This window comes from Panthera leo, chromosome B4, assembly GCF_018350215.1.
Source record: "Panthera leo isolate Ple1 chromosome B4, P.leo_Ple1_pat1.1, whole genome shotgun sequence".
Lineage (NCBI taxonomy): Eukaryota > Metazoa > Chordata > Mammalia > Carnivora > Felidae > Panthera > Panthera leo.
Window position 1 is genome coordinate 27000553 of NC_056685.1, and position 60948 is coordinate 27061500.

Below are 60948 nucleotides of genomic sequence, written 5' to 3' on the forward strand. Positions count from 1 at the left end.
TTGACAGCTGTTTGTGGTCATGTAAAATGTTGTCTGAGAATCTTTTATCAAATCATTCAGTAGATCCACATACACAGACATCTGCAGAAAATCTAATATGAGGGACTATTTATAGAAATGATCCTTTCGAAAATGCTTGCTCAGCATTGGGTGGAGGTGGTGGGGAGGCAATAGAGAGAATGCTTGGTTTCCAGCTGGTCTACCTCTAAACCATTATCGGACCCTAGACGAGTAATTTGCTTCATCTGTAATCACTTCTGAAGGTTTCACCAATTTTAGAAAACTCTACTTTTGTAAAATAGGAGATTATTTTTCCCCCTCCTTCTTATGCTTACTATAAGAGAGAAAACACTTCTACAAATGGGGACAGGAAAACTATGCATTTCTGGAGACCCCTGGAAATGTGCACCTGGAATTGGTCTGGAATCAACTGCATCATTTTTTAAAACACATATTGAATTAAGTTTCAGACCATTTGATCAAAAGCCTTTTTTTTTTTTTTTTTTTTTTGCATTTTGTGACATTCCTTAAGAGCAAATTGTCATAGTCGTCCCATAGCAAAATTTTTACAAAAGAATCCGTATCCTAAGGGATTAGAGTAAGTGAGAGCTTTTCTTAGCAGTACCTGAGAACTGACTCTATTTTTCATCCTTCGGGAAGCTGCATTTGACAGCTAATGGATCTGTTTTGTTCTAAAACTACCATCTGCTCATGGAACTTTTAAAGGTTTCTATCATCACCATTATGTGTGAGATGTATAAATATATATATTCAGAATTTTCGTTTCTAAGAAAAAGGCAAAAACACAATTACACTTTGACTTCAAACGTGTAAAATTTAAACAAATGTGGCCAGGTGGAAATTGTAGCAAATAAATTTGATACGTCCGCCAAATCCTCACCATGCACACATATGATATCCCCGAAAACTAAAAGAACATTTTGTTGCAAGAGAATTGCAGGCAATGCTTGAGGTGACATTGCTAGATAGAGCTTGCGAACAAGGGTCTGCTGATTCCAGGAGCTGCTACACAGCGGCTGTGTGCCATCTTTTCAGGGATGTGCTTCTATGATACTGGTCTCTTTTCTAGTTAGAGGAACACTGGTACTACCATGGTACCTGCTGGCATTTGAATCCCAGGTTCTGATTCAACTCCATGCCTTAACCTACCCAACTTGTTTGTCTACCTTTTCTTCAACCCCGTGATCCAACTACCTCCCTGATAATGGCAATGCTAGTTCGAACTGGGTTTTTGTCATCTTAAACCAAAAAAAGATGCCTGACTGATGTATAAAATGTCAAAATAGGGGTGTCTGGTTCAGTCGGTTGAGCATCCGACTTTGGCTCGGGTCATGATCTCGCTGTTGGTGAGTTCGATCCCTGCCTTCACCTGGGGAACTATGGGTGGTCAGCAGTAAGGAGGTTTGGGCCGCAGCGAGGATACATTCTATTGTTCTTCAGGGAAGTTGGATTACGAACAATGCGTGATACAACTTTAAAGCAGGACTGCACCGGTGAAAAGAGAATTTGTTTTCCTCTTTCCATAAGCCTACAGAGTCCTGTCTGGTGGGAGAGGAGCTTAGGGAAACAGCTGGGCAACAGGCGCCACAGACAAGAAGATATGGGCTGAGCCAGAGGAGAGAGTTAAAGGAAAGCCTCAGTGTGTGCAGGCCTGGGCATTGCTGCTGGAATTGGAATCGAAGGGGGCCCGCAGGGCGATGATGATGGGGAGCATTCCAGAAGAAGCCTTGGCCTGTAGAAAGGCAGAGAGGAGAGTGGGCCTAGCACAGTGGACTGAGGGTGGTCAGAGGTGGGGCCGTCCTACCCAGGAGAGAGGGTTGATAAACCAGGAAGCATCGGATTAGGAATTTAATGTAGGAAGCGGTGATGTAGGATTTGAATTCGACAGAGGCTTTACCACAGGTTCACAAACGGGAGTAGGGTGATGATCGGCATTCGATTTATGTCAGATTGTTCTCCAGGCTTTATGTGGGAAATCTGAGGGAGTAGAAGAAGGTCAATGGCAAAGCCCCAGACAGCACATTGTTGACGAAAGGGACAGGTCCAAAGGACACAAAGTGGTGACTGTCTGTTAAGGAAGAAGAGGTGAGGAGGGAGGGGCTGAAGAGGATTCCAAGCTTCCAGCCCCAGGAACTGACTGGAGGGCACCATTTGAAGTGGGTGCCCTTTGAAGATGGGACCAGGGGAGGGGGAGAAGGGGAAACAACACTGGATCTTCAAGAAGACAGAAGTGATGCTTAGAAACTTGGTGGTTCTTCCAAGATGAGAATTCCAAAAAGAAAACAAGATTTTTTTTTTTTTTTTCACTCAGTGACAATTAGATGGAACCACTGGACAGTAAGAGGATCAGTTTGATCTGGACTCATTCCAAAGACATCTCAACTCCTCAACACAGGTAACTCATTAAGGGAACCCTCCTATAGATTTTATTTACTGCCAAGAGATTTGTATGGATATTATTTTTACTCTTGTTCATTCTTCAGGATGGGGATGTTTGAAAAATTAAACAAATGATGAATAATAATTAATGGGAATAATTGTGCAAGTAAGACCTGAGCTAAATTCTTTCTATAATATATTCTCATAATCTCAAGAAACCGTTCTAAGTTTTAGGCAGGGGAGACAAATGTGAAGTCCTAGTGTTTGGTTTTCATAAGTGCAGAGTTAATTATGAGCATAGGTGTGATACTCCAGAAACCCTCCTGCCCACTGCCCTCAAGTATTTGAATGGGAGCAGCCATGTTGTATATCATTTGACCTAGCCCTCCAGCGACCAAAACCCTATCCCCATCACAGCCAACGGGAACCAGGTCAAGGAGCTGACACAAGGTCAGCCAAATCCATGGCCAGAAATCCAGAAGGTTTGGAAAAACAAAACAAAACAAAACAAAACAAACACTCCACCCAGAGATGATGGTGATTAAGTAAACCAATCAGATTGTTTCTCTTGGTAATTTCCCTCTTTAGAAACTCAAAGAGCCCCACCTAGAACAGTAATATCTCCCTCACTCTAAAGTTCACTTGTACCTTTCTGTTTTCTGCTGCCAGTGAGCCAGAAGCTCCTATACTTACTTGACCTACTAACGAAGTCAGATCCCTAGACCAGCATCACCAGCACCTTCACTGGTGTTGAATGGAGGAGCCTCACCAGAGCCTGACGACTAGAGCCCGGAGCCAGATTTGAGGAGCTCTTACCGCCCTCTCCACCACACCCAATACAGTTGCCGGCTTCAGGGGCATGTCAAAGAGATGACCAGGACATCTCACCACCCATTACCAAGGTGTATTTAAGAGCGCTGGCCACACCCTTTCTCTCCTGGGTCTTCTCCCATCGGTCCCCCATCAAGGGTGTGCCATCGTCCTGAGGGTCACCAAGGAGAAAGGCTCTGATATATCTAGCTCAAAAGAGGAATGCACGATTGTCCTGTGGCTTTTTTATGTAGGAGTATAAAGGGGCCTGCTGCCATCGGCCAATCCCCTGAGAAGCAACTTCTCTGACTGATCGGTTCACATACAGCTCTTTCCAATTATCACAGGTATAATTTATGGGTCTTGCTGTCGGGTCAGAGCAATCAGCTTTTCCCTCAAAAAGCAGAAAACCCTGAATGGTCACCATTTGTCTAGCTTTTCAGCCATTAGAGAATCTATTTCAACTATCTTCACAGGCTTGATGGGTGATTTGCCTGGTTTGCACTAAATGGCAGGTCTCTGATGCCGAGGTATTAAAAAAAGAAACCCTTCATCCAGCCCACTGGGATTGCAAAGTGTCTTTCTTGATTCAGATGTTTGCCTTTCTACAATTGCAATCAGTCTCTGTGTGCTATGTGGTTGTGACAGTTACACGATGGAATCCCTGTCGAGCTGCTCCGAGATTTGTCAGGAAACAGGCTTCACACAGACACTATTTGGTTGACCAGGGCGAGCTTCTGAAATTTCAAAGGACAAGCCATACCTGTCTCAGTGACCAAATTATTAAGAGTATGGAATGCAAATCAAAACCCCAATGAGATACTGCTCTGCACCCATTACGGTGGCTATTTTAAAAAAAGAAAATAAAAAATATCACAAGTTTTGGCAATGGTAGCGGGAAATTGGAACCCCCGTGTATTGCCGGTGGGGTTGTGAAATGGTTCAGCCAATGTGGAAAATAGTTTGGGAGTTCCTCAGAAAGTTAAACATAGAGTTACCGTGCAATCTGTAGCTCCGCTCATAGGTACATACTGAAAAAAAAATTGAAAGCAGGGACTCAGACAGCTATTTCTATTTTAAAAAAAAAAAAATTTTTTTTTTAACGTTTTTATTTGTTATTGAGAGACAGAGAGAGACAGAGCGTGAGCAGGGGAGGGGCAGAGAGAGGGAGACACAGAATCCGAGGCAGGCCTCAGGCTCTGAGCTGTTAGCACAGAACCCAACGCGGGGCTCGAACTCACAAACAGTGAGATCATGACCTGAGCCGAAGTCGGTCGCTCAACCGACTGAGCCACTCAGGCACCCCTATTTCTATTTTTTTTTAATGTTTATTTATTTTTGAGAGAGACACAGATCATGAGTGGGGGAGGGGCAGAGAGAGGCGGGAACACAGAATCCAAAGCAGGCTCTAGGCTCTGAGCTGTCAGCACAGAGCGAGACATGGGACTCGAACCCATGAGCTGTAAGATCATGACGAGAGCCGAAGTCCGCCGCTCAACCAACTGAGCCACCCAGACAGCTATTTCTGCACCAGTGTTCCCAGCAGCCTTATTCACAACTGTTAAATGGTGGGACAACCCATGTCCATTGAGAGACGAGTGGTAGTCTCAACACCCAGTGGACTATTATTCAGCCTTAAAAAGGAATGAAATTCTGGCACATGCTCCAACGTGGAATCTTGAAAACTTTATGGGAAGTGACATGAGCCAGTCACAGAATGAGGAGTGTTATAGGAGTCCACTTCTGTGAAGCACCTAGAATAGGTACATTTAAAGACAGAACATAGAATAGAGGGTATCAGACGCTGAATGGAATGAGTGGGGACTTACTGTTTAATAGGTATAGGGTTCGGGATGATGAAGAAGCTTTGGAAATGGACAGCAGTGGTGGCTGTATACCATTGTGAATGTACTTAATGCTGTTGAATTATAACGCTTACCAATGGATAACATGGTGAAAAGAAATGTACATGTCTTCTGTTCAATTCCCTGCTGAGGGCAGCCCGATTCCATATACCGTCTTCTGCTCAGGGTTTGTGAAAGAAGCCACACCCCGGGTGTCACCTTGTCACAGAGAAGACTAGAAGCTCTGACTCTGGGAGGCAGGTTTCACTGGACAATTCCGGCTGGCTTGCAGCTGCCTTATTAATATTCTCCACAATTCCAAATGTCTTCTTAGATTTTTTCAAGTTCAATCAAATACATGTCCGTGTATTTGCCTGCCTTTCTGGGCAAGCAAGTTCTGCTGGGGAATGTGCCTTCCCCTCTCCCTGAGAAACCCTTTTAACATGAATAAAACATGGGCCTGAGCAATTCAGCCTTCCCAGCTGGTTCTCACCAGCTTAGAGTATGTCTTTTGTTCCCTTCTACCCTTGACAAGCATGATGGCTTTGCTCTCATGCTGACTTCTATTACTGTGAAGTTGAGGATAACAGGCCTTCCCTCGGTCCCTTCTAATATAGACTCTGGTCATTCACAATGCCATGCTGCCCAGGACCACACGTGTGTCCTTATATTGTCCTACCTGCACACAGATAGCCCTTCACAATTGCACTGCAAAATTCGAGAAGGGATAGCCAGACAGCCCTGGGATGCATCCCCTCAGGGATGAACGTGAACAGGGAAACGTGAACCCCTGTTTCCACATCTGGCTGCATGAGATCCACAGTCTCGGAGGATGATGCTTTGAAACTCAGCTCAGGCTGTGGTTTCTGCAATCAACAAACACCTGTACAGTGTAGCTCTTTTGACTGAATCAAGGCATTGGCATTCTATCTCTAGAAAGAAGGAACTCTTGTCAGATTTCTGGGTAGGCACCCAGTGCTCCAAAAGTCCCGTTTGAACCATATTTATAAATTGGAAGTGAAACCACGTATGCCCCAGGAAGCATCAGGCTAACTCCATTTGTCATCTCGGTCGAGAAGATTCAGAACAAATGGCAGTGCTTGGGACAAAGTGTTATAATGAGGATACAGTGGTGGCAGCCTGTGGAGAACAGAGCACACACATGGGCATGACAGCTTCGTTGCTTTTTACCCCAGTTCTTCCAAGGGACTTGCTTCCCCCCGAGCACGCGTTAGTAAAGCAAAACACAAACTGCCCCGATTTTTGAGTACCTTCCCCCACCTCCTACCCACTTCCGATTTTTCCACTGGGCTGCTCCATAATCTGATGGCATGATTCTGACAGGCTGGCATCTGTCAGTGCTTGGTGTTTGGCATTTCTGACGTGACACTGGCTTCATTTTATGCGAGGGTTTTCTTCCAATCTAGAATGAATATAAGTTCCTGGAGGGGGTTAGGCGTACCGCTTCGCTTCAAAAATCCAACAAAGTCGTAGCAAGCCTTGGGTACTCTGTCTCCTTGGCTGGCCATCAGCTCAATTATTACATAGAAACTACCCAGTGTCATCGGTACTGACAGGAATGTGAAATCAATTAGGCCATTCCAGGGAGTTGAGACAAAGCTATGTGAAATGACACCGGGCTAACAGGTCTAATGAGAAGAGCATGTTGTTCCTCAAGAATCCTACTAAAAACATATTGAAGGCAACACGTAACAGAGTCTGTCACATGTGGGCTTTTTTTCATAGCATTGCATTAGGTCCTCCATTTCCAAAGCACATTTATTTCCTTCAGAGATTAGGACAACCCTAACCCATTCCATTCTGGATTCCAAGACCTTTCTCCCCAGGGAAGAATATGGTGGTGCCTCGAAGTCTACACAGAGTTCCCGTTTGTGCAGCCAGAATTTGAATAAAGTCATTAGAGCCTTTAAGAGCTAGTTTGAGGGGAGAAATCGAAAGGAGTGGGGCGGGGTGGGGGGGAGGGTGTGTCTTCCAAGCAAGTTTTTGCTTTGCTTCACATATGAGAAGCATCATGTGTTGGGATGTGATGGGTACAGTAAAGGGAATGGTCGGCATGCCGTGGGTAACACATGCTCTATGACCTTCCTCCTCCACAACCCTGCTCAGAGGATTCCAACACCCCTTTTGGATTCCTCATCCACGTGGGGATCGCTGGCAGCTGGAGGTGAGCACGCAGCTGCAGATATTGTCTTTCCCTGGCAACCGTTGCCGTGGGTTGTTTGGGCAGATGCAGAGCCATATACACACCAGAGCTACCCCTGCCATGACCCACTCGTACGTGAAGAGAAAAACTGTCCACCTGGGAATGTAGGAAAAGCCAGGCGCCGATAGCCAGGCTGACTCCTCTGGATATTTAGGCCGGGGAATTTGGCCCCAGATACATCAGAGTATTTCATCTTGAAATCACTGGAAGTTTCAGTGGGCTTATAATATGGTTGTCTTACTTCCACCTTGGCCGGTTGCCTGCTTGGCGCCCTCCCATTCAATTTGGAAGAAAGGGGTGAAAGGCGGTGAAGTAACGTCCCAGCCACAGGTACGACACATGTTAATAGCCAAAGGAAGAGTCATGTAAATGTATCCCGCTCATGTAGGCTTCAGAGGATATACTTGGTTTAGTATCAGATGGCTATTTTGTCCACAGTATTTTTGTCAAGATTTCTAACACATTTATTCATCCTCTCGTCACTGGGCCAAAACTGGTCTTCAAAATCCTAAAAGCTAGTTCTTTTACTGCCCTATACACACTTACACACACACACAGAGCCATATGCTCAGATTAAGCTCAGAGACTTCACATTTTACATTAAGTTAGAGTCCTTTTATTAAAGTGTTCTCTTGCAATCCTGTGATATCTGGGCTCCCTGGAAAAATGAAGGTACTCTAAATATCCTGCTTTACACACTATCTTAACTAAATTCTTTATGATATTTCAATAGCTTTAAGGACTTCTTTTTTTATAGAAGTTTATTTATTTATTTTGAGAGAGAGAGAGAGGGAGCACGCAAGCAGCAGATGGGCAGACAGAGAGGGAGGCAGAGAATGCTAGGAAGGCTCCGTGCTGTCAGCACAGAGCCTAACCTCGGGGTTCAATCTTACGAACTGTGAGATCATGACCCGAGCCAAAATCAAGAGTCAGGTGCTTAACGGGCTGAGCCAGCCAGGCACCCCACTTTGAGGACGTCTAACCTTAAAATACACATGCTCTCTGCAATACCACTTTCTCGTCTGGAGAGAAGGGAGGAAGGAAAGAAACACCAATCTGGCTTTCCATCCAAAAGGCTAAGTGGAACAGTCTTTCTTAAAATTTGTTAATCATCTAGTATCTCTGTAACATTTTTCCTATAAAAAGCAAATGAATTTAGAAATAGTTTCCTCCCTTGGCTCTCAACAAATGAAGGAGCTGTGCTCATAAGTTATATTTAGTGGCCAGAAACTGACGATACTAATAGCTGTCATTTGCAGAGTGCTACGATGTGCCAGGTGCTCTGTGTTTCTCTCATTCATTCTCCTGTGAACCCGATGAAGAGGGCAGCATGAGACCAGCTAACATTTATGGAATGTTGACTCTGTACTGAGGACGCTCACTAAATACCTCATTTAATCCTCATAGCAAGACCGTGCTCTGATATCGCATAAAGAAACTGAGGCTCAGAGAACTGATTTCCCTAAAGGTGCACAATTCATAAACAGCAACATGTGCATCCAACCCAAGTCTGTCTGACTCTGGAGCCCAAGTATTTCCTCCTTCAGGTTTTGTTACCTCCTGACAAGCAGGGGAATTGGGAGGCACTTTTACTGGGAATGCATTCAGCTCCCCCAGGGGGGCAGCCGGTCCCTTTGCAGTTAATGAGACCTACAGAGCCAGCCAAGAGGTGGTACCGGGAGACTGTGAGTAGTAGCAGGTTAATATCAGGCCAGGTCACAAGCTGTGGCTCGCAAACTTTGGTGCTCATTAGAATCAGGGAACTTGTTTTAAGGCAGGTTTCTGGGCCCTGCCTCTATGTTCCTGGCCAATGACAGCTAACCACCTGTTCTTTTCCAAACGGCCCATAACTTCACCAATTCATACTTCAACAGATTCGGACGCTGATATTTCTAAGCTTAGTGGTTTATGTTGTGAATGGCAGTCGACATCAGGTATCTGGCCATTAAGAAACTCACAATTTGGGGTGATGAAGGAGGCCTTCGTGCACATACAAAGGCTGCAGAAGGCATGCACTTATTTGGAGATGTTAGTAGAAATAGTGTCTGCCATAGCAAGGAACACAAAATATAGCATGTAACATGGAAAATGGGAGTGTTAAATAAATAGACGTAACTCAGCAGCGGGAGTTAGCTGTGAACTAAAGAGGTTTCATGGCACCTGCCTTTCTGTGAAAGAAGAGAGCATTCTGTCTTCCCAAAGCAAAGATATATTGGTGTCTGTGGGGATCCTTCTTACTGTCTTTATATTAGCGTTTCAAATCTGCCTCTAAGAAAATCTACCTGTCTTCTAACTTTTTAAAATATTCTTTTAAGATTTTGTTATTTAATTTTAGAGAGAGAGGGCCAGAGAGAATCCCAAGCAGGCTCTGCACCATCAGCACAGAGCCCGATGTGGGGCTTGAACTCACAAACCGTGAGATCATGACCTGAGCGAAAATCAAGCGTCGGCCACTCAACCAACTGAGCCACCCAGGTGCCCCTGTCTTTTAACATTTAAATACATTCCTTTAAATGTAGTTACGAAGACCCTACGATTTTACATCAAATGACTGAAAATCAGACTTACCATCCTGCAACCACTTCAACATTATTTTGTCCTCACGTTCTTCGGTCTGCCAACATTCCCATTCCCCCCGTGTTAGTGCCCTGTTCATACTACAGTTCATTAGGACAGCTGGATAGATAAATAAATAAATAAATAAATAAATAAATAAATAAACAAACAAAATGGAACAATTTACTGAGGGGTAGCCGTGAAGAATTCATAACTAGGAATGTTCTTCTACATTTTAAATGAATCCTTCCACATACAAAATCCATCATAACCTCATAAGTAGGCGTGTCTACTGGTAAACAGGTGGCCCCCGATAAAATAAGCAGGTGGCCCTTGACCACGGATAAGGCAGTGCTCTCTGGAAAGGATAGTCATTGTGTTTATGAATATCATCTGTTCCAAGAATGTATAATATTATAGCTCCAGTGTATGCTGTATAGAGAAGGGAGGAGAATAGGACTGGATTTAATACTACATCTGTGACTGGTTAGTTATGGTAACCTTCAGGTATTTGGTGGTTTCAGCTAAAGGTCTGATGCACATTCCAGGCATCAAGAACTATAGGGAAGACTATAAAAATGTTTAGACAAAGAATGAATACATTCACTAGTTTGAGAAAAGTAGAAAGTACATGCAGTTCCTGTCGTCTTGAGAAAGGCACTCAGTTCGGCCTCTCGCCAAGAAAATGTGCTCCTGGTCCCCATGCAGGAGAGGCCCCAGTGATGGCACTTGCAGGAATGGAGAGTCTTGCGGGGTCTTATCAGCAAAGACTGGGGAAAAATGAACCCAGTTATCAGGGGAGGGTGGGTTACAAAAGAAACATGGCAGTAACTATTCTGGAACTTGTTAACCAATGTTCTAGCCAAATGAGACGCTGGGCTACTTTTTAACTACTGTTGATGTAAGGCTGGCTTCCGCCAATTTATTTTCTTTTCCCTGAATTATGTTTCATGTCTGTTTGTTGCCTTCCTACAAACTGATTATTCCCTTTGCCCTCTCTTATTTGCATGTTGTATATTGCCTGCTTTTAGAAAATTTAATTTCTGTTGGATTACACCAAAGACACAAATAGCATGCAATCTGCCTGATCTCTATGTCACCCAGGTATTTGAAAGGCTCATCAACAGAGTTTGAGGAGAGTAAGCTGTTTTTAAGACAGAACACGGAAAAAGCAAAAGCAAAACTCCAAACAGATTTAACACAGACAGAAATAATTCAAGAAAACCTAGCCCTTTTCTCAAAGTGCTGGCCAGCCATTTTTCCTGTGGTAACCCTTAGCCCTCACCTAAGTGTTTGGACCCCATTCGTATGGCAAGGATTTACAACTTTGTATTTGCACAGTGTGAGTTTAAATGATCACCCTTCATTTCCGAGGCACTCACCAATTCAATTCAACAGATAGCTGTTTCACCTAGCTGCCAAAGGTATGGTGCTCAGTTGTGGTAAACAGCGGGACTGATTTGTACCTGGGTCTTAATTTATAAAGGTGACTGAGTGACAACCTGAAGATGTAAGTACCATTGGAAGAAAAGTTCCCGGGCACCTAGGTGGCTCAGTCGGTTGAGCATCCGACTTCGGCTCAGGTCATGATCTCGTGGTTCGTGAGTTCAAGCCCCGCATTGGGCTCTCTGCTGTCAGCTCCAGAGCCTACTTTGGGTCCTCTGTCTCCCTCTCTCTCTGACCAACCTCCCCCCACCCCCCCCACCACCACTCACATGCATGCTCTCTCAAAACAAATGAAAGAAAAGTTTCAAGTCACTCACTGTTCCCCTAGAAACAGGCATGGCACGCCATGCTGGACCACAGGGGGAAGCACCAGTGTCCATCAGGAGGCAGAAAGAAGCAAGAGAAAAGCACAGACCACAGCCTTTACTGAGGTCTCTGTGCAAAAGGCAAGGCAGGGCTGGGGAATCAGCGGAGGGTTTGAATAACTCTAGTAGGTTTTGAGGCAGGTGGAGAGGATAGGGGCTGCCTGGGACGATTAGGTCAGGGAAGACACTGACTTGGTGTGTGATAGGTAGATAAGGAGGTGGTTTAGAGGATGGGCTCTACATCACCAGGGGGTTGTAAACAACCATGGCCATCAGGTTGGCCCTGTACTGTGATTGATGGGTGCCAAATAGACAAGCAGAAGGGTGAAGAAAACACGGTTAGGATGGGGATGATCCTAGTGGAAGGGGACAATCCCTTCCACTAGGAACTCAGAATCTAGTAGCTGAACTTAACACATGGGTTGATGAAGCAAATGCAAGGCATGCCACGATCAATGCTGTACCAAGAGCTTAAACAAGATGCTAGAGAAGTTTCACAGAGGCGAACAAGCAAGCTTGTTCAAGCAAGTCATAGAAAGCTTTCTTATATGGGAGATTTCCGATATCTTCAACACTCAACGAGGAGCACTTCTTCAAAATCAGAGCACCCTGGTAACAAATGCTGCCCTTATGTACGTGAAAGACAACAAGTCAAGACCTAGCAAGTACCTGGCACATAAGAAATATTAAATGAGGGCACCTGGGTGGCTCAGTCAGGTTTAGCATCCAACTCTTGATTTCGGCTCAGGTCGTGATCTTGCTGTTTGTGACTTCGAGGCACGTGTCGGGCTCTGTGCTGACGGTGCTTGGGATTCTCTCTCTCCCTCTCTCTCTGCCCTCCCTGCATGCTCTTGCGTATGCTCTCTCGCTCTCAAATTAAACAAATAAACTAAAAAAAAGAAAAGAAAAGAAACATTAAATGAAAGGTAGTTCACACTTCTCCCTCCCAAGTCAGTGTCCTTTTTGTGTTGCTAGCCATTGCCAACTTAATAAGAGGCCAATATGTCATTCTCTCCCCCAATGGAAGCATTGCATTTTTTTTTCAATGAATGTTGGTAACCAACTTGTATCCTTTTTGTTCACATAGTTCCCATTTTTTAATAAGAAGTCGTATGTTTTTTTTTAATGTTTATTTTTGAGAGAGAGACAGAGCATGAGTGGGGGAGGAGCAGAGAGAGAGAGAGGGAGACAGAGAATCCGAAGCAGGCTCCAGGCTCTGAGCTGTCAGCACACAGCCTGACACGGGGCTTGAGCTCACGGACCATGAGATCCTGACCTGAGCCGAAGTGGGACGCTTAACCGACTGAGCCACCCAGGCGCCCCAAGAAGTTGTATGGGTTAAAGAAAATGCTAGAGTTGTTTTTGCTTGATCCCTGATTAGCTGGTATGTGATGGCAAGAGAGGCGGCTCAGGGCTGCCCATGTCTGGACCACTCTGATGTCGGCCACATCACTGTCTTTTTGAAGTCACGTGTGCATCTCCCTTCTACCAGTGGGATCCCAGCCAGCCACTGTCATTCCCTGGAGGACAGGAAAACAAGGTTTCCTTAATGAATCTGGGAAAGAATCGCAGACTGCAGGCAGGGGGATGCTTGGAATGTTCTGTCAACCACTAGTAAACAGCAACCCTTTGCTAGGGTGGCGACAGGGCTTGGGAGAGAGGCAGAGCTAGGCTGTTTCCCATTAATGTGTAGCCTCATGGAGGAAAAAAGCCAACAAAGAGATAGCAAATGATTAAAAATGATTTTTCTTATGCAATAACCATGCAGATTCATTCTCCTTAGAGTGAAGGTATATGATTAAAAATATTTGTTATTCTTCTCTTAATCCCCAGGATTGTCAATTTCCTGTCTGGGTTGATGCCAAATCTTCTAAGTCAACAGTTAACAAACATCTATTGCATTTTATTCACAGGAGGCATCGCTGTACCATTCCTCACCATCATACAATGATGTTGATGACTACTGTATTTTGTTTTTTTTAATTTTTTTAAATGTTTTTATTTATTTTTGAAGGAGAGAGAGACAGAGCATGAGCCAGGGAGGAGCAGAGAGAGAGGGAGACATAGAATTTGAAGCAGTCTCCAGGCTCTGAGCTGCCAGTACAGAGCCCGATGCGGGGCTCGAACTCACGAACCGTGAGATCATGACCTGAGCCGTGCCTATCATTCTGTTAAGTTTTGACACACTCTTTCTATTTCTTGTGCTCTATTCTTGCTTCTCAAATTTTATTTGTGTAAGAATCATCTGGACATTTACTGGACATTCACTTTAAGAGTACAGATTCCTGGGTCCCAACTGCGGTAATTAGAAATTCTGATTGTGTCCGACGTGGATGAGGACCAGGCATTCGGCTTCCAGTCAAACCCAACATTAATCTGAAATTAGGTGGTCCATGGAACGCAGTTTGAGAAACAGATTTCCAGTTTATGGCCAAAAACAATTATGCAGAATAGCCTCTGAATTAATACAGAGCATGTCAGTATCTAAAAAATATATAAGGTTTATTAGCACTTGTTGACATAAAACCTTTTGTAGTTTTTGTATAATACTTATTGTCTGACTTTTAGTACAAGCCAACGAGAAGGATTCAAGATTTTTATCAAGGACATTAATCTTTAAAAAATGAGAACTGGTAGTGTTTTTCAAACTCAGAAAAACATCAAAGAATATCTAAGTCAACGAAAGGAAACCGTATATTAGGTCATCACAAAAGAGCCCTAAAGCAAGGAGGGAAGAGGGTTATTCTAGGTCCTTGAAAAGGCAAGGAGTTAAAGAAACAAGGTTTTTTTTTTTTTCGTTTTTTTTTCTTAAGAGGCCATTAAGCATTCTCTGGTCATTGCACATCTGCCCTGATGACTCAATAATCCAAGTTCCTTCCTGAGTCTGTGAAATCCCTTCTCCAGGACTCAGAGAAAGGCGGAGACATTCGGGCACCCGGGGCTGGAATCTGGCTCACGTTCCCTAGCCGGTGCTGGGTTTCTAACAGCATCACGCTCAAAGTTGTTTTCAATCATATTTTATATCACATATCCCGTAAGCAGCAGACAGATATTTTTGTCCTGTGTTTAAACCTCCCCGAATCAAGTAGGTAGGAGCAAGTGACTGAAGTTGCACAGAAGTGGGGTGGGTGGCAATGAGGAGAAGGAACGTGACTCTTCTTACAGTCAAAATAAAACTTACACAGGTGGTCTCTGAGCGACAAAATCCTGACTTAACGAAGAAATTTCCTTTCCTCTAAAATCATAACCGCCAACATATGCATACATGCGTATGTACAGCTGGCTTCTCACATATCCTGTCCACCACCTCGTGTCTATGCCCCGGTCACCAGTGTGGCAAATTGCCCAATGGATGGACCTCACCAACTTTCATACTCATCTGGGGAAGCACCACCCTCCCCTTTGTAACTCAGACAACTATCTACTCATACTCATGTATCTTTTCAACCTTACTTCCTTCTTCATTTTTCTATTTTCAAATCTTTTGAAAAAATCTCCCACCTTTCTCCTCGCTCTCCAGCCCCTCCACCACCTTCTATCCTCATGTTTTCATTTGCTTGTTCATTTGAAATGGCCTTAGTCATGGTTGGGAAGCAATAGAACAGGGCTGGTGACACATCAGTGCTGGAGAAAGAGGGAAGCAAAACATCTTGAAATGAGGTTGTCATGATAAAGAGCCAGCGCTCAGAAACCACAAAAATCTTTGAAATTGCACCGTCATCTTCTTCAGAATCTACAGTATCTCAATCTCATTACCTTCCTCTAATGAAATCTGCCTTTACCAACCTTTCTGCTGAGACACAATTTCTTATTAAACTTTATTTAGGTATGTTTAGCCTAGTTGCTAGTATTGCTTCTGTGTTTTCTCTATTGCAACTATATAGCATTTCAGTGACATTATAAAACTTCTGCGGGGGTGACCCAGAAATCCAACAATATAACATTGTTCTAATCAGTTTTCGGGCTGATAAATGATCTCGCAGGAATATTGAGCTCCATATGTGTCTGCATAGTGCTGGGCACGTATAGGCATTCCACAAGAAGAAGAAGAAGTTATTTCATTGATTTGACAAATTGAGGACAAATGGGAATTGTATGTCACTGAAGCACTTGTCCCTGAAAGATGTGTTTATGGCAAGAAGCAATGTCACCACTGTGTATGATTACGATTTTCCAGAAAAGCCTCTGCGATTCATTGTCTTTTTTTCTCATCTTAACTCCTCCAGCCTGGAGATGATACCCTTTGCCTCTGCCTAGACACAACCCACCTGTCCTCCAGGGTGCCCTCCCAGAATGCCTCCCCTGCCGGCTTCAGCCCACAGAACTTTCCATGGTAGGGGCTGCCACTTTCTACATTTTCACTATGTGCCAGGACTATGCTGAGTGCTCAAAAGGCCTTACTTACCTCCTTCAATTCTCATTTCCTAGGAGGTGAACACTGTCATTATCCCCATTTTGTTAGAGAGGAAATTGAAGTGGACAGAAGTAAAGTAACACATCTAGAAAGTGGCAGAAGTACCCCAAATCGGGATCCACACCTTCTTCCTTGAGCACCTGATCACGCTGTCCTGTCTGCACCGTCTCCCCGGTATGCTTGATGTGCGGTAGATAACGCACACACACACAGCATCAGATTTGATTGTTTCTCTTTTCCAGTGTGTTTAGCTCTTTTGCTCTCTTGGCCTATATACTCTTCCATAGTCAGGGTTAAGGGCAAGGGTCTTTGGCCTGATTCTGCAACTTCTGTGTGCCTCCCTGAGCCCCAGTCCCGGTAGTGAGGATCAAAAGAAAACAATCCTCGGACCAGGGTCGCCCATGGTGACAGTGCAAACAGCTTCATGTGTTAATGCTGTTCTGACACTAAATCCACGGTGTGGCTAAGAGGTTTCCTAAAAATTCTGCAGGGATTCCAGTCTGCTCTGCCATCCATGTTTGCCCCTTGGACTTGACTTAGCCAACACCCTCTCTCTCTCTCCAACTCATCAGCAAACTTGAACTCTTCATGTCTTTTCTTTACTCGCCAAAGTACGAGGACTTTTGCCCCTGAGTGGACCTGGCAGTGGTCTAATCACTGCTGCCAGGGAAACGTGGAGTGGGCTACGAATAATTGTTTATTCTGCTCTGAACTCTCCCTCTGACCTCCTCCTTACTCTTGCCTTTAGGCATATCCTACTCCTAGCCTCAGTTTCCTCATCTATCACAAGAGAGGATAAACTAACTGACCTCTAAAGTCTCCAGCCTATAGCTAAGGCTCTTAGAGGTCTTTTTTTAAACGAGGAAATCCCAAGCACTAAGCTGTTGTCCCCGGCATTATTTACTGCTCCTCACACCTTCCATGATTGTGTTTTTCTGAAAGTGTGTGTGTATGGGTGTTTGTGTGTGTCTGTGTTGTATGTGTGTCTTTGTGTGTGAGTGTGTATATGTGTGTATATGTGTGTGGGTTTGCCTGTGACCGAATGAGGGTGTTTGTATGCATCTGTGTGTGACTGCATATGGGTGTGTTTATGTGCATCTTTGCGTAATTATATATGAGTGTGTGCATCTGTATACGAATATTTTTGTTTTGTATGTATCTGTGTGTGTGTGTGTGTGTGTGTGCGTGTGGACATTCGCACAGTGTTGAAGCCGCTCAAACCTAAGTGACAGGGAAAGAGAAAGAAGGTCCAGTCACCTGTACCTCTGGGGAGACCCACCCACGCAGGGCCCACCCGAGGCGGGTGAGCTAGGCTCCCTACTCGGGTGCCGCCCTCCCGCGGAGAGAGCCAGAGCCTGGAGGCCGCCTAGCGGGCGGGGCGGGGATATGGGCGGGGCGAAGCCGGCCGGTGGGCGGGGATGTGGGCGGGGCGAGACCGGACGGTGGGCGGAGATGTAGGCGGGGCGAGGCCGGGCGGTGGGTGGGGCGGGCGGCGGCGGCTCCGGGCATGCTCCGCCGCGGCGGCTGCAAGCGGGGCGGGTCGCGCTGGTCCCCGGCCGGCCGGAGCGGCGGCGGTGGCGGCGGCGCGGGGCAGCATGAGGGAGCCGCTCGGTAAGTCCCGGTGTGTCTCGCCCCTCCTGACTCCCGCCGCCCATTTGGCCCGTTCCCACGGCGCTACGCGGGCCTCGCCCCCAGCCTCCCGCGCGCGCCCCCAACTTCTCCAGCCCGGACGTTGCTCCGGTGCGAGCCTCCCCCGGCGTTGGGGGGCGTCCGCACCCCAGCCCCGGGCGTCCCACACGGTGCCCGGCCCGGCCGCCGCGGGCCGCACGCCCGCAGCCTCGGGGTGAGGGAGCGTTCGCTTTTGCTGGGAGGGGGCGTCCGCGCCCCTCAGGTGCCCAGCCCGGGTGCGGGACTCGCGGGTCCCGCGCCGAGGGCCGCGGCTGGCGTTAGCGCTCGCTCGGCCCCTTTCGCGGGGAGGGCCCGGAACGGCGGGGGTCGCTGCCTCGGCTCTCGGCGTCCTCCCCGCCGGCCCGGCTCCGGCCAGCCCGCTCTTTCGCCTGCGCGCCCCGACTTCGCGGACAGCACCCCAGGAACTGACAGCCGCTGCTCAGAGTCTCCGAGGTCCCCGGTTCCCACGGTGGCCCCCTACCCGCCTCTCCCCCCCCCTCCCCCCCCCCCCCCCGGCAGTCCGGACCTGCCCGCGGGACGTTGGGAGCTCGTTGCCGCGCCCGGCGCTCCCTGCTCGGGTCTCCGCCCGGCCTTCCGCGCCCACCGCTTTGCCGGGTCAGGACCCGGGATTAGGGCGCTAATCGCCGCTGCTTCCCAGCAACTGCCCGGGGCTGCCGGGCCTCCCCGGCTGCTGGTGGTTAAGTTGGGGGTGGAGGGGGGGGAGAGAAAAGGGTGGGAGAAAGGAAAGAGCCCCGCCTGAGAGTGCTGTAAATCTCGTTAATCAGCTCGTTTATGGGATCTGGAGCCTGCCTGCCTGCGCCCGGTCTTCGCACTTGGATCTCCTGAGTACCCCCACCCCACCCCCGTCGCCATCAGTTCACCCTAGAATGCCCGGGTTTGCCTAGATGCCCTGACCGCAGTGAGGTTCAGCACCGCTCTTGGTCCTTGTCACTGGAGGTAGCAGCCCAGCCCCCTTGGGTTCCTCTGGGGTTTTGAGAAAGGAGCTGTGATTTCACTACTGGAAAAAAGAAAAATGAGAACTCCTCGCCAGCGCGACCTGGTCATGCCCCATTCCTTGCTCATCCGTGCTCTCTAGGAGCAGAGGACTTTGGGGAATTAGCTTAGGCAGATCACCCTCCCTTTCCCCCTCCCAACACACACACCCTGCCACCCTCACGGCCATCCCCGGCATCTCCTCCCTCTACCCCCATGCTCACCTCTCCCTCCCTTAGTCTAGTTGCCTGGCCTGTCTTAGGGAGATGGATGGAGTAATGTGGACCACACAATTTCAAGGGTGTGTGTGTGTGTGTGTGTGTGTGTGTGTGTGTGTGTGTGTGTCATCTTCAGGCCTTCCTTCTCTGGCTTTTTGTCTTTTCAGATTTGCAAAGAACAGACATCCTAGGGATTTGAGGTGAGGGTTGGAAGATGGGGTGGGAGGGGTCAGGCTGCCAGAAATACTTAGACAAAAATGGCAGACTCAGTATTCAAAACTGAGTGGTCACAGGCTATGCAGGTAAAACTTCAGGAAAACAGTGCCTTGAGTCAGGCAGTTTTAGAAGTTAAGATGACTGGATTATGGCCCTTTGGCAAGGCAAGCGTGTATAGTGTTTTGGAACTCATATGCGGATTCTATTTCAGGAGAATTGTGATGGTTTTCATGTGAAATTGGGAATTTGGTAAATTCATGTGGTTTTTCATAATGTTGTGTGGGTTTGAACTTTCTATTTACCTTGCTATTAGGTGTCTAATTCTTAGCCACCAACTAAACAGGCATCCTGCAGGTCCCTAACTATTACTCTGGGGAGGCAACTTGTAGCAAACAGTTTTCACTCCCACAAGAGTGGGTGAGCAAATATTTGTTGAACAGAGGCCTTAATCTGCTGGGCCTTCCTCCTGGCAAACTTCACCCTGTGCTCCAGAGAATGGAAGGTCAGGCCCTTGGCAGGCCCAAGAGATTTAAGGGGATTGGGTGGGCGGAGAAAGCCTGTGCCAGGAAAAAAAGAAGAAAAAAAACAAACCAAAATTTTTTTGTCTTTCTACCTCCTTGGGATATAACTTAAAGTGCCCGAGTGTTCACATGCTCTGGAGGACTTGACAAGCTAATCAGAGTTAGTTAATAACGCATCTGAGTCGTCACAGACTCCAGAAGCATATGGCTTATTGTTCAATAGCTATAAAATGTAACTGGAGATTGGAGGTACACAAGGAGAGTAAATAAGGACCAGTTTTTCATTAAAAAAAAAAAAACACCCAAATCTGAAAAGATCCTTGGACTATAATTTTTTTTAAATGCAGCTTAAAAATAAACTAGAAATGCTATCAGTAAAGACAGCCCAGAAGTCTGTGGTTCCGCCAAGTTCCCATTGTCCTTGTTGGAGAGTCCTGTAGTTTGGGAGGACAGTAAACACCAGTCGTGCTGTAGGAGTCCAGAATTTCTCCCTTAATGAGCTTGGCGGGATTTCACGCTAATTAATCTAGAGAGAGTTTAGAACACAGAGTGTTGCGTTGAAACAATTGTTCTGTTGTGGTTTTGATTTTGATAAGCGAAGACTATGCCTCTGAAATCCTTTAGGTCTATCATTGATCCCATTACCAATGTTTCTTTTTATTTATTTATTTACTTACTTTTTTGGTAACAGATGTTGTTTTTCACCTTTTGGATGGGAAGGGTTCTCTCACTCATTAAAACCTTGCTGCTATGTTTTGTTCCAAGAGCTTACCAACTTAAGGAGTGCTGAGGGACACTTGGTAAGGCCAGCAGCCCGGGGAGGGGGTTGGGGGGGGGGGGACAGATGGGTCTCCAATACTTTGATATATCCTTTAACCACTAACAGTCATGTAAAAAATACAGGAACTGCCCTGATACTGAAACGTCAGTTATCTTGATTTAAATTTGTGGTATCTTGTTTAGCATTTGGACTATTACCTTTACTTTCTTTAAATATATTCTCCAAAAACTTTCTGTAGATAATATAGTTGGTCACAGGCAGGCTAAACTAGTAAAGATTAATTATTAGACCGTGAAATATCCTTGTAAGTTGTTGCTTGTTGGTGATCTCTCTGTAGCTTACCTATAAGCTTGTTTCTTCTGTACGTAAATGAAAGAATGAAGAGATACCAAGATACATTTCGAAGAAGGGAAAAAAAAAAAAAAGGAGAGTGAGAAAGCAACTGCATGTATACAAAGAATAGGAGAGATAGAAACCGAACTGTTGGTGGTTATCTCTTGGCACAGTGGGGTTACTGGGAACTCTTTTTTCTTCAACACTGAATTTTGCAGCGTTTACTTCTAGAATAACTTTACATGACTTTTGCAATTAGAAAATAATTTACAAGTTTTATGAAATGATTTGAACTTTAACATTATTATAAAACCTTGGCTCTTTTGTTCTCAAGATATTTTCAAAGAAAACTAGTGTGTTCTAAGTTTAATAGACTATTCCAGGAATCTTTACATGTGGAGTTTGACATGCATGTTGGTAGTGGGATTAAATTCTAGTCTATTGTAAGTTTTATGGTTATTTTCGCAAATAGCCAGAAATTCCAGAAGATTTAAAAAATCTTATCCAATTTTACTCCTCTTCTTAATGACTACTAATCTTTGAGAAATGTTAATGAGGTACTTAGGGTCTCATAAAAAGGGGGTGGGGTCACCAAAGCAATAATTGTGACAGAACGTAGAGGTGAAAGAGAAGACGGGAGTGTGTATGTGTGTGTGTGTGTTCACTCAGGTCTTGGGGGAAAAGACAAAAAAGAAGTTAGAAGAGATAATATTTATGAAAAAAATAAAGTGCATAACATTTGGTACTTTGTTTCCCTTGTCTCTCTCTGTTTTGGAATCAGTGCCTTAACACCGACCCAACCCAGCAAGATTAGCATTCCAGAAGTCCTTTTGATCTGAGACCCAAGTTTTCCACCTCCTTTTTTTTTTTTTTTTTTTTTTTTTTTTGTCACCCTAAAGAAACTTAACTCAGGAATGGTTACCATACTGAAATTATTACTTCACAGATTAAATATGCTTTTTATGTGGAGAAGATTTTAACAACTTGAGTGCCCTGACAAGAGCTGGTCATCACAGTATTGTGGTATGGTAACAACAGCGTGTGAGCACTTCACCGCGCCAGAGCTTACACTGAAACTGTTGAGTTCTTTCTTTCATTAATTAAGATGGAAAAGAGAAATGGCAATCCTATTGTTCATAATAAAGTACATAGAAAGCAGTAAATATCCATGTGTCAGTTAGCAACGTGCTTCATCCTGCTGTTAGGTCTTAGCTATTTACCTCTTGTTTAAAGAAAGTACTTTGTTATATATTAATCATAACATTAGACTGAAAAGTTGTCAGTGGAAGAAGTATTTACAGTGAACTGCCAACAACTTGAGGGACTAATTACATCTTAAATATGGAATGTCAGTGAACACAACTGAGAAGTTTTAGGTTTTCTAGAAGAGTAACAATGTCTAATCAAGACCTTTAGAATGCTGTTTTGTAATCTTGTATTAGATTTTTATCAGCAGAACATGTAACTTTAGGCTTCCTGGAAACAGGTTAAGAGACTCTGTAGCAGATAAGACCCATGTGCCGTATACTAGACCCTTAGAACCTTATGTAATTTATTGCTCATTTATTTTTTTCTTCAGTGTTTCTTTTCATTGAGACTGCCAAATACGTAATATATTTTCAAAGATACATTTTCCTAATCCTACCTAAGAAACTGTTCTTAATTGTTTTTCTTTCTATCTGTCCATCTATCCATCTATCTATCAATCAAGTAAACCCTACCCCTAACGTGGGGCCCGAACTCAACAAGCCCAGGATCAAGAGTCACATGCTCTACTGACTGAGCCAGCCAGGCACCCCTAAGTTTTTTTTTCTGATGGTGAGATCATATTAAGTTAAAGTACACGAAAGTGTCAGCATATGGCCCTTTTTTCCTTGAAAACGGCATTACTTCATATGGCTCTACCAAATGCATTTCGTGACAGGTCACTGTAAAATACAGTAAAATATAAATAAGAACATTAAAAAAGAAAAGCAAACCAGAATAAAACACCACTGTTGACATTTTGATATGTTTCCTTTTGGTGATTTTTCTCGTGTGTGTGTGTGTGTGTGTGTGTGAAATTGCTGTTGCACTGAATGTAGGGTTTGTATCCTGTTTTTCTGTTTAACGTGGTACCATGAGCATTTCCCTGTGCCATTGCATATCTGAAAACATAATTTTATACATGTGTGTACATATTCTAGTCTACTGTGGATGCATCAGGGTTTTGTTTTGTTTTTTTAACCATATCTCAAGTGGACATTTATTTGGTCTAATTTTTTTGTCATCATAATTGAAACTTGGGTAAGTCTCTTTATAGAAGACTTTGTGGGTATCTCTGATTATTTCATTAGGATGGATCCCAGGAAATGAGATTATTAGAGTTTCAGGTTTTTGAAGGTTTTATAACATATCACTTTTAAGAAAGGAAATACCCATTTACACACAGATACTTCCCCCCTCCCCATTCGTATGCCCCCACAAATAGGAGAACCCTTACAGCTTACCATGCCCTTACCAACAAATACTGCCTTCTGGAAACTTTGATAATTTGACCAGTGAATAATGGCATTTGGGTTTACTTTACATATCTTTGATTACTGGTGAGAGTGATCATTTGTTTTACATTAAAAAAAATTTTTTTTTACATTTATTTATTTTTGATAGAGACAGAGCACAAGTGGGGGAGGGGCAGAGAGAGAGAGAAGGAGACACAGAATCCAAAGCAGGCTCCAGGCTCCAGGCTCCGAGCTGTCAGCACAGAGCCCGATGCAGGGCTCAAACTCACAAGCCGTGAGATCATGACCTGAGCCGAAGTCGGACACTTAACCGACTGAGCCACCCAGGTGTCCCAATTTGTTTTACATTTTTAATTGGGTATTTGTCTTTTTCCTTTATTTTCAGTTCATGTTCTAGGCAAATTTTAAAAGGAAGAAGAGTTTTGGTTGATCTGATGAGCTTATTAATAGTTTTATTTCATTGTCGTGGGGAGCCTTACAACTGTAAATACGAGAACAAAAACTATTTTTTATTTTTAAGGCTGTAGAGGGAGGAGGAATTGGTACCTGTTATGAAATAACGTCCATTTGCCAACGTCTACCCTGGTGATGAGCCCCTAGTCGACATACTACAACCTAGACCATTGCATCTGCAAGGGAGGGTATTGGCTGGCCTTGTGTCTTTATGTTCTTTAGTACAGCCCAGTGCCTAGCACATTCAGTGTAAAACAAGTGTCCTGACCAACCTAAGTTGGAATAAGAGTGCAACACCTGCCCTCCGGGACCCCTGGGTGGAGAGTTGCTGGATGGTGTACTCCATGGCCTGAGCCCCCACCCTCTCCTCTTCCTCTTCTTCGTATGTGACCATTTTGCTCAGCTCTCTTGGTTGGCCTCTATGGGTGCTAATGGGGCCAAGGTCAGAGGTTCTGTCTTCGTATGACCTATTTAGCTTTGTTCCGTGTCATGGCCACAAGCTGTACCCTTTTTACTGTGGCCAGCTGACTTAGAAACACATGCTGTTCATCACAAGGGTGAATAGGCTAGAGAGACAGACAGATTTCTAGAACGAGAAGGACCCCGAAGAACCTTCAGAGAAGACTGAACCCCAAAGATGTTCCCTTCTTTTTGTGCAGTGTCTCAGGCTCAATTCAACACAACAGATACATATTGAACAACGTGGAGAAACAGAAATTCATCCCTACAATGAAGGGGTGGACAGCTCTCTGCTTAAATGCTAATGGCTAATATTGAATAGAACTTCGAAATCTACCACAAAATAAGATTACTTTAAGTGGTCTCGTTCCGGTTTTTTGGACAGGACAAATAATCTGATGAAAATCCACTCAAAAATGATTTGGAGAAAAAAATGTATGGGACTGGGTTGGTTAAATTACAATCAAATTACCTGTCATCTTCTCCAACCGACACTTATTTCTGATTTCCGCATTTCTCTTAAATGACCATTATCTTAGTCGCCAAGTAAGACATTACACTTGTTTTCTTGAAAATGACTTGTATTATTCCTTTTCCCCCATCTCCTCTGCTACCAGCCTTGCACGTTACAAGAGAAGAGACATAACTGCTCGTCTGCACGTCTGTCTGTGCTCTAACCACTTTAGTTGTCCACTTTCCCACCATACTGATTGTCAGGCACACTTTCCCCTGCTCGCCCAGACGCTTTTGTGGTTTCCCCTTGCCCAGATGAAGCCCAGATTCTGTCAGTGTTGTAGATAAGAGTGACTATTTCTAGATCGATAGTTTTTCTTTTAGAATGTAGGTGGCTTTTTTTTCTCGGAGGTCACTCACTCCTCTCCCATTTACCATAGCTGTAGTTTGTCTGCTTCTCCAGTTCACGCAACAGGTTTCACGATAGCTCTGTAGGAGCCTGAATCCAAAAATGACCAAAGAGGGCCACTGAAGGTCACAGAGCAATGACGTGATCTATGTGTGAATGAGTCCTATTACTGGGCATTGAAAATTAATACAAACACTGCCATCAAAACCTTGCAGTCAAGTGAGGCATCAGGCCTTGCGGCTGTGTGTGCGTATGTACGTATGTGTGTGTGCCCTGGTGTGTATTGGGAAAGAATCCTGTAGAAGAGCCATCTTAACCCAAGAGAAGAAAGGAGATTTTTTTTTTTTCCTTTTAAGTATAGTTTTGCACTTAAAAACTTGTTTTTAATGTTTATTTATTTTTGACAGAGCGTGAGTGGGGGGAGGGGCAGACAGAGGGAGACAGAGAATCGGAAACAGGCTCCAGGCTCTGAGCCGTCAGCCCAGAGCCCAACGCGGGGCTCGAACTCACAGACCGTGAGGTCATGGCCTGAGCCGAAGTCGGCCGCCCAACCGACTGAGCCACCCAGGCGCCCCTAGTTTTGCACTTTAATGTCACCGTGCCTTTCATTTTTCCTTGTTTATATTTAGGCAGTATTTGGTAAATTAGGAAACTTCTATTGTCATCAAGGAAGGAAATTTAGATGGGTAAGCCTAAAATAGTAGTGAGGGCTTGGAAGCTAGACAGACCTGTGTTTGAACCTCCGATCTGCGCTTACAGGCTCAGGCCCTCAGCCTCAGTGTTCTTGTCTGCAAAATGGAGACATCCGTAGCTACCTTAGGAAGTTTGCTGGGAGCATAAAATGAAATAAAGTGTGCTTTCTCTCTGAACATGTTTATTCTTACGTTAAATGTTTCATCTGTGTGAATGGTATTTAGATATTCACAGAATGAAAAAAAATAAATATTTAGAGTGAGCTCATTTGTCTCTTGTGTCCTGGTCCAGCTCGTGCTAAAAGCCCCCTCCTTCCCTGAGATCCTATCCAGGCACCTTCACTGTCCTGATCCCTCTTCCTAGATGAACAAGGTAACGAACCAAAGTAGGGAAGGAAAACATTTCTTAAATGAACTGGCTGGACAATCATACTTACAGGGTGATCTTACAGTGCAGATCTACCTTGAGGTGGATTTCAGTCTTCCTTCCAGAAGCTTCCTTGACCCCTTGAGACTGGGTCAGGGTCCCTTCTGCCTATTTACCTGCTGTCTGTACAGCAGGATAGTAAGATTCTCAAGGGCAAAGTATGTGTCTTATTCATTATACTTTGAGTGTCTGGTGGTTTCTAAGCACTCAGGAATTGTGCTTCAATGTTTTGGGCTCTCCAAAGTACCACTTACTCTTCTAAGTGACTTGGATGGAGATCAAAATATCCATTCCCAAAAGATGAGATATGTGGGTGATATAAAGCAGGTTTGACCTTGGAAATCAAAAGTCAGATCCCAAGGGATACAAGAGGAAATGGTCTAAACTTCGTGGCGAAAATTAATAACTAATATGAAGTCTTTCCATAAAGCAAGTACTAACCCTTCAGAGACAAACTAGAACCACGGTAGCATGATAAATCCACAATCTTGGATTTACGTGGTGACTTATACTTTTATATATCTTTATTTGGTCCTCAAACAGTCTAGTGGCACGGGCAGATGGGAGCATTGCCATTTCGCAGATCAGGAAACTGAGGTTTGGTATAGTTAGTGACTTATTCCAGGGGTCATAGCTGGGGCTGGGTGCCAGTGGCATTAGCACTAGGATTAAAAGGATCACCCCTGATACTTTGTTACTTGAGCCATACCCATACCTTTCAAAGTTGTTAAATCCAATGCTATAATAATTTACATTTATGGCAAATTTTGCTGTGTATTTGTAGTTACAGCCACCCTGTGAGTTGGTGGGTGGGTGATCAGTTAAATACTGTTGATTTAGAATGCTGGGATCTCAGGATCAGAAAGAGACTTTAAAAGGGACAGCTTTTTGTCCAGTTCATTGGATGCCTGTCTCCTCAGCAAGCCAGCTCCTCTAACGGTGGCCGCTGTGATTGACGTGTGATGGGGCGCTTGCTACCTCTTGAGGCAGCCCATTCCGTCTTAAGTAGATGAGGATGCTAAAGACAGTAAGCAGACGGTGAGAGGGATTGGAAAACCCATGTGACTGTTCCCAGATCTGTCTCAGGTGGTGTTTAGCATGGGTGGAAATGAGGTGGAGGCCCAGGGGAAGAGTTGGGATCAGAAGGCGAAGAGTGTCAGCCCAAGGAGAGAAGTCCTCGGGGATCGGGGTGGTGGCTGGGACGGCCCATTTGGGTTGTGGGGCTTGCGGGTATGCCCATTCCTCTTTGTTCTCCCGCACGGCTCTAGGCCCGGTGTCCTGAAGCTGGCGTGCTTTGTAATCCCGCTCCGCAGAGGCACCTGGCCTCCGTGAGGCAACACAAGTCCGGAGTTCCCAATAACCAGTATGCTTTTGACCTCACACCTGTAAGTTCGAGTTATGGCTCTTACCTTTTGGATCTTTTTTGAAAGAGGTTTATGGGTCGGCCTGGGTCGTCATGCCACTTGAGGGTTTGTTAAACACAATGTCCACGTGGACGTGGCCATACCAGACCAACCAGACCATCTCCTTGCCCAGTAGGAAGAGGGGCCACGTGTGTGTTTGGTGAGGGCCCTCTCTCCTTGCTCACTGGCAGGGGGCTGTGCCGTGGGCGCTGGCTGCCCCCCTGTGTCCTGCATGGTACATGGCTTTTAAAGAGCCTGACACGGTAAGAGAAACTGAGTGTAATAAGACCTACATCCCAGGGCTTACTGTGGTGCCGACTGTATGAGTGACATGAAGCCAGTCAGTGGGGGGGGGGGGGGGGCCCGATCTATGGGGGCTCTCCCTGATCTAAATGCTACAATGAGATAATTGCACCCCAGATCTATTTTATATACCAATTCCCTCTCTCATACACACTCACATGCAGTTTATCTAGTGAACTCCTAATCATTCTTCAAAACCCAGCTCAAATGTCCCTTTCTCCTTTTGTGCATTCCTTCCACAGTTATTTATTGAGAGCAGGCTATGTGCTAGATGCCGGGGGTATAGCACCGCACGGAACAGGGATTCGCCTTCGTGGCCTTGCCTCTGTGTTCCCGTAGCCCTCCCTGTGTTTGTAATGGGATCACTTTCCCCTGTGGACCGTAGTCCAGTGACTTGCAGTGGAATCCAAGAACACATGCTCGCCTCTCTGGTCCTTCCATTCCTGTGAACGGCCCAAGCGGTACGACCCCTGCGAGCCGTGCAGCAGGAGCGTCAGGAATGGCTTCTGCTACAGTAACCGCCAGGGCCTGTCAGCCTTCCATAAGATGTGGGGGCCTCGTGGGAAGTGATCGACTTCCCGAGTTCGATGCTCTCTGCGCTGATGGCCGGGACTTTTCTGCCACCGTAACGGAGCACGTGGTGAAGAGCGAGGACGCGCCCGGTCAGCAGAATTGTGGGATGGGCCCCCGTAAGAATTCCCCCGACAGGAAGCACATGTGTCTCCCTTTCACCTGCACACAGGCCGGCAGGCATTTCCTGGCCATTGTTCGCGGGGGCTGCCACGGCGCCGTTTCCGTCCACCAGAGAAGTGGGGCCGGCTCTGGCCTAGCTCTTGCAGGCCTGGCCCGCGGCCCAACCTCCGGGGACGCAGGGCTGCTCCCCACTAGCCGGAAGCCACGGGAAAGAAGATTCCCCTGGGTAAAAATAAACACGGCCCCGCCTGTTTTACACCTGTGCTCACAGGTAGGTTCCTTCTGTTCCGTGGTCCTGCTGCCCTGGGCCGGTTGACTTGGGGAAGTTGCCCAAGTGGAATTCATCTACCACGGTGGGATTGGGCAGTGGCTCCAGAGGGAAGAGCTGCCCCAGGATTTGTTGGCGAGAAATCTGAGTCTTAAAAATTTCACGTCACAGGGGCGCCTGGGTGGCTCAGTCGGTGAAGTGCCCGACTTGGGCTCAGGTCGTGATCTCGCAGTCCGTGAGTTCGAGCCCCGCGTCGGGCTCAGAGCCTGGAGCCTGCTTCGGATTCGGTGTCTCCCTCTTTCTCTCTACCCCTTCCCCGCTCATGCTCTCTCTCTCTCTCTCTCTTTCTCTCAAAAATAAACAAACATAAAAAAAATTAAAAACAATTTCGCGTTGGAAGGGAGAAGTTGGGGATTGTGGAGCGTGCTGGGTGTGCGTGCTTGGCCAGCCGGGCCCGTGGTCTCTCACGATGCGCCCAGAGACCTGGGCTCTGCTCGCAGCAGCCCGGTGTGGCCGCCCCCCAGAGCCCCCAGAGTGCCAGGGTGGATCACAGCTCCGTGCTGATTAGAGATCCGGCTCTGCCCTTTGAGAGCAAAAGGTATGGCTGCAAGATGACAAGTATAATAAGGTAAAGCCGGACACTGGCAGTTTCTCATTTTAGAAACTCAACGAGGTAATTGCAGCTTCCGCATCTGTATTTATTTTGCCTTCACTGCTCGTGCCCATTGTTTTTGGATGCCCGGGGCAAGGGAATGGTGGACACTGTTAATCATTTCATTGCTTCAACGCTAGTCCAGACTCTTCTGCAAGAGGCAGCCGGCACAGGGTGGGGTCCCCCGGTTTCCCACCTCATCCTGCAGAGCCCGTGCCACGTGCACCATCCCCAGTGAGTTAGACGGGGCAGAATTTTAGGGGGAGCGGTCCCCATTCCTTCACGTTCCCAGCCGGGGACGAGTTTGGTGGGAGCAAGGGGAGGAGGACGTGTCAGCCGCAGCTCCGGGGAGAGTCGGACACCCCTCACGAACCCTCTCTGTTGTCCCTTCAGGGTGGGTCCTGCCAACGCGACGGTCCCGGCGGCCGAGCTCCCATGAAGCCAGCGCATTATGTACAGCGTAGAGGACCTCCTGATTTCTCATGGATACAAGCTGTCAAGAGGCATCCCGGCACCACACGACGGTGACCGCGAGGGCCGCCGGCACGCCAGGCCCCGCGCGCGAGCTGGCCAGGGCCTGCTGAATGGGTGCGAGGATGGCCCCGCGGGTCCCCCCCCCAGTAAGCCGTCCCCAGGGAAGGGCCACGTGAGCGCCTCGGAAGACAGCCACCACCTACGGAGAGCCCTCGGGGAGCCCCAGAGCGCTTCTGCTTCTAGAGCTCGTGAGGCGGGGTAAGCTCCCACAAGAGCCCGCCGTTTTCTTTTGTCTCGGGGCCTTGGCGGCAGGTGTGCAAGACTGATCCTTCAGAGAGAGGTGGGGAAGGGTGAGAGACAGGGGCGCTTCGTTCCATGGGCCGGGGGGGGGGAGGCGGGTGCAGGGTTCGCCGCACTGAGCACAGGGCCTGGCCACGGGAGGCCTTCGATGAACAGTGGTCAGCAGGTGAATTCTGTCATGGGAAACCCATGGCATTTTAATACCCACCCTCTGTTTTCCCTTAGAATCTCCTCATATTGCCTTCGCTAGGAATCGTTTAAAAACCCTGGAGAAGCTAGTTTCTGTCAGGCACACATTCCTAGTGCATCAGGCTTCCTTAGTAATTAATATGTTTCAATATTGCGTACGTTACAGAGTTGGAAGAGGTGTATGTCCCCCTCCGTGTGTGAAGAAGAAAACCTTTCTTCTTGTACATTTGTGTAATTTCGTTGCCTTCCAACCCATCTTTCCCTTGCACACACTGGCCCTAATGTGGGTGTCCCATCTGAATACAGCTGCAATCTGTGGGTGTTTTCCTACAACAAAGAAGAGGGCGGGTTGGCTGGGGGGCCAGAGGCGGGGGTAAAAAAGAGGGAATTTGGGCGGCTTGCCACAGAGCCGCATGAGAGGGGAGCCCTGTGGCCCTCATGCACACGGTTTCCACCTAGAGGAGACCCTTGTCATCACTTCATAAAAGTGCGTTTGTCTCCAGGGCTGCATTAGGACCAGGCTCAGACTGGAGGAGGAGGGTTCTGCCTCTGTAGAGCAGATTATGTAATTGTGCATAACCGGCAAGAAAGGGACCAAAGCAACCAGTGGAAGCAGAGGCCTATCTTCAAGGGAAACAAACACACAAAAAGCCAAGCAAACTTGAAAGGGGAGTGAGTTCAGTCTAGAGGGAAAGAAGCAGGCTTCCATGGTGAAAACTCACCTTTCCCAGAGAGGATTTTCCATGTTGGTTGACAGCTTTCAGGTGAGGAAGGGAGAGGGTTCATTCTTAAAATTTAGAGCGTTCAGCCCCATCATCGAGTAAAAGCAAAGGTGATTGCCTTCCACGTGCGTGGTGCAGTGAAAGCAGACTTATGTTGCCACGTCAGAACCATTTCTCTGGCAAGGGTTAGTGGCCAGGTTCAGGACGACACCCACAATGGAAAGGGACGTAAAACTGCTTTTATTTAACCTTGCCCTTCAGACTCACACATGTGTCCACTACTGTCTTGGGCCTAAGTCTCTTTTTGGCCACGTTCCCTGAAAAACACGCCCGCCCTGGATTTTGGAAGAGGCTGCTTTCGGATGAGTTGGCTGAGAATTAGAGAATTAGTGTAATTACCACTACACAAACTTGTGCTGGACTTTGTCCTGCCCTCTGTTGCTTCTAGCTCTGTGCTGAGTATATCTGTACCTTCCACCTTGGATTTCGGGGCCCTGAGGCTGTACCTTGTCTCCCCTTCTTGTGTGTTTCCTACGGAGTTTGTTATGGTTGCTGGATACACAGTGTGTTTAATATGTGCTCGTGGATTCAGTTCTTTCTTCCACTGTTGAGGGGCAGAAGTCCTCAACTTGTAGTGAGGTAAAGACTGGGGCAGTGGAATCCCTACAGATGGCCCTTGGAGGCTGTGTGGGGGCTCCCTCAATCTCAGAGGGCTGGATCAGAGATCAGAGTTGGGTCCCACAGTGGGGGTTAGTAAAGTCCCCTCTAGAATGCTGTGTGGGCCATGTGGCCCCCACGCTCGTCTACAACTTGCTCAGGACTTTCTAGCCCCTTTGTGCTAACAGGTTTTTGGGGACCCCAGGCACTCACAGCCCAGCCCCTAGGTAGGTAGGCATAATCGGATCTGTAGGCAGTCTTTCTTTCTGTCATGAAAAGTGCTCAGCTCAGTGGCTTCGTGTGGCACTGGGATGTCTTCATACAGACGACCGTGTTCTCGGCAGATCTGGCCATGTCCCCCCAGTTCTGAGGGGGGCTGATTACCTTCTGAGATGTATCTTAGCTGTCAGACTGAAGGTTGCCTTGTAGGGTAAAAACAGAAGATGCATACGTGTTCGCAGAAATCCATGCCAGTGCCCAAAGCCTCCGAGACCAGCTGCAAGCCTTCCTGGGTTGAAGTGAAAAGATGTTTTCTTTCTTTAGTAGCTTATAGAGACCTGAAAACAGGAGGCAAACAGAAAAGCAAACAGAAAGGTAGGCAGGAGAATGCGTTTTCAGGAGAAAAAAAAAAAGTGCCTTGAGAGGAAATAAAGAGGTGCTGATCGTTAAAGCCTGAAAACTGAAGAAAAAGCAAACCCAACAATACTTTGGCTTCTGTGAACTCTGAATCTGGATGAGCAAATGGTGCTTTGCCAAATGCTAGCCTCCAGGCTGCCGACCAGGGCAGCTGTGGTCCTGCTGCGTGCCCGTCCCACACGGCGACTCTTCTGGGCTGGGCTCCAGGTCTGGAGGGGCAGGGGGGCCCGGGAAGGGCAGGTGGGGCCCCCAACTCCACGCCATCAGGGTGGCTGGGAAGCATCACGAGGGTACCCTCTTGCACTCTCTCAGGAGGGTTGAGGTTTGCCTTAGAGAGTATCCCCCCCACCCCAGGCCAGTCCTCGGGGCCTCGTGGACTTCCCAGAGAAGGCGGTGGTCAAAGTGGTTTCCAAGGCCACGGGGGCCAAAAGAAGCCTGGTTTGTTTTATTCTATTAGGAGAGCACGTTAGCAGAGTCATATTTTATAGCCAAAGGACATGAAGCCCAGAGGTCCTCGGTGACTCTGTAAGGGCCACTCGGAAGGAAGCCTGGCTTGGGCCCCAGGCTCCAGGCTGCCAGGCAGGCCACTCCATAGCGATGCTATGCTGCTCCATAGCGGTGTCGGGCCCGGATCAGCTCTCCCCGGGTGGGGCCTGTCCCTGCTTGAGAGGGGCCTGCATTTCTCCAAGCTCCTTTCACAGCTGCCTTGTGGCGGACTGTCCTCTCTCACTTCCTTGTCCTCCGCCCTCTCTACGGGCACGAGGGGATGTGCGGTGGCTCCCAGGGCACAGCTGTGTCCCTTTCCTGTCTGGGGAGCTGCCTAAGGAATGCATCCTGTCGTGTCGTATCTAATCTAATCTAATCTAATCTAATCTAATCTAATCTAATCTAATCACCTAGATCAGATACGTGTGCACAACGTGGCTTCTCTCTGTCATCTGGGGTGTGGCTTAAACATCAAGACTGCCTTGGGAGCATGATGGCGCTTCTTCCTTTCCCTCGCGAATTAACATCATCTTACAACAGAGTTTCTTATGTAAGGGCTGGTTATATCCAGTAAAATGAAGAAAAAAGAAAAAAAGAAAAACCACAAGTATGGAGCCTTGACTAGATTTCCAAACATGCAGGATGCATGTTTCCCAACCTGGCCGAAGAGGCTGTGCTTTGAGCTTGCGCTGTTACCGTATCAAGTGACACGGAGATCCCGACACGGGCAGAGCATGACAGTTGTGTCATGTGGGGAGCTGAAGGAGCCGCTGGCTGGCTGAGAAGCTCTTGTACTCAGGTGGTGCAGATGGGCCCAAGAGTCACTTCCTGCTGGTACACACGTATCCGAATTAGTGAGGAGAGAGCTCCCTTCCAAAGCTACGTGCAGGGTGTTGCACTGGGTCCTTGACCCCCTTCGCCTGCAGCGTCACCCCCCATCTCCGTATGGCCCTGCAGGCCTCCTTCTCCACGCCTGACCTGCCTGCCCTGCCTGCCCTATGCCTTCTCGTGCTTTCAGGGTGCCAAGCACGCAGGGCCACCGTGTGTTCCCCGGCGCTAAGCCCTGCCTAGAAGCACCTGGGGCCCTCCTCCCACTCCCCTTGGAAGCCCCACCCATCAGTTTGGTGGCTTCTTCAGCTCTCCCAGTCGGAATGACTGGCTCCCTCGTGCCCCTCCAGGGTTGCCACCAGCTTCCTGAAAGCTGACCCCATTTCTGATTCACCTCTGGTTTTGCTAAAGCCTATTAAGGAATTTTGCACTTATTAAAACACTCAGAAAAACTTCTTTTGATAGATTGGATGAAACCTAGTGCTTTTCATGCCAAGGCAGTTGTGGAAGTGCTGAGCATTTCGGAACATTGGGATAAAGCGGGGTGGGAAACGGAGGAGGTTTTTCCAGCGGGAGGACCTGTGTGAGGCTGGGGGTAGGGAGGAAGGTTCCACTGTGATAGGGAGGGGCGCTGGCTTTCCGCGCCGGGCAGCTGAGGTAGCAGTTTTGACGGCTTTGTCCACATGCCAACTCCTGGGGGATGAACAGGGAGGGAGGGAGAAGGAAATGCGAGTCACAGACTCGGCCAAACTCCCACTAGGCCGAACGGCCTCGGTGGTAAAATTCCCCTCCTTTGTAGATTCTGTGGGTGCAAGAATCTACAATCTAGCCCACTTGAGTGAGACGGGGCAAGTCTTCGTGAGGCCGTACTGGGGCGGCTCGGGGCCCGCTGCAGGGAGGAAATGGAGCCTGGCTGGGCCTCGCCGAAGTGGGAATGAGAAAACTAGGAGCCAAGGCTGGTAGTCAGGTGACTTCTCTCAGGGTTGTGAGTTGTTCCCCTGGGGGGCGCTTTCACGCTGGGTCCCACCTTGTCTCCTGTCTCTGCATCTCCCTGCGCTTCTGCTCCCTCCTTTGCAGACTGGCCTCTTCCCTTGGCTGACGGTCCCTGCTTTCCAGTAACTGGCTCACAGTGACTTTTGTTCCGCTCTTGCCTCTATGTGATGGTTTAGCTCCAGACGGCCCTGGTGACTGCCACCCATGCCTCTTACGTTTTTGAGACAAGGAATCATTAGTTGGGCTTTGGCCTTGGTTGGCACATCTCAGCCCTGTCCCATCAATGGGGACAGGGAGCAGGGGCTGATTAGGGGAAGGCAGGGTGGACGGGGAGGAGGGGATGACCAGATGTGGATGTCTGACCTTTACCTGCCCTCGATGAAGGGGCTACGGATGAGGGAGGTGAGTGCTGACCGTGTACCCCAAACCCGTTCTCTCTTCACAGGCCATTCATTTAGTAACTCTAGAGATTTGGCATTTCCCCCTTCAGTCGGGTACTCCAGAGACCTTCCCCTGATGCTAAACCACTCCTGAGTGGTCTCAGTTGGCAGATTGTGACGATGGAGATGCCGCAGGCTTTGCACAGACGTCACTCCCGTGGTGCAGGAAGAACCTCACAGGCAGCCTCAGGTGTCCCTGCAGGACTGATAGGTTCATAGCTGGAAAACCAGGAATGTCCTAAAACTGCACAGACAGCGTTCCACTTATCAAATGACTTGGTGCCAGATTTTTCTTGTATCCTAATTTTTGCCGTCTAACCAACGACAGATACTTCTCGAGCGCATCCTATGTGGCATCTCTGTCCTCCCTCTGGCGATATAGAAAGGATGCTTCTGGAAGCTTACGTTTACATCCGTGTTCAGAGACCATAAAGAGAAGTATTCTCTAGTCCGTCAGTTTGCACGCACTTTAGCTATTTGTGCACCTACTGTGTTGTTCCAAGCCTCGCTTGCCAACACACACACACACACGTGTGTGCGCACACCCGGGCACAGACACGCGCACGCACGCCCGCACCTGCCAAGATTAAGGAGAGAATAGAGGAAGTGGGCACAGGAGAAAAGCTAGCCGTTATCTATACGTGGAGGAAACTGCGTGCTTAAAATGTAAGTAGCCATAATTGAATAATACTTAGCTACCTTTAAAATATATAAAAGACTGTTATCAGGCATTCACGGTTTCCTTACTGTGTTTCCTCTGAGAGACTATAATCAGAGGAAGCTGTAAAATAACTTAACGTAGCAGAAGTTTGGATCTGAAAGTCATACCATAATAGGTTCTTCTCTGCTCGGCCCCAGGAATTCTGATAAAGATGTTTGTCAGTTAACCCTGAGAATAACTTGTAATTCTCTCTTGTCATCAGCGGCAGTCATAACCGTGTAGAGACATAGCAATCTAGAAGAGCCTCTGATGGGGCGGTCGGGGGCCTCATCTCGGGAGGTTTATATTTGATTAGCAAACGTCCGTTCTAGATGGTGCTCCTGGGTATGGCAAACAGTCACTTTTCAGAGGCTTTCTAAGCTGCTGTCCAATCATATCCTGCTTATAATGGTTTCCCAAGAAGGAATGCTTCAAGTTTAACGTCTGTTTCTATATCTCTCTTTGTCTTTATGAAATTACATTTCCAGGGGCGCCTGGGTGGCGCAGTCGGTTAAGCGTCCGACTTCAGCCAGGTCACGATCTCGCGGTCTGTGAGTTCGAGCCCCGCGTCAGGCTCTGGGCTGATGGCTTGGAGCCTGGAGCCTGTTTCCGATTCTGTGTCTCCCTCTCTCTCTGACCCTCCCCCGTTCATGCTCTGTCTCTCTCTGTCCCAAAAATAAATAAAAAACGTTGAAAAAAAAAATTAAAAAAAAAAAAAAAAAAAAAAGAAATTACATTTCCACAAACGTTATTTGTCTTTTAGCTGCTTGCTTCGCATTCTAATTATTAGGTGTTGTTGTTTTGACCTCTTCACAGAGAAAAGTGCCAGCTGTTTGAGTTGGTGAGCTCATGAACACACGTGAAGAGGCAGACCCCTGGTTTTTCCCATGGTCTTTTCAAGAACAAACCCTTCTTCTGGGGTGCTTTGTTCTTGTCGTTAGGCAGTGCAACCTTTCGGAAGTGCCTGGAGCCGGCCCCCTCTCCTGCACACACTCTCAGGGTGCTTTCCCATCCGCAGTTCTTCCCAATAAAAAGCAGGAGAGGAGACCTGTGGAAGAACAGAGACGAGGATGAGGAGGTGCCTCTAGAAGAAATGGGAAGGCTCCAGAAGCACAGTCTAGAACTTCATTTGTCTTCGTAGCTGGGCCTCCATCGAGAGAATTGTGAGTTGCATTTCTTCGTCAGGTAGAGAACTGGGTTCGTAAGGAAGCCAGGACGTTTCCAAGTGAGAGGCACTGGATGGGAAGGATGTGAAACCTGGGTCCAAGGAAGCACTGCAGTTGGGTCTTCGGTTCTGGTTCACTTTGTTTCAGAGATGATGATGCCTCTGAGTTCTTGACGAAGAACAAAGAGCCTTAGACCAGAGTCTAGCTGAGGTACTGACAGGTATTTGATGTACATGACTGTGGGATCAGTGTCCTTTATCTGTCTACACAGAGAGCCGACTGCTTCCTCCTAGCTCCTTCTGGCTCTGGTTTGCCTTCCTTGGTGGCTGCCTCCCTCACTCTTCACTGTCGTCAGCTTCGCTTCTGAGGCACAGAGTGCTCCATAGACCCCCACGTGAGCGTGGGGGTGCCGACAGACTCGTGAAAGGGAAGTGAGGAACTCGAAGTGGTTTGTTTCGTTTCATTGTCGATGGCGGCAGTGTGTGGATTGCGCTAGTGAAGACATTTTACTTTGGTGAAAGAGTATCCCTGTTAAAGAGAAAATAGGAAAATACTGAGACAGTCTGCTTCACCTATTGGAGTTATGTGCAAAAAAAGGGATCAGAGCTTGCTCTTCCTGCTTTGTTGTAATAAACTAAATATTGGTTTTGTTCGACATCATCATTGTGGAAACGGGTGTAGCTTCTTCCTTAGAGACCAGCCATCACCGGAGGGGCAGAGTCTTGTTATGACAGTCAGCTATATCATTATTTCCTGTTATTGTGAAGGCCCATTGATTACAACTTCAAAAAAGACAATACGGGCCGAAAATAATCATCACATAAGACAAACACTCAGTTCTTTCTCTCTTTCCTTTGTGCCCCTTACCTCCTTCCTTGATGTGAGGAAAAGAATTTCAAAATTATCTACTCTGCTGAGAATTTATTTTAATTGGGTTAATAATAGTAGTGATTGTTTACAAAAAAAACCCAAGGGCTTATTGTGTGTCAGGCACTCTGCTAAACAGTTTAAATGCATTATCTCATTAAGCCCTCCCAACAAACCCAAAAAGGAAGGAACTACTCCCGTCCCTTGAGTATAAATGAAGAATGAGAGGCAAAAGCCAAGCGAAGTATCTTGCCGAAGGCTCTGATTGGAAAGCCCGCGCCCGGGCCGGGGGCTCACGCTCCCTGGCGGCTTGCCTCACTCTCCCCATTGGCGTACTGAGAAGTCCAAAGCCACCGACGCTCCCGTCAGCCCTGTCGACTCCGAGTAGCCCTCCCTGGGGGGCAGGCACAGGTACACTGGGCTCCCTCTGGCCTGACTGCAGGCCCCATCTCTTTCCCCTCTGCTCCGCCTAAGTCCTGTCTTCCGGAAGCTCAGACATTCATCAGAAGGTGACTAGGAACCAGCAGTAAATGCAGCCTACGATTCTTGTTGAGATTGAATTTTTGCTAAATAGTGATATGCATCCATAGTGTTTTCAGAACAGCCTCGTCTTTCCTGACTGATCTTTACGGTAACCTTCGTAGGTTAGGCTTAATCTTCTCCTGACTCCTATTTCCCCTTTCCAAAATTACCTTTTTATTACCCTGTGTCAGAGGGTTACTTACCCAGTATAGTGTATCGAATATACCAAGGCACACTGAAAAATAAAATTGCAGGCTTCCGGGCCCAGAGAGCATTAAGAGCAAATTCTGTAGCAGCAGATGGCCGACCCGCTCACGGAAACATGGCAAACATCTCACACGGGGCTGGTGAATATGAGTCACTCTGAAGAGATGCCCCAACGCCTCTGCCAATCTCCAAAGAGAAGAGCTTCTCCCTTGAGGAGTATGAGGCTCCTTAAATGACCCGTTCCACCTTTATGCTCAGACTGTGCATCTGGACTAGGGCATGGCTTTTGAAGGAACAGAATTGGCACAGCTGCCCCCTGGTCCAGGACATGCCCACTGGTGTGGGAAGGCGGTCGGCCATACTGGCATCTGCTAGGCCGGCAGGCGGGCTTGCTAACTGGAAGAAATCACTGGACCAGGAGACCACTTGGGTGGAACCTCCCACCCTCCATGCAAGCCTCCGAGGGAAGCCCAGTTGGCTGGACTTTGGGGACTGCTCACGGGGAACCAGGTTCGGGATTTTGTTCATGGAGGAGGGAGGGCATCTCTCCCCCGCCCTCCGGTATCGACACAGAGCTAGGCTGTAGTGTGCCTGGATGGTAACAAGTTGGTACAGCTGAGGACCGTGGAGTCAGAAGATTATCCTGGAACGTGTGAAACCATGGTTGAAAGTCATGTCAGAGGGCAACCTGGTGGTTCGGTTGCTTAAGCGTCCAACTCTTGATTTTGGCTCAGGTCATGATCTCACGGTCTGTGAGTTCGAGCTCCGCATCGGGCACTGTGCTGGCAGCCTGGAGCCTGCTTGGGATTCTCTTTCTTGCTCTCTCTCTGCCCCTCCCCAACTTGTGTGCATGCTCCCTCCCTCTCTCTCTCTCTCTCTCTCTCTCTCAAAATGAATAAATAAACTTACAAAAAGTCATGTCAAATATTGCCATTCTACGTAGGCTTTTACTTTTTTTAAAAGAAGGACAGTATTTTCTGTTGTGGTTGAAAAGGAGTCCTGAGAGCACTAATAGAAATGTCCCCGGAGGTTTTTCATCATTAGCTTTTATTACTTCAGTGAATGGGTTTGCCTGTTTTCCTTTAGACATGTTGTTTTTCACATGTTCACATTTCAGATATGTCCCAAGCAGTTTCTTATCAGTTGTTTCGTTGCTATCATGTCTCTTTTCTGTGATAAGGCATGGAGCTGTTAGCAAGTGTTAACTTCTGTCTCACCTCGGTCCTGTTTTCCCAGGGGCTCTGTATAAAGACCCTGCTTGTCTCGTTGAACTTGTCCACACAATTTATTTGAGCTCTCACATTCCTCTTTGTTTTTCTTATCTTTTTCCCACCCTGTATTAATGTGTTCAGCATGTTTTTGTAAAACGTCCCATTGTTAACTTTTTTAAGATGTAAATTATTAGGTCTCTTTTTTTTTAAAAAGACAAATTTGATCTCATCTTATTTCCTCAAAGGTATTAGAAAACATATTCTTGGCCTCGAAGCCATGCGAGGGAGGACACAATTGAGCCAGGAATGGACATCATGCATGGTAGCCAGTAGATATCCAGGCTGATAACTTGTCCGAGGGAGAAATTTACAAAACTGCCACCATGTGGGGTCCACTCACGCCTGTCAGACTCAGGCTTATACTGGGTACAGAATAGATGTTTGTTAAATAAGGTCTTTAGCACTATATCATATGGCTTAATTTTAAAATAGATTATTTAAGGGGCACCTGGGTGGCTCCGTCTGTTAAGCATCCAACTTCAGCTCAGGTCATGATCTTGCAGTCTGTGAGTTTGAGCCCCGCATCGGGCTCTGTGCTGACAGCTCCGAGCCTGGAGCCTGCTTCGGATTCTGTGTCTCCCTCTGTCTCTCTGCACCGCCCCCCCCTCCCAAATAAGCAATTAAAAAAACAGATTATATAAGATTTCCCAGATGACCTGTGTTTACCTTAAATTGGGATTTTGGTGTATTGTACAAAGGAAGAAAGGTTAATCCAGAATGCTTAGCCATTTGGGTTAGTCAGGGCAGATTTGACAAAGGTTATAGAGTGTAACCTTTTTAGGTGGGCAGGGAAGAAAACAGACTGCATTGCTTGTGTAGGTAGTTAGGGTCTGATGATATTCTTGCCCTATTTATGTCATTTTTTATTTGTCTTCTGATGGTGCTCATGGCACTTACATAGACAAATAGCACCTCGGGAGTCCAGCTACCTCTTGGCACTTAAGCACGCCACATGTTTACCGAGAAACCAGAATTTCCATTGGGAAATTGGGCAAAAGCGACACTGTGGATTTTTCCCCTAAAGTCGGTGCCCCGGCGACATGTTTATGGGACTGTAAGGATCATGTGTGAGTGGTGCTGATTAAAACCATTAAAGCCATGTGGTATCCACTCCCCGTCAGCTGAGGAATCAAGGCAGGAGAGGGGATTCTGAAGCAAGGCATCAGCCACACACGTCAATTATTCGTTTTACTCTCTCTTAATCGGGGCTGTGACAACTGTCACCCCAGAAGTGGTTCATCCCCTAGCGTTTCTCGGCACATCTGTGATGGACGGGCGGTCATGGAGGAGTTCGTAAGGGAAGGGCCCGTGGCCTCTGGGGTTCAGGAGGGGGGTTCCTCGGCTCACCAGGGTGGGGGCAGGAGACGTGCACGCAGGGCTGAGGGTGGTGGCTTCCACAGGAACCATTCTTATGGAACCCGACCCGAGAGGTGTTCTGTTACGCATTCAAAGCCTGAGTGCTCAAAACGTGATTTTGATAACGACGAAAGCCGCCAAGATGTTGACCTTCAGCCACGCCCAGGGTTAACACAGCTGTCACTACGTGTAAGAAGTAAACGCAGAAGCACTTAGGCTGCTCAGTGGCAAATGCTTTACCTCAAATTGATCTGAAATCTTTTCTACTTTTTCAACCCTTTCATTCAGTGGCTCTTAAAAAGTTATCTGGGAGTGGGAGTGGGGGCAGGACTTGAAGAGCAACCCTCACTTACTGAGGCAAGGAAGTCATTCCAAGACACTACTGCTACTACTGTTAATAATGATGGCATGCCTTGGAGATATTTTGGGTTGGGTTATGAATTTTTTGGTTTTCTGATGCATATTAAAGCAACGTGTGTACACCATACTGTAGTCTATTAAGTGTGCAACAGTGTTACGTTTGAAAAAGCAGAGTCTATACCTTAATTTAAAATATTACTAGGGGCACCTGGGTGGATCAGTCGGTTGAGCGTCCAAGTTTTGATTTGGGCTCAGGTCAAGTTCCCACGGTCGTGGGACTGAGCCCCGTGTCAGGCTCTGTGCTGAGCATGGAATCCACTTAAGATTCTCTCTCTTTCCCCCTCTACCCCACTCATGCTCTCTCTCCACAATTAAAAAAAAGCGAAAAAACATATTGCTGAATTGGGGTGCCTGGCTGGCTCTGTCAGTAGAACATACAACTTAAAAAAAATTTTTTTTTTTAATGTTTATTTCTGAGAGAGAGAGAAAGAGTGCAAGGGAGGAGGGGCAGAGATATATGGAGACACAGAATCCGAAGCAGGCTCCAGGCTCTGAGCTGTCAGCACAGATCCCAACATGGGGCTCGAACTCATGAACCACGAGATCGTGACCTGAGCCAAAGTCAGATGTCCAACCGACTGAGCCACCCAGGCACCCCAGAACATGTAACTTTTTATCTCAGGGTTGTGAGCTCGAGCCTCATGTTGGGTGTAGAGATTACTTAAAAAAATAAAATAAAGCATTAAAATATTGCTGAAAATGCTGACTATCATCTGAGCTTTCAGTGAATCGTCCTTTTGCTGGTGGAGGGTCTTGCCTCGAGGTTGATGGCTGCTGACTGATCAGGGCGCTGGCTGCTGAAGGCAGGGGTGGCTGTAGTTTCTAGAAATAAGACAACAGTGAAGTTTGCCACATTATTGACTCTTTCTTTCGCAATTGGTCTGTAAGATGCGATACTGTTTGATAGCACTCGACCCACAGTGGAACTTCTTTCACTATTGGACTGAATCTGCCCAGACCCTGCCTCTGCCTTATCAGCTGAGTTTATGGCATATTCTCCATGTTTTGCTGTCATTTCAACAGTCTTCACCAGGAGTAGACCCCATCTCAGGAAACCACTTTCTCTACTCATCCATAGGAAGCAACTTCTCATCCATTGAGCTTTGATCACAAGGTGGCAGCAATTCAGCCCCATCTTCAGGCTCCGCTTGTAATTCCAGTTCTCCTGTTGTTTCCAGCCCATCTGCAGGGACTTCCTCCATTCAAGGCTTGAATGCTCAATTTGTAAAAAAAAAAAAAAAACGTAGTATCTGTGAAGCACGATAAAGCGAGGTATGCCTGTGATCGTAATGATGGATGTTTACTATGCATTTACCATCCGTATTTACCATCCTGGCTCCCGCAGAGTGGCAGCCTCCTCCTGTGTGTTGGGAGTGGTCCCCCTTCAGCCAGTCCCCACCGTTGTCCCCTCCAAGGCCTTCCCCTGCTGTCGCCCGGACTCCTCCCTGTTCACACCGTCCTCTCTCTACCACCTGCCGGCTGCAAAGTGGGCTGTGTTGTAGAAGTCCTTTGGAACCACAAATGACACCTAAGCACATGGAAAAAAAAAAGGTAACCTCACAAGTAATCAAGGAAATGCAAATTAAAACCAATCAGGAGTTACTTTCACTTCTATAATAAGGAAACAAATTGACTGGAAAAACCAGAGATGGAAAAAATCAGCAAGACTGGTGCCCTGCGCTGCAGGTGGGAGAGTAAATTGGAACCGAGGGCAGATCTGACGATATAGATAACATAATGCCCCCAACCCACTAATTCCTTTTCTGAGGATTTATTCTACGTAACCTGAGACGCGCTCAGTGTTTGTGAATGACAGTGTTTCTCAAAGCGTTTAGAATATAATCTACGTAGATGCCCCGCAGTGGTTAAGTGAGTCATGTGCATATGACACAGTACTCTTCAACTGTTAAAATTATGCACTTGAGGAATTTTTCATTACATTAGGAGAAGTAAAACGGAGTGGCTAACTGAATGGGCTTCATGGAGGGTCACACTTCCTGGGTTTGAATCTTTCCCTGTTACTTACAAGCTGTACCACTTGAGAGAGCTGTCAAAAGCTCTCTGTGCCTCGGTTTCCTTATCTGTAAAAGGGAGAGAGAACAGTGGTTATAAGATTTAAAGGAAATAATTCATCACACAGGGCCAGACACAGCTAAGTGCCCAAGTGCATGTTAATGTTACATTACTTCTGTACCTCAGTTTCCTCCTCTGCCAATGGGAATGACATCAGTTCCTATCTCCCGAGGGGTGCGGGTGCGCAAATGTACTGAAAGCATTAAGCATGGACTGAGCACAGAGTAACCGCCACGCAAGTGACAGCTGCTGTTTGCGCTGTGAGTGCAGGGAAACGTTCACAGAAAACCAGATCCCTCGTAGAGAACCAAGACTGCTTGAGAACCCACATCTTCACCCACACAAAGACTGGAAGATACATATCAAGATAACTATCCCTGGGGGGAAAGATTCCATGGCGGTTTTGTTTTTTGTTCTTTCCTCTATTTTTCTGAATTTTCAACAACAGCTACCTGTTACTTTTATAATTTACAAAACGAATAGCAGTTTTGGAGCTGGAACATTGTCCGTGTAGCCCATGGTTGATCAGAGTAGGGGAGTGTGCCAAAGCTTCCTTCCAGTTGATGGTTTTTCTGTGTTAGGGTCCTGGTCTCTGGTCTCTTGTACACAGAGCTGACTGTTGTAGACAGTGTAACAGTTGTTCGGATTTTGTTTTCTCCAGCTGCATTAGAGCAGTGATTCCAAACTCTGGCTGATGCTACTAGAGTCGTTTGAGGAGATTTTGAAATATACTGGTGGCTGCTGGCTGGTCTGATTAGATCAAGATATTTGGGAGGGGTGGGCCTTAGGCATTAGCATTTCGCAAAGGCTCTCGAGGACATTTCTACCGTGCAGCCTGGTGATGGGGGGCGACCCAGAAGTAGGCTGGCGTTTGCCACACCCCGTCCCACCTGGCAGGGGGTTCTGCCACATGGACAGAGCCCCCCTTCTTCTGGTCAGAGTCGGCCCGAGCCGTATTCCCACATCACCTAAGTTAAGACTCGCCTGGAGGGCTCATTACAAAAATGTGGGCACCTGGACCCTAATCCAGACCTACTGAATCTGAACTTTGACAGGAGTGACGTGGTCGTGTGTGTATTTGCTGAGCCCACTGGGTGATTCTTGCCATCAGGGAAGTGTGGGAACCCGGCTGAAGTCCTGGTTCCATCTCAGCTGTACACTGGGAATATCAGGGGTGCCTAGAAACACGCCGATGCTGGGTGTCCCTCCTGCCTCCACAATTCTGACGCAGTGGAGCTGGGACACTGTCTGGGCCTCGGGACTTGTGAAGTCATGGTTCCCAACAACTAGCAGTGATGGTTCTCACAGTGGGGTGCTGGGACCCCATCGCTTGGGCACATGTTAGAAATGCACGTTGGGGAGGGGCACCTGAGTGGCTCAGTCAGTTAAGCGTCCGGCTCTTGATTTTGGCTCGGGTCATGATCTCACGGTTTGTGGGATCGAGCCCCATGTTGAGCTCTGCACTGACAGCACAGAGCCTGCTTGGGATTCTCTCTCTCCTCCACTCTTTCTATGCCCCCCACCTCAAAAAAAAAAAAAAAAAATCAAAACTTAAAAAAAAAAGAAATGCAAATTGTAGAGCCCCCCCACCCCCCCACCCAAAGCTGCTGAAGCAGAAACTGGGGATAGGACACAGCAGTCTGTGCCTTAGCAGCCCTCTCATGATTCCTGCTCATGCTGACGAACCACTGCTCTAGGGTGGGGCTGTGAGAAGCAGGTTCCCAGACCTACTCCTGAGAGAACTCAGTGGTCTGGCCTCTGTGGGGCGTGGACTCCCAGTGGCCCATGACCACACTTGAGAAATACTACTCTCGAGTTTACCCTTGCTCCCTTGGGCATTTCAAACTTGTAAGGGCCTTGACATCTCTCAAGTACCACCAGTGGCCTGATGCTCTTGTGGGAAGCCTGCTGCTGAGACTCCTAGGCCCTCGGTGGCAAAACACGTGGCTGCCTTCCAGCCATAATTAGTTGGGACGTGTTTTCTTTAAAGTCAGTAAGTACTCTGGTTAGGAACACACTTTTCAGAAGTACTGACCTGAGTTTGACTCAGAAGCAGACACATCCACATTTCTTCCGTGTGGTTCTTCCCCTGGTATAACTTCCACGCCTCTCTGTTTTGTAGGTTTTATCATCAGCCCGTGCTGAGGTGGTCCTCTCAGCCCCAGACCGCTCACGACCACGCCTACTGGAGAAGAAAAGGACAGGAGGTCGGTGGCTTGCTGGGGCCAAGGGCCCGAGAAGACCCAGAGGTCAGAGGGATGGCCCAAGCCCACAGTCTGCCCGTTCACACGAGGGAGGGCCCATGGGAAGTTGGAGGAAGGACAGAGAACGTGATGAAGAAGGCAGTTTGGGAAGAAGAGCTGAGAATGGCAGGACCTGCCAAGTGGCAGAATATAAGCCTGGAGAGCTGGAACCAGCCAAGGAAACTAGGGAGGCAAATGTCTGATGGTGATGGGGAGAGACTGTTTCAAGATCTGTACCCATTTGTGCAAGGAGAACATGTGCTGAATTCCCAAAGCAAAGGGAAATCCCAGTCATTGCCCAGGGTTCTTTCCCCCGAGGGCCTGAGTTGCATGGAAATTCCCATTCCATTGAATGATGGACATTTTCAAGGTGTTCCTAAAATGCCATTTTATCCCCCAAATTGTGCGCCAAATTTGGAATCCAAAAGGAACCCCGAGAAGGGGGGTTCCTCGGTCCCTTTCCCCCGGCCTAAGTTTGGGAGACCCCTCAAGCCTCCACCTTACGACTCCCACCAACACTCCAGGGCGGGCGTGGAGGCCAGTGACTCTCTGGACAGTCAGCAGGCGGACTTGTGCGTCTCCTACTTGACCAAATCCAGCGAGCCCCGGCTGGAGCTGTGCGCGCCCGACTCTAGTTTGGAGCCTCCCGTGTACGTGCCTCCGCCATCGTACAGGTCGCCGCCCCAGCACATCGCAAACCCCTACGTGGAGGACACAGTGCCTGGGCCCGTGTGTGGTCCCCGTCAGCGGCAGCATCCGTTGGAGCCGGCCGGTCCCCCTGGCACCGGGAATGAGTATGGTGCAAGCCCACACTCTCCTCGCGGGGTCCCTCAGCAGCCCCGGCCGACCACCGCGTACGACGGCTCCGTTCTGTATATTCCCTTTGACGACCCACGGATACGGCATTTCAAACTGGCCCGCCCCCGGGGTTTCTGTCAAGAAACAACAGCCAACGAGAAGTCCTACAACTCTAGTCCCAGCACTGCCCTGGCCCCCGCTCATGGAAACGGTCAACAAGATGGTGCCGTTTTGAGCCCACAGAGTGCGAGAACCTCGCCGGGGGGTGTGAGTGGCCCGGCCACTGCCGATCCCAGTCCCTGGTGGCTGTGGGACCAGCTCCCCAGGGATGCGGAAAATGGCGCTCCTGACCAAAGAGCCCACGGTGCCGTGGGGGGACAGTGGCCCGCCCTGGACGGCGGCCAGGGCGGGCACACAGAAGGCCTTGTCTCCCCCCCAAGCCCGCAGGGCGAGAGTACCTGTGAAACTCGAACCAAGCTCAAGAAGTTCGAAACTGGGATTCGGACCAAGAAAAGTTCAAAGAAGAAAATGAACGAGACAATATTTTGTTTGGTTTCCATCCCAGTTAAATCAGAATCACATCTGCCAGATATAGATACGAACAACAGTGACTTAAAACAGGGCACTGATAAAAGGAATGGGCTTGATAAGAGCGCAGCTTTGCAGGAACAAAGTCTGCTGAGCATGTCTTCCACCGACCTGGAGCTGCAGGCACTCACAGGAAGCATGGTGGGGAGAACAGAGTTCCAGAAACAAGATCTGGGGGAACCAGAAGAAGGCAGACAAACAAACGACCTCAGATTCATTCACCCTGCACAACACAGAGAGCCCAAGTATTCTGGCTCGTGGCCAGGGCACCAGTACAGAGATCAGCAAACCCAAACCACTTGTGCAGAGGAGTCCAGAAGCGCGCTGCCCCTCCCCGGTCCGAAGCCGGGAGGCTCACCAAAAGCAGTGCTGACTCCAAAATACTCAGACCCTCTCGTCCCTGAGGCTCACGCGCCCACGGAGTTAGCTCCCGGCGACCGAAACCAGAGGCCAAGTGCTCATCACCTGAAAGGCCAAATGTCCCTCAGCCCCTCCAGCAACAGTGCTTTCTCAAGGACTGCCTCCTGCGTAAGCCAGGCACCTGTTTCAAAAGCCGGGCCCAGTCAGGCCTGCGCCGAGGGCCGTGGCCACAGAGCCAGCCCCGTGCCCAGGGGCGACGTGGTGAAGGGGGAGACCACCGGCCCGTGCAACAGCAAACAGCTGTTTGGTCAGTTTCTCCTGAAGCCAGTTAGCCGCCGTCCCTGGGATTTGATTAGCCAGCTAGAGAGTTTTAACAAGGAGCTTCAGGAAGAGGAAGAGAGCAGTCCTAGCAGCAGCGACAGCAGCAGCGAGGACAGTGACACAGAGTGGCAGCCCGAAGGCCGTGCTGAGGCCACGGGCAAGCACTGGGGCTGCGGGGGAGACGGCCAGGCGTGGAGGGTTGAGGAGCCCGGGGCCAGGCCGGGAAGAGCCAAGAGTAAGTCCGAAAGCTGGAGCGAGGGGCAGAAGCCTGGCCGGCCTGGCGCCGGTGCTCAGTGCCCGGGCCCCGCGGAGGTGGAAGGAGGCCGGGGGGCGGCGGTGGCGGCACACGGAGGCCCGATCGCCGATGAGGGAAACCAGGAGGTGGAGCGCGCCCTGAACACCGAGCCAGCCGTCAGCCCAGGTCCTGTGAAGAGAGCGGCTTCCTCCAGGTCAGGTGACACAAAACCAGTGCCCTCGTCGGATCCGGCCTCACTGAGGCAGCCCCCGGGAAGCCAGGCACTGCCCCGTGTTCCCATTTCTGCCGAGCTGAGCCCAGCGACCCCTCGGAAGGCCGGTGGCGAGGAGGGGAGGAGCCCGCCGGTCCCGCTCGCTCTCGCCAGCAAACCCCGAGGGCTCTCGGCGCCGGACTTGAGGTCTGTGGGACTGACGCGGGCACAGGAGCAGAGCGCCGGGAAGTCAGATGCGTCTTCAGGTGAAGCCAGTGCAATAGAAATCCCCCCAAATGAGTCCCTTCAAGCAAGGGCTGCGAGGATCCTGGGCATCGAGGTGGCCGTGGAGTCCCTGCTGCCAGGCACCAGGAGAACGGGACAGGACCAGCACCCCGAGCCTGACGGAGGTGGCCGCGGGCCGGAGGCCCCCAGGGAGGAGCCTGGGTCCGGTTCACAGCTGGATGACCCCGCAGCGTCCCCTGACGCCTTTTACGGCAGGAGAAAGTGCGGCTGGACCCAAAGCCCTCTCTTTGTAGGGGAAAGGGACAGCGCCCGTCGCGCTGCCCCGGCCGCTGAGCCCTCGGGTGCGGACGGGACTGTCCCCAGGAAGGCCCCCAGCCCCGAGCCTCAGTACAGTCCCCAAGAGTCCAGGTCCTTCAATCCCAAGGACATGGGGACAAAACCGCCCTTCAAGTCCACCCTGTTCCATTTTATAGAAAGGACCCCAAATATGCCAGGCTCAGAAAAGAGGCTCAGAAGCACTTCCAAAGTGATTGAAAGTTTACAAGAGAAACTGGCTTCGCCCCCTAGGAGAGCAGACCCCGGCCGCTTGATGAGGATGAAGGAGGTGAGCTCCGTGTCCCGGATGAGGCTCCTGACCTCCCGGAGCGCTGACTCCACAGAGGAAGCCGAGGAACCGAAGGCCGAGAGGGACCCCGGGATGCAGCCCGGAGGCCTGGTGTCTCTGAACGCCGGGGACCTGGCTCGGAAGGCCGGGCTCCCGCTCGTGGTCTCCAAGGGCGCCCTCCCGCCGGAAGAAGACGGTCGTCCAATGGCACACGGGGAGAAGAAGACCATCCATCAGGATTTCTGGTGCCCAGGTGAGGAGTCAGTGTGCAGGCAGGCGTTAACAGAGTATTAGTGTGGTGCTCTGAGCGTGTAACACCAGGCTGGTGGATGATGCCAGTCCTGCGCTGGTGAAGCTGATACTGTGCATTGTTGCCCCGAAAGATTCTCCATTGTCCAAAGAATTATCCGGAGGCTTTCCTTAAAAATCAAGATCCGGTAGTGTACCGTAAATGGTTGTATATCTACGGAAATTCCTTATGCAAGCAGCTATATCTAGGTATCTATACACACATAGTTTGAGCCCCGTACTGTGCAGAGGTAAATCAGTAAAGTACTGGAATTGTGCTGCTGTACCGCGATGAATCTTGTAGGAGGCGACAGTGTGTGCTCTGCACCCTCCCCGAAAACAAGCGCTCCCCCCAGACCCCCCACATGCTCTTTATACCAACCTAATCCTATGATTGAGTAAACTACCCAGCCCAGGATGCTGTCTTACATTGTACCTTCCAAAATCCTTTGACCCTCATTTTATGTTTTTGCTACCGGCCATTTATGAAACTTTAAAAAGCTTTAGTAAACAAAAGGAGCAGTTTGCACTGTGTCAACACCCTAAACAGGGGGGCTCCGTCGGTTAAGTGTCCGACTTCGGCTCACATGATGATCTCACGGTTCGTGGGTTCAAGACCCACGTCGGACTCTCTGGCGTCAGCACAGAGCCACTTCGGATCCTCTGTCTCCCTCTGTCTCTACCCTTCCCCCTTTCACGTCCTCTCTCTGCAAATAATTAAATATTAAAAAAAAAAAAAAAAGTTCACCCACCAGCCGTGTCCCATAAGGTCCCCTATGGTCTTATGCACTAAAGCCCAGGACAGAGAACTTCGGCAGCAGGGCCTGGCACGCCTCTGGGCCCTCTCCCTTCTGTCCCCTTCACACCTTCAGAGCTGCTCTGGTTCAGACCACAAGGCGGGTTCCCAGTGGCAACAGGGATTTTCCCCAAACACAGTCTCAGCCTCAGCTCTGACACAAACAGGGATCTCTGTTGCTGGCGTTTTCTTCAGGGCTGGGGAATTATCGATTATGTATCCTAGAACTGATTTGAAGAAGAGTTGTACCTGTCAGAAGGCCCACATGCAAACCGCAGACAGAAGAGACCATGAATCATTCACACCTTTTTACAGCGAGGCGAATCCGTTCCCTTGTGTGCGGGACAGCGGGGACCCTGGGTCCCAGGCCCACCTCCGGAGCCCAGCCCTCTAGTCTTCCTGAACACCCCCTTTCTCTGCTTCCTGTGGTGAAACCCAAGGATTTAAAAGTCAGTGGACAAGCTCGCTTGTTTTCAGCTAGAAAAATCCAGAATTTTTGTTTCATGAAACGCCTACTTGGCACTTTAAAAATTTTCCCACAAATGCCGTATGATTCTTAGGAGTGTTAGATGGTGTTGCTTGGTTCCTTATACAAAATACATCATTGAAACAAGCCATTTGTCAGGGCTCTGTCGGATCATCTGACTTAACAAAGTTGGTCTTTTCTGAGAAAGAGAACACTAGGATGTGGAACCGTTGCCATAAGGGCAGAAAAAGCATTACACGGCCCATGTTTTAAGCTGTTGGGATTTATTAGGTTTCTCCTCCTCTCTTGGTCCCCCCGGCCCCACCTCCCCAAATATGCCCACTTGCTTTTCAGTACGAGTTAAAACGAGTTTCTTTATCAGTCCTGTCTCATCCTGAGAATTGTAAGAATTTTAAAATAAGACAAATCCAGGGCGCCTGGGTGGCTCAGTGGGTTAAGCGTCCGACTCTGGATTTCGGCTCAGGTCATGATCTCATAGTTCGTGAGATCGAGCCCCACATCAGGCTCTGCACTGACATCATGGAGCCTGCTTGGGATTCTCTATCTCCCCTCCCCCCACTGTCTCTCTCTCTCTCTCTCTCTCTCTCTCTCTCTCTGCCCCTTCTCTGCTCGTATGTTCTCTCTCTCTTTCTCAAAATAAATAAATAAACATTTTAAAAAAATTAAATAAGACAAATCCTGCTATAATAAAACACCAGGGTGTAAAGATTCCTATGTCTCAGTCCATGGGCACATATTCTGGGCAGTATTTTGTAACACAGAAGTTTTAGTTCAGTCAAGTGCCCCTCAATTTTTAGCGTGATCCCTTGGCATGTGAATGAGGTTGGAGAGGTATCTGAAAACATGTAGATCGTGCCAATTTTAGTGTTAGCTAGCCATCTAAAATACCTCTTCCATGACCTTATTTTTTTTTTTTAACCATAGTGACTAACAAGTAGAATTTTTTTTTTCTCCTCTCCACCTGATGCATTTGTTAATAAATAATGAAATGACCCAAAATCTAAAGGCAGAGAGATACTCATGATGCCACACAGCTACTGGTGGCATTCTTAAGCAATTGCATAGCAGGACACCCCGAAGGACGGTTTCATACACGTACACAGGGGCTCGGGTGAACCTCCGTCAGTCCTTCATGGACTGGTCACCAGGCCTACACAAAATCAATCCTCTGGAGAGGAATGTGGATCATGTGACTGAGATAGTCAAACTCTGAGATATGTTCCCTTTTCCACTCATCGTTTTACAAGTTAGAGTAAAGCCTTACTGCGTTTTCACAGATGGACGTCTTGGACTTTGTTTTCCTTTTGATACATTTTATCATTTTATGTGCAAGAATCGTCTCCGCCCCCGCCCCTCCCCTGCCCCCCTCAGCCCAGTGTGCAGGAACCACTTCACTCCTCCTGAATTCACAGCCCACTTAGATTTGGATTTTGTTCTGGAATTTTAAAATAAAACTATACCGTGAGTATCTGTAACCTCCTCCCGCCCCCGCCAACGTACACACATGCACACACCCTTCTAGAACTTCATGATCTGTGTTGTGATGGAGCGCCTACTGCATCATAAAGTACTTCACGCCGCTGAAAGACGGTCCTTTCAGCTGACATCTTTTTAGTGGTCTTTTGGGGCTCTGGCCAAGAAGTCAGCACCTCAAAACTAACTCAGGTGACAGCAGTCCATCCCTTCTGGGTGGATTGTGTTCCAATTTGGAAGTGTAATCCCAGGCACTGGCAGTGCTCAGAACGTGCTGGCTCCATCAGCTTTGGTGGCACACTCCATCCGTATGGGTGCGGGAGGGAACAAGGAGAGACCAGCCAGGGAGGGTGTGATGGAGCCGTCTGTCAGAAGGCTGGATGTCAGCACAATGTCAAGGGCAGTAGCCCTCGAGGGTGTTAATACACAAAATATCCACAAGGGTTGGGCCTTACTGAATTGTCTTCACCTGAAATATTGCCCACCAGAACCAGGATTCTAACTACTCGGTAACCTGTCTGTCTTCTAGATCTGCTAGCTCCTTATTACATGTGGGTCCTTGAGCATTTGAAATGTGGCTCATCCGAACTGAGATGTGCTGTATGTGTAAAATACATGCCAGAGTTCAGAGACTTAGCAGATAGAAAAGTTTAAATTTCTCAACAATTCTTATGTTGATTACCTGTTGAAATGATCGTGTTTTTGATAGATTTGGTGAAATGGGATATATTATTAAAATCAATTTCACCTGTTTCCTTCCATTTGCCTTAACACAGCTTGTAGAAAATTTTAAGTAATGTTATGTGGCTCACGTTATATTTTTATTGGACCTACATGCTCCACGATCTGAAGAAGGAGCCCATTGTTCTCCAGAGTTCTAGCCCCAGTTCCCTGGCTCCGGGCCCTTAGTTTCATCAGTGGGGCTCGGGGGTACACGCACGGTCTGTGGAGGTGTCTCCCGGTGCCTGGTCCGAGGTGAGCTGCTCAGTGCCCACTGTCTGTGTACCTCAAGGCTCAGTGGATGCTCAGCCTCCTGGCCTGTCACCAGCTGAAAGCGTGCCCTTCCTACCGTGTCATCCGTTAGTGACCGCTCTCCTCATTCTCGGTGGAGAAGAAGATATTTTTGCTCAGAGGAGGCCCCCCACTGAGAAGCAGCCCCACTCAGAGGCTGACTGAGCACAGAAGCGTAGCGCTCAGCTGCTCACATCCTGTGTCGTCACACTGGGCGTCGTTCAGCGTAACATGTCAGAAGGCAGCTGACCCACCTGGACTCCACTTGCTTTCAGCCCAGTGGTGCGGTAAATCACGTTCGAGGAGGAGCAGACTGCTCTTCCTAAACGCAGACGCTTTGTCCTATCCGGCTTGTGATGTCGGGCTCAAAGCGCCGTAGGCACGCCCTTAGCATCACGGTTGTCTTACGTGCACTAAACACATGGTGGCTATGCCGAGAAGGTGTGAGGAGACGTGGTAGCACATTTTGTGGCTAGAGAAATTGGGATGTACGTGGCCTTCGTGATGTACAGGGGTCCAGATGGGTTTGGGAAGAGATCGTTCTGCCACCGTTTTTATAACCGTCAAATTGTACCAATCCTCCTAGATTTCCTAAGCATTTTCCCTTAAATAAAAGTCAGGATGCCTTTGAGCTTCTGTGGCAGGAAATTCTGGCCGTAGGAGGCACACGTGTGGCCTTGGGGCTTATGTGGATCCCGGAGGACTGTGAATCCCGGGGTGGTCAGATCAAAATCACCCAGCTGTAGGACTAATGGCAGCTTCGGACCATCGTTCTGCATGGCGTCCCATTTTGGAAACGCAGCTCACTCGGGCCCAGGCTGGGATTTTCCAGTTGTGGGCTGTAGAACGGGTCAGTGTGGTGGCCCAGGCTCCTACACCCCTGTGCGTGGGAAAGGCCTAGAAGAGTGTGTGAACAGGCCTGTGTCCAGGCCTGGGCCTGTCTGCTGACTGATGGCGGCCGGAGACAAGAGGCCTCTCATTGCTGGCCAAACAGTCAAGATTTCAGGGTCCTCAAGCCTTCCAGGGACAGCATTTGATCACAAAGATGCATTTTTTAAAGCAAGATTTCAGTGGAGTTGTAATTTATAAGAAACAAAAACAAAACAAACAAGCAAACAAAATCCTTGGTATCAGGCAAGCATGCCTTTGCTGGTTTATGTGTTGTATTTAAAGTTAATGTTGTTCCACTGTGGACAACAGGAAAAGATTATCAGAAATTAAGCAACTAACATTTTTCTATCTATGATTAGGTAGTGATCATACATGTCCTTTTAAAATAGCCTTTTTAAGAATTTTTTGATTTTTTAGTTTTAGAGAGAGAGTTCGTGCTGGCTGGGGAGAGGGGCAGGGGAGAGAGAAAGAGAGAGAGAGAGAAAGAGAGAGAGAGATAAAGGAAAGAAAGAAAAGAAAAGAAAAGAGAAAAGAAGAAAGGAAAAAAAAGAAAAGAGAAAAGGAAAGAGAAAAGAGAAAAGATCCCAGGCAGGGATCGTGACCTCCGTTGAAATCAAGAGTCTGACGCTCAACACTGAGCCACCCAGGCGCCCCGAAACAGCCTTTTGATGATAAGTTTTTTTTGCCTCTCAGTGAAAATAATATTGTTTAAATGTTGAAGCATTAACTCTACACTTGTGGATTTTGCTCCCTAAACATACTTATTTATGGTCTGAGGGTTAAACCAAAACACGCAAATTGAATATACTACTAATTTTTTTCTTTTTGTTCTTTTTTTTCTTTTATACAGATTCATACGACCCTAGCAGAGTGGAGAGGGTGTGAGGAGACGCCAGTTGAGCACGGGACCGCCAGAGTTTGCTAACTGAGTGTTCTCCCGTTTAGCCCGTCAGCCCAACTTGCCCGTGTGTAAGCTGGAGACTACTGGCCCTTCGTGTACCGTAACATCCTTTACCACTGCCACCGAGAACTTCGTCGTCCCCACAGAATCGCTGTGTGGAAATAAAGCATTAGTCCGTTGAAACCATCTGTTTTTATAATATAAAGAGTGAATGCCTGTATTTGCAAAGGAGTCACATAAACTCTCCTTCGTGACGGGTTTCGCCAAGCTGGTAGATAGTTTGGTGTTAATCTGGTTCTATGTGAAAATTCAAACGTGAACGATTTTAAAAGGACTGTGAATGTCGTAAATTCCCCTCTGCGTCTCCACGGCCTGTGGTCCGCACTTGCGTTAAGGAGTTTGGGACGTGGGCCAACTGCCCAGCGTCCCGGCGCTTTGAGTTTAGGGGAGACGTGATGAATACATCTGACCCATTTCTAAGCAATTTGGCCTTCTGCTGCTGCAAGTCACTCTGTTTATAAGTAGCTTGCCATCAGAGGATAAGAGCGATACCTTTTAACTTTCTAAAAGATTAAAACTTGTACCATAATGTACTCAGAGTATTATTTATCTGGCAGTGAAATCCTTCGATCACTCGCAAACATGCCACTGTCTGCTTTGCACTCCGTACTATTTTTATGTTCTGTATGGATGTTTAGAAATCCTTTATATGAGAAATGACTGCTGGTTTAAAATAGACCATTTTAACAAAGTAACTCTATTTCTTTTTACAAAAATGCTATTTTTCTATGATGTAAACAATTGTGAGGTGGCAGATTTTTAAGGAAGTATTATTTTATTTAAGAGTCTGTATCCCTTTGTGTGAGAGGAGCCCCCAAAAGGGCTCGGATTTTGCTTTAAAGCACACGTCCCTTGCCCACTCACACCTCAGCCACTTTTATTTTATCTTAGAGATGTCACTATAGACAGTTTACAGGGTTAATAAACTTTTCACGAAGATGCTTTTGCAAATGTAGCTGTAAGGTTATATTTGAAAATAACCCTCTTAAAACCAGCCAACATCCTTACAACTATTTTTGCTGCCATATCCTCTAGGATTACCAAAAAAACATGGTTTCATCTTGATAGGTCCCAGGATCAACCGTGGGACCAAACTTTCCTCCCCCTTCCCCCTGCCCCTCTATGAAATATGTATTTTTATCTGGGATGGTCCTTAATTATTAGTCTTGGCATATTTTTTAAAAGCGCTAGAGACATTATATATATGCCATCCCTGAAGTATTACGAGGCCTATGCATTCTGCTGTGTTTACCGTTGCAGTAACGTGCACAGAGTTAATGGGTCTTCATGCTTCTGCCCCTCCTTTCTAAGTAAGGTGTTCTCGTTAGCGAACACTTCCTGAATGGGTTCTTGTCGCCTTCCTTCCTCCTTCCCTTTCCTGTCCTTCCTTCCCCCCTCTCTCTGTCTCTCTCTCTCTCTCTCTCTCTCTTTTTTTTTTTTTTTTTTGAGAAACCACCTTATCTATTTTTAGACATTTCAAATTCCTAAAATGTGAACTGTTGGGTGGTCTGCAATTTGGCCCAAAAACACCTCCGACCGGGCTTTCATGGCCCGTTTTTATCTGTACCATCTGATCTGATTTCCTAAGAACTTCAAGCATTTGGACTGTAATAAACAATACAGAACCGAAGTCGTCCTGAGCAGTCGTCTCAAATACGCTTCTCTGCAGTCTTGGTCCTTACCCATTACCCCGAGTCTTCTACTTCCTTCCAGATTTTGGCTCTTGTGAAAAGTTGTCGTGGGCTCTTGCTTTCCCCGCAAAGGACATGGGCCAAGTCTCCGCGTTAGGAGTGGCAGAAACTTCTTCCCGGGAAAAGTTTTAATGGGGAAGAGGTCACTCTGTTACGGTTGGTGAATCTCTCAAGTCATCTGAGAACTGAGGGGGGCCACAGGGAGGTCTTTGTGGGGGGTTCTTCCCTCTGCATTGCAGATGGAAGAAGTTATACGTGTATATATATACGTCCACATATAGGCACATACATATATCCATATGTATTCACTCTGCTCTGACTTCCTCCTAAATTTGCTGATCCCATCTAAAAACCTCTTGTAATCAAAATAATTTGAGATTTAGCTGACTCCTCAAGAGAAAAGGATCCTGAAGAGAAAAAATTAGAGTAACCTATGTAGATCACAAAGCAAAATTTCTTTCAGTTTTTATTTGAAATTGTATCATCTTTCTGAAACCATTCTGAATTTAGCCACAATTATCAATATTTATACTTTGAACCTTAACTTCTGGATTCCAGCCTGTATATAAATCTTTGGTGTGTGGCGAGGAGGAGAACTTTGACAATTTGACTTTTAAACTTGCATATTCTGAAGTAAAACATTATCTAATCCAAAAGAGCTTTCCTGGAAGTTTTGAACTTAATGCTGATTATTCTCTTATTATTACTGTTTCTCATACATATATAACTCTCCATTATTATTTGTGGCTGGAAAAAACAAGTGTTCCTATTTTGTGTTTGTCATTGTTTTCTCGCACGGATGCTAACTGGTCGTGTCTCGTACTTTGGGGCTTATAAAATTAAAAGCTATAATTTTGACCATTTGGACTAAACGTTACATGCGGCATTGCATATGAAATGTATTTGTCTTTTTTGATGTGCAAAGCAAGGGAAAGAATGTTGGTAATACAGCTCGAGTTCCCTTTTTTTGAAGACAATTTCTAAATTATCGAAAACCAAGTATCTTCATTATCCCATTCAACCTTACGTTTCTGCAGACCGCAGAAAACCGCCCGCTAATGGGGCACAGCTCCTGAGTGTGTCTTCAGAATTCTTTTCCATGCCGCTTGGAACATGGAATTCTTTAGAAGTCCCTTAAAACGCATCTAGTCTCCGAGATGCTGGTTTCCTCACTGAAGTCGTAGGTTAAGGTTTGGATCCACATGCAAATTCGAAGTAGAACTTTTTCTGTTCTGTCGCACTGTTGGTGAAGTGTTGTTAACGTGGAGCTCAAATGCGTAATAACGTGGATGGCTCCGGAACCAGACCCTGACCGCCTCCTGCAGCCGCAGAACGACTTCCTGTGATGGCAGCTCGGCCTCGGGCTCCCGAGGAGGAAGGGCGAAGCCGATCCGCTGTGGACACAACTGCTTCCCAGCTCTGAGCAGAAACGACTAATGGAAAATCTGATTCAGCCACCACTTCATCCATGACCCCCTCTCCTGCCCCCCTCCCCGCCCCAGAGATTGTGTTTGTGTGTTTTGGCTATTTTGCTTTGTTTTGTTTTGTTTAAAATGATTAAGCAGTACACAATGAAGTGTCAGGTTAGCAGCTCTTGGAAAGTGACCAGCAGAACTCCCACCGTCTAAATATCTGAGCTTTAGAGAAACACTCCCAGCTTCCCAAGTTCTTGTGAGCAGTGACTTTTGTGTCTGGACCATTTTCTGCCAGATCCATCTGTGCTTAGGGGACGGAGTGAAGGGTGGGAGTGCGTCTCAGGCAGGGCTCGTAGGCCTGGGGGAGTTCTGCGTTTTCTTTTGCTTTTGTTTTTAACAGCAGATTCTGTACATCTGTTTGTAGGAGGAGAGTTGCTACTCAGGACAGGATTTAAGAGACAGATTCCAAGTGACCTTTAAGAGTCTGCGTGGTGGGAGGCCCTTTTCCAGGAGTGGGGGTTGGTCCACTTTGGGACCCACCGAGCGAAGAAGGAGGGGGATGATAAAGAATAACACTAAAGAAAGAACACCCCACCCCCTAGCCTGCACGCTTTGTTTCAAAAAAAAAAAAAAAAAAAAAAAGAGGGTTAAGACTACAATTCGGATTGAGACCTCTTAGAAAGGTCGATACGGTCTAGCAATCTGCCCATTGAAACAGTCCTTGGGTTCATCAGCAGTGCGGAGAGGCGGGCAGAGTGCCTGCAGATTCCTGGCTTTGACTTCCGAGAGCCCCTATCACAGTTGTGTTTGTTATAGAAGACAGGGAGGTCCTGGTTCTGTGGCCTCTGCTCAGTGACTGAAACTTGAACCCGAAGGCAAGTCCGGATTGTCCAACCATTCGTGGCATTGCCTTGACTGGGAGTGAGGAGGAAACACTCCTCATAAGATCACCTGTCCCCTTTTCTATACAGAAGTCAGGTCTGCTGGGGCCTGTGGCTAAGCCGAAGGAGCAAGACATCTCTCTCCCGCTACCCTTCACTCCACCCTGTAGCAGGGCCAACATGCGTGACACTCACTGTCACGGAGCAAGAGAGAGACAAGAGCAAGTTCAAGTTGAGAAGCATATGGCAGAAATTAGAAATGAAAACCATATGTCGGAGCCAGGGAGAAAAGCAGTAACCTACGGATTATAAAAATCAATGAATTACTCCCCACTTGGGTCAGCTGAAATTTGAGCCCTCACACTCAGGCCTGTCAGGAATGCTAAGCAGAAGCATCTCAAAAAAAAAAAAAAGAAAGAAAGAAAGAAAGAAAACTCCCGAAACTTGGTGAAAACAAGGCTCTGTAACCCCACAGAAACTTTGTATCTGCTCATCATCTCTTTGGGCACCATTAATAACGTAAGGCAGGTAGAGAGGGTTCCAGGAGAAGACACAACTGGTAATGGCCAATCGCCGCTTGCTGGTCATCGCCCCCAGTTCAGGCAGCACCAGACGCCTGAAGGTGATGAGGGGTGGAGGTGGGTGAAGAGTAACGCCAGCAGAGCACAGATGAATGTCTCCCAGGAGCTCCTGTATCCGCACAATGTAAAGACTTGCTCTTTCAGGATGGCTGGCCTGCACAGTAGCACACGTATTCCAAATAAACATTTTGCATGAAAGGACCTCTGTCCATTGTCTTTGGCTGTGGGTGCACGTGCTGCCCTGAAAGCCTTTAAGGCTGGTCTTCGGACGGCAGCAGGCTGAACAGGGTGCAGCTCGGGTGGTATCGTAATACAGGGACGGGTGGCCCAAGGGGCTCCGGCACCTTCTGGCATTCACCGAGTATCCCCTGGGTGGGTGTTCAAGGTCCTCTTGGATCTCCCGCAAGAACTCGCTGACGCGGTGGAAAAGAGGCCTGTGGCCAATCTGGGGACTAGGTTTGAACTTGGGCTTCATTATGAGCCACATGGTCATGCACATGTCCCTTCCTGGCTTCTGTTGCCCCATCTGCCCCTCTTATTCCTTGACTATAAGGACCAAACATACAGAGAAGCCCACGTCGTGGGTGTTCAATGAATGGAAAACGGATATAGACCTGGGCCTTACGAGGGATGGGGAAAATGCTTGTCTGGGAACTCGCAGGTTTTAGAATCCAGGCCTTAGTCCCCTTCTAGGAATTCACTCCTTGTTTTTAGAATCCCAGCTCTGGAAGCACATGCCAAGTCCCAAACTGATGCTCTCAATTTGTTTCCAGTAGCCCAGGAAACTGATAAGCTGGTGTTTCTGAGTTTAAAAAGAAGTGATTTGGTGCTTCTTTCCAACTTAAGCTCCTTCTTTTCCCCATTCGCGTCTGTAGATTTGTCCTCCTTCTGTGTCTCTGCCTGTGTGGGGCTCCATGCTCGAGGGTTCCAAGGCCCTCTCACTAGTCTGACATTTCGGATCATGTTCAAATGCAGGTATGAGAGTAAGAGCTATTCCCGGTTGGGTGATGATTGAATCCACATAAGAAAATAAAACTGAAAAAGAAGTCTCTCGTCCA

The 60948-nt window shown here is 47.8% G+C and overlaps 1 protein-coding gene across 7 annotated transcripts; it reads left to right on the forward strand.

Moving 5' to 3' along the window:
* Nucleotides 1–17586: 17586 nt before the first annotated feature.
* On the forward strand, nt 17587–60088 carry JCAD (junctional cadherin 5 associated). 7 transcript variants are annotated; one of them, XM_042945229.1, is made up of 5 exons: nt 20369–20475; nt 27452–27568; nt 29896–30234; nt 45932–49668; nt 55307–60088. In XM_042945229.1, exons 3-5 carry the CDS (start codon nt 29954–29956, stop codon nt 55441–55443), a joined length of 4155 nt encoding a protein of 1384 aa, XP_042801163.1. In that variant the 5' UTR covers nt 20369–20475; nt 27452–27568; nt 29896–29953; the 3' UTR covers nt 55444–60088. The 7 variants fall into 7 exon arrangements, with proteins under 7 accessions (XP_042801161.1, XP_042801166.1, XP_042801163.1 ...); XM_042945228.1 differs by lacking the exon at nt 20369–20475 and adding an exon at nt 27082–27221; XM_042945230.1 differs by lacking the exon at nt 20369–20475 and adding an exon at nt 27082–27210.
* The last annotated feature ends 860 nt before the right edge of the window (nt 60089–60948 follow it).

Coding starts and splice junctions, on each gene's coding strand:
- JCAD (XM_042945227.1), top strand. CDS start 29,954: ATGTACAGCGTAGAGGACCTCCTGATTTCTCATGGATACAAGCTGTCA. Junction 30,235..45,931: donor TCTAGAGCTCGTGAGGCGGG/GTAAGCTCCCAC, acceptor TCTGTTTTGTAG/GTTTTATCATCAGCCCGTGC. Junction 49,669..55,306: donor TCAGGATTTCTGGTGCCCAG/GTGAGGAGTCAG, acceptor TCTCCCGTTTAG/CCCGTCAGCCCAACTTGCCC.